The 60948-nt window shown below is 39.0% G+C and overlaps 8 protein-coding genes across 8 annotated transcripts; 3 read left to right on the forward strand and 5 right to left on the reverse strand.

Moving 5' to 3' along the window:
* Window positions 1–17227: 17227 nt before the first annotated feature.
* LOC136782742 (MFS-type transporter SLC18B1-like) lies at window positions 17228–23134 on the reverse strand. The gene is made up of 8 exons (XM_066742385.1): window positions 22663–23134; window positions 20112–20207; window positions 19592–19882; window positions 19368–19488; window positions 19056–19279; window positions 18805–18980; window positions 18562–18730; window positions 17228–18476 (listed from the first exon to the last, which is right to left on the reverse strand). The coding sequence occupies exons 1-8, from the start codon at window positions 22771–22773 to the stop codon at window positions 18153–18155; spliced, it is 1512 nt and encodes a 503-aa protein (XP_066598482.1). The 5' UTR covers window positions 22774–23134; the 3' UTR covers window positions 17228–18152.
* A 733-nt stretch (window positions 23135–23867) lies between these two features.
* LOC136782746 (protein takeout-like) lies at window positions 23868–30158 on the reverse strand. The gene is made up of 4 exons (XM_066742392.1): window positions 29610–30158; window positions 25883–25975; window positions 25191–25472; window positions 23868–25108 (listed from the first exon to the last, which is right to left on the reverse strand). Exons 1-4 carry the CDS (start codon window positions 29719–29721, stop codon window positions 24804–24806), a joined length of 792 nt encoding a protein of 263 aa, XP_066598489.1. The 5' UTR covers window positions 29722–30158; the 3' UTR covers window positions 23868–24803.
* Window positions 30159–33882: 3724 nt separating this feature from the next.
* Window positions 33883–35660, reverse strand: LOC136782856 (protein takeout-like). Its single transcript, XM_066742559.1, has 3 exons — window positions 35532–35660; window positions 34910–35150; window positions 33883–34812 (listed from the first exon to the last, which is right to left on the reverse strand). The coding sequence occupies exons 1-3, from the start codon at window positions 35608–35610 to the stop codon at window positions 34365–34367; spliced, it is 768 nt and encodes a 255-aa protein (XP_066598656.1). The 5' UTR covers window positions 35611–35660; the 3' UTR covers window positions 33883–34364.
* Window positions 35661–36556: 896 nt separating this feature from the next.
* LOC136782813 (uncharacterized) lies at window positions 36557–40222 on the forward strand. Its single transcript, XM_066742499.1, has 5 exons — window positions 36557–38191; window positions 38260–38532; window positions 38745–38871; window positions 38956–39111; window positions 40101–40222. Exons 1-5 carry the CDS (start codon window positions 36557–36559, stop codon window positions 40220–40222), a joined length of 2313 nt encoding a protein of 770 aa, XP_066598596.1.
* A 1957-nt stretch (window positions 40223–42179) lies between these two features.
* On the forward strand, window positions 42180–44908 carry LOC136782857 (circadian clock-controlled protein daywake-like). Its single transcript, XM_066742560.1, has 4 exons — window positions 42180–42368; window positions 43937–44317; window positions 44427–44576; window positions 44654–44908. Exons 1-4 carry the CDS (start codon window positions 42305–42307, stop codon window positions 44806–44808), a joined length of 750 nt encoding a protein of 249 aa, XP_066598657.1. The 5' UTR covers window positions 42180–42304; the 3' UTR covers window positions 44809–44908.
* Window positions 44909–44928: 20 nt separating this feature from the next.
* LOC136782855 (protein takeout-like) lies at window positions 44929–50752 on the reverse strand. The gene is made up of 6 exons (XM_066742558.1): window positions 50338–50752; window positions 47575–47615; window positions 46207–46409; window positions 45864–46035; window positions 45630–45779; window positions 44929–45512 (listed from the first exon to the last, which is right to left on the reverse strand). Exons 1-6 carry the CDS (start codon window positions 50526–50528, stop codon window positions 45361–45363), a joined length of 909 nt encoding a protein of 302 aa, XP_066598655.1. The 5' UTR covers window positions 50529–50752; the 3' UTR covers window positions 44929–45360.
* Window positions 50753–53459: 2707 nt separating this feature from the next.
* Window positions 53460–55130, forward strand: LOC136782858 (uncharacterized). The gene is made up of 3 exons (XM_066742562.1): window positions 53460–53620; window positions 53802–54164; window positions 54250–55130. The coding sequence occupies exons 1-3, from the start codon at window positions 53566–53568 to the stop codon at window positions 54576–54578; spliced, it is 747 nt and encodes a 248-aa protein (XP_066598659.1). The 5' UTR covers window positions 53460–53565; the 3' UTR covers window positions 54579–55130.
* On the reverse strand, window positions 54825–59881 carry Jhbp3 (Juvenile hormone binding protein 3). Its single transcript, XM_066742563.1, has 3 exons — window positions 59583–59881; window positions 59189–59423; window positions 54825–56818 (listed from the first exon to the last, which is right to left on the reverse strand). The coding sequence occupies exons 1-3, from the start codon at window positions 59647–59649 to the stop codon at window positions 56377–56379; spliced, it is 744 nt and encodes a 247-aa protein (XP_066598660.1). The 5' UTR covers window positions 59650–59881; the 3' UTR covers window positions 54825–56376.
* Window positions 59882–60948: the final 1067 nt, after the last annotated feature.

Below are 60948 nucleotides of genomic sequence, written 5' to 3' on the forward strand. Positions count from 1 at the left end.
ACTTTTCAGTCGATCTAACACGCGGTGTAATTGTCGTGCTCTTTTTGTTCAATCGTCAATTAAAATTTATATCTCATCCTAGGTAGGCTCCTCGTAAAATTGAATTTTCAGTAATGTAACGAAAGAAATAACGCATGGTTTCGAGTTAATAAACATTAGCAATAAAATCCATGATTTTCAGTAATAATTGTTACTTTTTAATTGCAATCCCAAGCATTAAAATGTTAAATGGATAAGAAAATTGTTGACAGTTTTATTACTTTCCCATTTGTATAAGTGATATATACATTTTATATGAATAATTTATCATAGTTTTTCTTTCGAATAAAAGCTAACGATTATGAATTTTAGAAGAAGAAAAATATTATTTGGCTTTGACCAATATTGGTGTTTAATCTGTCAGATGAAAAGGACTCTAATTCATGAAGTACCGGAATACTTTTTTTCTTCCATTTCTTTAGCACAAGTTCAGGATGAATTTTCTCACCGAAATACTTGTGAAAACATTTGTGTATATTTCACACTTATCCTCTATGAGTAAAGCGATAGCTGGTTTATCAATATTAGTAGTTTGCTAAGCAAATATAGATGGGACATGGAATAATGACTTACCGAACAATTTCAATTTTCAGCGCGAAAGCTAGCTTAAAGCTTCAATTGGATACACGTTATCCGAATTAAAACTACTACACGATTCCTGAGAGTGGACTATATCTCCCTTTCACCGGTTCACAAGTCAATTTAAGCAAGTACCAAGACCTCTTCTTTACTTGCAGTATAATGGAATTCTCCATTTTGGACAATAATTGGACATTTCTGCATAAATAGCGAAAGTTATGGATTTAAATTTCTATATCGATCAAATGCACACTAGGAATCGAGTGTATCTCAGTATACCAAATTTACATTAAGAATGACAGGATGCGAAGCAACGTTTAAATGTTGTACGAGCAAAGTCGATTAATTTGCATGCTTAATTATTATCCTTTGCTTTAATTTGAAGATTGAAGCTTTTTGTTGATAGGAAAACTGATATACTACACATGCACTATGCCGATGGCAATATAGGTATTGGCATGCAGGAGTATTTTGCAGAAGAGTCCAATGAATAGAAGAGGATTCGGTGGGTGGGGGAGAAGGGAAGGGGGTGTCAGTTCACGTTGGATCGGTTTGATTAGAAAGTGGGACACCGAGGTTTGCATCGGTAGATTAACTCGTGCTGCAGCCATCAGGGGCCTTGCCAACCGACCCACACTCGCATACCTCTCAGCTTCTTCTTGTATAAACTGACTGCTCCCAACGTATGTATTATACTTGTCGTGGTATACGCTACTTAACATATCTCCCCGTACCATAATGAACGCCCTCATATAAACCAATACCTGCAGCAAACGTTACATACTAACGTTTAGTAAAACTTGATAAAAGTTAAACTTACAAAATAATCCTCTTGCGAATTTTTCCATATTCCAATATGAATAACATAAAACTTGGTCTTTTTTCTTTAACGAGTGTAATATGTACTTTTACTACCACGTTACAAGAAAAAGACAGGTTTTCTGGGAAAAGTATGCAAAGAAGAGATCGGCGTGATGTCATTGACACAGGTTTTAACTCCAGTTACTTTTACCGATTCCTATAGAAAATCAGTGAGTTAGTATTGGGGTAAATAGTTTTATAGACGGAAACGCACAGGTATATATATATATATATATATATATATATATAGATGCATGTAACGCACAGTTTCCAATCAGCATCAAGACGAACAAGGAGGGCACGAGCCAGCGACATTCCCCAAGCTAAAGAGCTGCATGATTTCGCTAAAGGCGCCGTTTCACGCATCGCTCGCTGCACCTGTGCAATCTTGTAAAAAGTTGATAACCTGCGAGATTCTACCTAACAGCAACCGTACCTTTGGGGTTATACTACATAAATTGCCTAATAAGGGAACGGGTATATTTTTCTAAGGAGAACTTTTCGAGCCTTTAACGTTTATAGTGAAGAAAATTGGTCGTTCAGCTCGATTATACATCCATAACAAAGTTAATTTCTCCAGACTTTTGTATTTCGATTATTCGAATGGTATACCTATATACATGTATATATATATGAAGCACGCGAAAGCTTTGGTTTCGTGTTTCGAGCACACAGCGAAGCAATCGCGGTGCATACGGAATAATGCCACTTGCGCAACTATCGTTTTCACGTTATATTCTGTTCGGCAAGAGAAAGAAAAATCAGACCAGACGGACATGGAATTTAATTTAATAGCCGTAAACGGTGGTTAGCAACGGCGGTCGTGGCGACCATTGCGACCAAGCGAGTGAAATGAAAGTATTGGGAATTAGTGTGTGATGTGATGTGGAGAGGGAGAGGCTGTGCGACGAAAGGGAAGAAAGAGAACGACCTTGGTGTCTAGGCATCTAATGTGACTAGGCGCGGCTGACCTCCCGCAAAAATTCATTTCCATTTCATTCAGCCTCTTAAATGTGTCATCAGCCGAGGATTAATAACGACCTAGCGGCCAAAAACATGGTCCTTTGACAAAACATAACTCTCGCTGCTCGCTCCACCGAAGATCATCGCTCTTGCAACACTCTCCTTTCTTTTTAAAGCTAAATATAGTATATATTTCAACCCGTTATACACTTTTGTGTGCGACAATTAAGTGTATATAATGTTTTACGGAGAATATTCATTGACCGTACGTTTAATGAAATACGTTATTATAGGAATAAAGGAGGAAGATTGAACGAGCATGATTTATCGTATAAATTGCACAAGTGGCACAACGAGAGAGCTATAATGGATTTCTTTCTAGATTTTCTTCAAGCTCAGCTATTTAGGTGCGAATTTGCATAAAAAGTGCATTGAAGCGTCCGTTTTGACATAACGGGCAGCGTTTAGTCGAGGTTCCTTTGGTGTTCGTGTACGAGTCACCGAGAGACATAGGTTCGTATCACGGGCTGGAACAAGACCTTTGACCTTATAACCTTTTCCTCGTCACGTTTTCGTCAGGTGCTAGGATGGTGCATCTCTGCTACCAATCGAAATGCCTCGCATGTGGAAGTGTTGTATATATATATATATATTACAATACTACAAGTAAGTATAGGTGGAAGGAGAGCAAAAACGACGTTGGAGGCAGTTGGAGGAAGAAGGAAGATTTGACCCTGAAAGTTGTCGTGTCATGGTCGGAGGCACCAAAGTCGCGCGAATCGAATCGTTGAACGCTTTTATCGTAGAATCCTCCTGTTAGCTTCCTGCTTCACAGCTAATTCAATTCAGCTCGTGCTTGACAGCCTGCAACGTTTCCTAGACGAAACATTAACCTCTTTCTTAATAAGTCATATGTATGAAAAGCTTCACGAGAAATTTCCACCTCGATGATTTAAACGTTATTTATCAATAACGAACAAGCGAAAGTTTCAACATTCTTCTGTAAATTTTTCCATTAATTACGCTTGCCGAACCTCCGCGGGTCACTAATTAAAGACTCGTCGTGTAATTAATTTTTTCTCCATTGAACATCTGTGCGAATAAATCGTAAATATCCTTTTAAAATATCTACGCATGAATGGGGATAGTGCTTTTTTGCCAATGAGAATGGTAAATGTGTTAGCTGTTTGATGGACCACCTTAAAAGCGAACTCGCATCCTTTCATTCAGACCCTAAACCCAGGTAAGATTTCAAGCTTTATCCCAGGATCCTAATTTGATGTTTGGGACTGACCTTTCCTTTCAGCATAACCAAGATTAAAGCTGGAATTATTCCAATTCCACGAAAGCGTCTTATTTGCAGAAATTTATGATTTCTCTGTTGATCGTTAATCATACTTTATGAAGCGATTTGGCGAATCGAAGCAAAAGTACGATATTTCAACAAGTTTGAAGAAATGTAGGTACTCGCGTATATAAAAGTTAGGTGAGTAAAAAATATTGGGTTCAAATTCCGTTTGATGAAAAATTTCGCAGCGTCTCGCGCTCCGTTATAACTCATTTGTGTAACGGTCACCTCATATTTCTTCTCTCGCCCACTGCAGCCGCCAAGATCAAGTTAGAAACGCTTCGCGCTATAATTTATAATGCAAGTAAGTAAAGCAGCCATTGCATAGTACAAAGAATACATAATAGCATCGATAATTTGCTCGGTGGTGAGTAAAATTTCGAAACAAGTGTTTTTTGGCTAATGGAAGAGTAATGTCGGGTTGTGCAAAAATTCAGCTCGAGGAGAGATTGTGCAAAATCAGTTTCACGTGGGTGGTAACGAGGCGACCTTCGAAAAAGGAGAGTGATGCACGGTAATACTGATCGGAAGTGATTAGCATAAATACTGGTATCCATTGTTCACCGGTGGATCTGGATACCTCGCGTGGTAGTATATACGTGTTTCACGCAGGCTTCCCCGAGGCACTCTAGCCAACTTTTTTCATGCAACGCGAGCTACGTTGCCTGCCACAACGACGGCACGTGTGTATCGAGCCTGCCGGAATAAAAATCGCGAATTAACGATCCTACGGGCAAATCCGAACGTTTTACGCGCGAGACTCGCTGCTACATATATACATATATACCAGCATACACATATGTATACGACGTCGTCACCGTTACGAAAGTTGCGGTCGTTATGAAACTATATACACGTCGCCTAAAGTGAAACTGGCGCAGATTATAATAATGAGAGCTGGGATTCTCCGATTAAAGGCATTAATTTGCCAAATGAAATCCACGATCCACCCTGCACTCCTGCAGCCACAATACCTGATGATATCCCTCCTCCCATGTAACTTCCACACAATCGTGACGGCAACGTGGAAAAGCGTGCATAACCCGAGCGAATTCTTTAATTCCTGGAGGGAAATTAGTTTAGCATGACTCGTGCCAACAGACGATTCAAGTTGCGAACGAGCACGATTGCTTAACGGAGCGCGGAGGATGCGAGGGTGAATTGAATGCTGATTGAAAATCGCTGATTACGAAGACACTCTGATGGAAAGCTGTCGGTAAAAGGTGAAATTATTATTCTGCGAGGTTTGTCTGGATTCAAGTGAGGAAATAAACTGCACGTGTGTGTTATATGTGTGTGGAAGGAGGAAAAGGTAGGCGAGATTTTTTGGATTGCGGGAAATCAAGTGGAAAATGAATTTGATGAAAATGAAAGTTTTTGTTTGCAAAACGGCGCGCGTAAGAGCTGGTTTGCCCACGTAAAGTGACACGGAGGTAGAGGCTGGTTCGTGTACAAGGTATAGTATGCTATATAGGTGAGTTGTTAAGGAGCTGGAGTCGGTGTTAACGAACCGATCTTAGACAAGGGGGCTATTGTTCGGCTTGCTTGCCTGCTTGCTTGCCTGTGTCGGTGGTTTTGTCAGCAACACTACACAGGCTGAATTCCCTGGCTATATTCGAGTTAGATTGCAACTATAACGCTCCCCGTTGTGTTACCTCGCATATTTGCAATTGATCGGACATTGGCAGTAAGTGAAAGTGTCGCCGTTCCAACTGGTCACATACTGCCTGCTACATGCACAGGCGTTCACGTATCTACATGTAGATGTATATATATACCGTGGATTTATAAAGATAAGTATGCGCAAAGGCGTTGCGGGGCTACTTAGAAATCAGCGGAGTGCCAATATGGGCATGATCTGAACTGGACCCTGACTCTATATACTGCTACCAGCACAGTCTCTAATCCTGTTCTCTGTAGTCTGCATCTATATATACATATATATATATATATATAGTTGTTCTTCAAAATGAATCTATTTTAATAATTATACTCAGCACATTGGCAAATCATTCTTACGACAGACATCCTTAACCTCATCCAACTGAATTTTTATTCATGTCCTTTAGCATTTTATTCCTTATATTGAAAAAAATCTCTTCTACAATCATCTTACGTAAGTGTGCTATAGCTTGTCCTTATATCCCGACTGACGACGATCCTCGACCCGAATCTCCTTTAGATTGAACCGATCTCCAACGATTTGACTTTTAATTTGGTTCATTATAGGATTGGCTAATCTTGTTAAGTCTCCGTCGTGCTTTTGTTGTATGTATATACGATTGCGGTTTCCTTTGCACAGCCGAGATAGAGAACATTTTCCAACTCTCAACTGGTGGGTCACTCTGATCCATGTTCTATTGCAACGAGTCGTGTGCAAGAATTTACAAATCTTTTCTCTCTGTCTTCCCTTTTGCGGAGATAAAGGAGAGCGGGACATTGGATTGAAATATTATTCATAGGCTAATGATTATTGGCCGAAAACTAACGTTAACAAATTATAATCACCGGTGAAAGGATCCGGTCTCTCTGCAAAGGATACTTTTAAATCGGAGTCACGATTCATGCTACGTACGTAATCAGTTAACCGCATGGATGTGTTATAAACAAACAGCAGTCTCATAGGAGAGGTTTCAAAGTGTGGGAAAACAATTAAGCATGTGGAAATGTTCGTGCATGCAACTCACACTGTATATACTCTCCGATCTCGATCAGCTGCATTTTGGTCGTGAAGACACGGCAAGTGGCGGCGTTACAAGTGGCCATCAAAAGTTGGACGAAACTGGATCGAGTTGAAAGAGTGAATCGGTGATTGATAATATGGAAGAATGATGGCACGAGTGTGGTGGGATTTTCATGCATTTCTATGTACACGTTGAGTGCAGGAATCGATCTGCTTTCGCGGGTTCCCAGGTCTTGTAGAAAGGCACCGGACGTGTCCGGACGAACAAACCCGTTCCCAAGTGGACCACCTCCTCCTCTTTCTTCCCCACTTGCTTCGCGAACGTTCTCAAATTCTCGTCTTACGGCACTGATACGGTCATTATATATATATCCATAAACAACCTAATTTCTTATCAAAGTGACACGAATAAGTGCGCATATAACTAGAATTTATAAGAATCACTTTAATTACCTCTACGAGAACCTATAGCTCGCTTCGATATCTAATTAAGTTATTACATTGATTGGATAAAATTGAAAAAATATCGGGATGGTAGCGCTCGATGTGCTTGGGAAGGAATAAAATTGCGATAAGAGACCACGCACGCTTGTCTCTTTCGTTACGGAACGCTTAACAGGAATTCAGACTGAGTTATGACCGGAGAAAGCTTGAAACGGCCTTAAGCCTGCCTCTCCGTGGCATCGTCAAGGACAGACTCTGCATCGCTCGGCTAATACAAGGATTCGCAGCAGCATCTGCCAAAGGTTAACGTAATTAGTCCGCTGTAATTAGCAAGTGGATCGCTATGATTTCTTGCTCACCAACATCGAATTTGTCTCACTTGTCTCCCATTTAAACCTATATAGGACCTACTCGATAATCGTGACGCGCTAAATATATCAAGCAGCAACCGAAGAAGTAGCATAATGCAAATGGCAAATGCAAATTCTCTCTCTGCCATTTTCAATAAAGTTCAATCGTAAATCGACTCACCGACGCAGTAATCGAAACTTTTCTCTGGCATTTAACCATCAAATTTTCATACACAATTTATGCCTTGGATTCTTATTATCTATATAAGTAACTTATTCATATTTTCTGGCCATTCTCGAAATACTCTGGTCGTGTTTGAAGCACAAATAGCACGGGCAAGTTTTCGTATTGGCAAATATATACGTGTATTTTGCGACACTCTGATTTTTCATTCATCGAGCGAAGGAACGTGACTGGCGGGGCTTGAAAATGGAAAATACCGAGTGGGATCTCGTATGTTTGCTCAGTCGAGTCGTCCTTCTTCCATATTGAAAGGAACGCTTAACGCCTTGACATTTGCATTCCTCTGATATTCCTTCGTCGCAAAGTCCTTACTCCTGTTTCGCAATTTTAACGCCGATCGACTAGTCCGCTCTCTCCTCGGTGAGCGAGCCTTATAAAAAACTGATGCGATGTGGTTTTATAATCGTCAATCATTTTTCTCTCCGCGTCTTTGATTTTCCACGGTTTAACATCATTCGATGGCGATTTCTTCATTTCGTTCGTTTTTCCACCGTCGGACTCTTGGGAGAGAAACGCGCGTGCGTTGCGAAGTCTCCTGTCCGAGAGGATGTCCGTTCGGCTCCTTCAAGGACGGACGTTCTAGGCATCGACAGCGAGTTGCCTCGCGAAACGGTTAACGCAATTAGTTTCGTGCGGACATCGTCCATCTAAGCGCAGCTATACGCGTGTCAACAGATCATATATATGCTTGCATGTACATCTACATATCTATATATATATATATATATACGTCAAATAAAATATCCCCTTGAAAAGCGTGAAGAGTCAGGAGAATCGAAGTAAGGTTGAAGGAATTATTATGTCGAAACTCAAGGAAAGTTTCGTTAACGAAATTATAAGAACATATATACGAGCAAACTAGTTTGGAAGGCAAAAGGCGGAAGATTTGAGAACGAGGAGCTCGCGTCGAAAGTTCAAACGGCATTGGCTGTAGGAAAACGCAAAGGTGGAAGCGGAAAATAGTTGCGGAGGACTTACGTTCTATCGATCAAAACACACCATAATTGGCAGATTGACGTAACGATTGAAACTGTCAAGCGATACTTCGACTGGCTGAGCCAATAGTGAACGTCGATTCAGCCTAGTGTAACGCGACAATTTTCAAAGATTTGCTGATACAAGCCGTGCTTAGATAAGTTATTCGCATCCAAAATTGCGTTTACGAGGAAACTGGTGCAGTAGGTCCAAGAGTGGTACATGCGAAGATATAGTTATTATATATTTTGGAGCCCAGTTTGAACGAATCACGAATTGAGAAACAGGTTTATCGGACAAGGTATACGTATATGTATATATGCTCGGCTTGTGAGGGAACATTCAAAATTTCAGTGAAATCCCAGCCGACTGGTTATTGACACTCTGCGTATAAAATATTCTATTCAAGCTAGAACGATCCTGCTAAGTAAGAAAGGTAGTATGACTAATGTTAAGTATTTTTGCACAGTCATTATTGGCTATTCTTGCCCACGCGTTCTCTCTTAAGTAAGAATAATAATAATAGTAGTAGTGAGAGAAGTGGAAGGCTGGAGGATCGAGCTGGTAGGTAAAGTGAAATGAAAAGCGTAGGTATATATGGTACAGTTTGAAAAGCGCGAACACACGAGGGATATTGTGGAGATCGAAGTGGCGTGTTCAAGTTTACAGAAAACAGCGACAATTATATGGCCAAGATATAACATGTATATTGAAAAGTCGTCGAACTTGAATGTCGAAAGTCAACGCGCGCTCGCCGATAGAAACTCAAATGAAAGCTGTTAAGCGAACAAGAGAGTGAGTGAGTGATCGGGATGGAGGAAGGGAATCCTTCGATAGGAATGGCACACGGACTGGCTTTTATACCTTCGAGCGAGATATGCGGACAGGTTTTTCCAGCTCTTAGAAATTTACAATCGCCAGAATCGAGGATGATCGCTCGTTTCTCGAGAAAAATCCCAATGAAAGGAGCATAGGTGGAATTTTATAAGCATCGGACTTATCACGCTTCTCCAGCATCAGATATATACCGCGAGGCAGAGATCGATCGTCCACTGTCCGATCCAATTGGAAAGCAGCAACTGGGCCAAAGCTTTAAAAGTCCATTTTGTTTTACGGAAAACCTTCATTTTCGCCAATAAATTGGCATAATTGGCCTCTTTCGGCCCGACCTTGCTCCGGCAAGCGATGATTCCACCAAACGCGTCGGTCGATTTTTAAACGGTGAAAGTCCAGTTGAAGATATGTACCTATATATATAGGTACGTACTTACGCTCATATACCCAAAAACTTATCCCACGAGAAAGAAGAAATCGTCGGTATCCATAAAAGAATTCTTAAATTATACGTGCAACTTCCGCTGTTTCCTCGTTCGTATATCAAAGTCGCGTAAAAATGTACATCTTTAAAATTCGCTTCTTTCTCTCGTATAAATCAGTAGACTATATAGAGCAACCGGTCGGTACAACGACAAAAATCATGTAAATCCCGTTAAAAATCAAACTATACATCTTATTCCTGTATTGTGTGCCCGTTTCTTTTTTAAGAAAGTCATATAACGATTAATAGGACGCTTTTGCTGATAAAAACGACAAGTTTTCATCACTCGCTAACCGGGTTAACAGCGATTTATATTTCTATTGATTAATACATAGATTAGAAAAGCATTCCTGGTGAATCTTACCGGATAAGATCTGTCTGCGGAGAGATGAGGCAAGTAAAACAAAGAGAGAGAGAGAGAGAGAGAGAGAGAGAGAGAGAGAGAGAGAGAGAGAGAGCGCGACAAGCGTGATATATATGTTTGAACAAAAGATAATACGGATGAAAAATAATAAAGCTGCATATATATATAATATATAGAAAATATCACAAGTGGGGTAAAGAGGTCGTATAAAATTTCTCTGTATCTATAGCGATATAACGCGAAACGAATGGGGGGGGGGGGGGGGGTTAATAAATGAGTTTTTCGTTTGATTAATCGATATCGAGAATTTTGGAGGATATTTTGAAACCGCAGGGTCCTCGCGAGGACTACTCGAGTTTATTTACATTCCTCGTCGGCCAACGCACAGAGCTCGGTATATCTGTATAGCACATACGTGCGTATATACGTGTGCAGGTGCAGCGTCGTGACGTCATTGGCTATTGTGTTGCCAGGAGATGCAGGCAAGGGAGTCCGGATCTTTCGTGCTAGTCTCGCGCGTGACTTTTACGAGCCTTTCTTCCTGCCAAGGAATTCTCCGAGCCCTTTTACCGCTTCTTTTTCTCTTACCTCGTCTGTAGTGCGTCTGTCGTGTGTGTGTGTGTGTGTGTGTGTGTGTGCGAGCTCTCGACGCTAACGGCGCTGATGGCGATAAGCGGCCGCCGCTTATCGTCTCGCTTGCTATGCCTTCGACTGCATTACCTGCAGCCACCCCCGATATTTTCCTCCACCGCGCTCCTCAAATCGCAAAATTACCGGCGCGCGCGCTACCAAACTCCAGATTTCCATCGGTAAAGCTACAACTCGCGTACCACTCTTGGTCGTTTTTGTTTAGTTTATTCAATATACCCATCGATCTTATTCGACCAAGAATTCTGAAAAGAACAAATTTTCATCCCACTCGTGGAATTTTATAATTGGCCAGCTTTTTATTGAAATTTGTAAAACGATCTTTGGCTAGAATTCGCTTTGATTTACTCTCAAGTTTTCTTGCGAAAGCTTGAAACGGAAGAAATACGATAGAAATTACAGGATTCTACTCTCGGATTCCCCCTGGACTAATCGTCGAGTTTAATGCTACATGCTGGGAGTTTACGAGTCTCCCTTGGCTGGCTTGGCTTGGCTCGGCTTTGCTTGGCTCGGCTCGGCTTGGACTAGCTAGCTAGCCCAGCCAGGAAAAATCTTTCCGAGGCATCGCAATTCGCAATTGCTGTTTCTCCAGCAGCGGCGCGGGCGTCTCTTCTCAAGCTTACGATGACTGTTCGCGGAACGGCAAACTGCAAATAATAGAAGGCCCTGGTCGCTTCTGTTTTATCTACATATTTATGCAACAAACGCTCTTCGACGTCTTTTTTTCTTCTTCTTTTCGCCAGAGTTCATTGACGCCCAACACCGGAAATTGCGATATGAATTTATATTAGGCGCAATGCTCCTTCATCGCTTGGCCAAAGCTGCCCACATTGATCAAGCAAAATGACCATCTCGCTCGTCATTATTTTTATTCACTCATCGGTAGCCTACGACTTTCCCCAATTTAATGGACGAAATTGTAGTCCCGACCAACGAGACGGACGATAATCGCAATAATTCTTTCCCTCCTGCAGTATTGCGATGTTTTAATCGATCGCTAACGACTTTATTGCTGGTTTTTATCGAAAGACAGCCCGTTTAATGGCACTCGTGGCCAGCTCCTCCATTAATTTAATTACGATTTTTACGAGCGAACCGTTCGCTTCTTGCCTGCAACGTGTACCCGTTGCTGCCGGAGAACGGATATAGTATCGACGCGATGACAATACGCCTCTGGACTAATATAATAGAGCGGGTTCGAGTACCGTGCGTGCGGAACGAATCGACGGTTATTTGAAAATGGGAACGTCGCCAGCTTCGACCAAGGTGTGTCAATTTGAGAAATTATGCAACGAGACTCGCAATTATCCAATCGTACGTCTTTCCTCCGATGCAATGATTTTCAGCAGTATCGTTAACATATCTGCATCCTCGCTCACCTATACGTGCATATACACCCTACTATATAGCCACGCATCATATCCTATTTTCATTGTTTCGTTCGCTCGCAGAAAAGAAGAAGAAGAAGAAGAAGAAGATTTTCTCAAGGGAGCAGCAGCACTCTTCTATAGATGCGCAGCAGTTATTCTTTCGAGTAAGTAAACGATCGTAATCTATGGTCGTTGAGAGGGTAAATCTGGATGGTTAATTTGTGGTTGGTGGATTTCTGGTGGCGAGTGCTGGATCGCCGACAAATAGGAGCGAAGCTTGTAAGTTTATCGGGCAAGAGGTTATGGGAGAAAATTGCAGGGTGTTTCATGGCTTCTGGTGGGTCCTTGCCGAGTTCCGGAGGAGCTTGGTCGTTCGGAGTGTCGGCGTTCGCGTCCGTAGCCGGTTCGACTGCATTTCATGCAGACGCAGTCTCGCTCGCTCGTTCGCTCACTCGCGCGTGTGTTGTACATATACGTCTTTAGTATAGTATGAATAGATGAAGGAGCCGCGCAAGAAGCCGACCTGTGCATGCGTGCTTTACTCTGTACTGCGCGCAGTCTACGCCTCTATATATATATATATACAAGCCCGTGCACACACACAGCCTGATGGCCGAGGCCCGAGAGCCTGCCTGGTGGACAGTATTATGCAGTGAAGCCAACCGAGCAAATGGCTGTTCAACTTTTTACTTTTACCATGAATCCACACCACGCAATTACACAAATATCGTTAAACTTGATCATTGATACGCTTCGCGCGCTCGGCGAAACAATCGCCGGAGACAAATGCAGTGGTAACATTTTTCCCAGCTTCGCACTGCAGGTGAGCAGTCAATTCTTTTTTGCCGTAGCTCATGGCATAGGACAGAGAGGTAGGCGTGGTGATTTACGAAACATCCGGTTGGAGCTCCGACATATCGACCAAGGGTTTTTCTCAACGCCCCAGTGGCGAATCTTTGGGATTTTCGAGCATTTCGCGCACGCTATTCATCGCATCGCCAAAGTCGATCGGTGCAAGACGGGAGCGAGCCTCGAGCGATCGAGGTTCGCCAAGATGCGCAAGGGCACGCCGAAGATTCTTCCATCGATACAATATATGTATATATATATATATATATATATATATAGTACATCCCTCGCACAAAGACTCTCCTTCCAAGCACCACTCTGGCGCACGATTCGATCTCTACGAAAGTTCACGTATATATGTCCGCCCGGCTGTCCGTCCGAGCCTCGAGCCTGGCTATGTGCTCTAGCGGCTCACCGCGGCGCGGGCTCATCCTAACCTTCCCTTTGTGGACACGCCTGGAATCACAATTTCAAATACCCCAACGATCCTTCGATCATGGCTCAGGCTCACCACTCGCCGCCAAGCGTCATTATATATACGTATAGCAACATCGTGCAATATACTATATCGTAAAAGTGTCGTAAACTCTCCAATTTCATCGCAATTCTATATCTATATATATAAACCACGAAAATCGACAGCTGCCTTTTCCTCGTTGCAACCTTTGGAAAATAGATTTTCATAGGGGTTTCCTTCTCCGTAATTGGACGTGCTCGAATTGACTGGCAACGGTGATTTTCAGTGAAATTATCTTCCCATGCGGGCGAATAACGCTTCACTCTGTCGAGCGTTCAAATCACCGGTCAGTCATCCTGGAAGTTTAACGTTTCGATTCCGTTCTTTCCTATTCCGGTACAATCGCACCGTGTCGCGTCGTTGCCAATTTTTTGTCTCATCGTCCCGTGCTACAGATTGCCATTCTTTCCACGTAGCGAAATTACGTATTTTCCCAACGCGATATCCGTCGATCGCTCCAATGAAATACTGACTCGCGAAGAGGCTCCTTATTCCTGAAAACGTCATTCTTGGAAGTGAATCGCAGCAAAGCAATAAGTTACTGTCGCAATTACTGTAATTTCAGTTTACTCGATGACCGTTTCAGGCTGGACGCAACTAAATTGGCGGTAGCGCGAATTATTTGCTCTTCAGCCAACTAGGAAATGGCACTTTTGACGGTATAATACTCTCCCAAAGGGGGGGGGGGGGGATAGGATACATCAATCCTGACGCAAGTTTCCCGTCATACGAGTAATAAATCAGTTTGCTTGGAAAATGATCGAGGAACGAGACGTGTGTGAAAGAAAGGTAAATGAAGCTGCACTCACCAGTACAGATGTACTTATACCGTCCTCATAGCACCTTGCACACGGTCAAACACAAAGTATAGACGTAGCACAGAATAAATCCCTTTTGAAGAGTTGGAGTTGCTTGGGATCTCGAGGATCCACAGGACGGTTGGACGAGGTTCGTGTCACTCGCGAGATTGAAGAGTTTCTGGCGTTAATCGGTCAACGTGCGAAGTTGAATGAAAAATCGGAGAGAGTGAGTGAGAGAGAGAGAGAGAGAGAGAGAGGAGGATAGAGAGAAAGAGAGGAGAAGGGATCGAGGATACGGGACGATGAGGATTCGCGGGGTTTCCGATGCTTGCAGCAAACGTGAAAACGGACGGAGTTTGGGTGCTTTGGGTCCCTAAGCTGGCTTGGCCGATTCTACCAAAGGACCCCGGTACTTTCCAGCGCCTGCGCACCTCCCCCCTCCCCTTCAGCAAAGCCGACACTTCCATTGGGTGGGAGGAATAACCGGCAACCCCCTTCTTACCTTTTCCTCGCACACAACACCGATCGGCATCGGTTCGGGGTACGGGGCCAGGGGACGGGGACCGGATCAGTCCCCACTCGTCATCTCCACGCTTTGCTGCTTCACCTGCGAGGATTATACCAGCGAACAGGTGGCAGCACCTCGCTCGACGCTCGATCGATCAAGATCATTATACGAGTATATATCTTATTTTTATATTAGATACTAAATATATATGCATCCATAGTCGTTGAATCTTACAAATTCATCCAATCTCCTTTCCAGAATTCCAATATTTCAATTCCAATGCATTATTTATAAATAGAATTTTGAATTTTTACTATGAGCAACTTTGTTTTAAATTACTTTACAAATTTGTCAATATTATTATCAATGATTTGTAAGCCTTGAATTAAGATTTAAAAATTTATAGTCTTTTTATTTCATAAGAGCTATACTCAACGTAACGACGAGTTTTTGATAAGGAGTACAAAACACTTCCTGAACAGGTGAAGAGTTTACCTGTAGATTTGCCGGTTCAGGTGGCAGCACCGGCTATCTTACTACCTGCCGACGACCTCCTGCCGCCTCTTAATAGTCTTAAGTGCCCCTGTGTATACTTTTGAATGAAACTTTTTTTTCTTCTACATTGTCTTAATCCGATTCCACAAAATTAATTTAAATAAATATGAAAACTTAAATAATTAACTCAGGATTTTAATTTGACTGGCTATATGTAGTAAAATGCGCGGAAAATTCTTTTTGAACGTGCAGTATAGTTGACCAGCAGTCTATAATTTGTTCCTCTTGCTTTGGCTACTCGTGAGACTTATTGCTTTCGTATATACTTATACTCCTCCCACGTTAAGACTGAGCCTCTTACGAGGCGTGTTTGTTCGTTGCATTTTTCGTATATATTGTACTATATGACAAACGTATGTCCTTTTTCTCAAGTAAAAGAATTAAGGCCACGGCTACGAACCCGTTCCATGCAAAAATCACTCATACATCGAATGAATAAAAGAACGATGCTAATCGTAAAAAGCGCAGAGATACAAACCTCCAACGTGTTTTGGCTTGAAAGAACAAGCAAGCGTTTTACAGCAATTTCCATCATTAGACTCTAAATTTAGCCCATTGATAATTTGCACTCTTTTCATGCGATGAAAATAATCACTGCGATTGAAAACTCGATAACAGAAACGAGCAGAGAATAGCGATTAAAACCGGCGAAGACGAGGCACGTTTAAAGTTCACGGTCGCGAAACTCCAGGCAGCAGTTTTTCACGCGCCAACCGGAAGGAGGAGAGGAATTACAAACACTTGCGCGTGATCTCCCTTCTTGCAAATTGTACATCGCTATAGAGAATAGAACGATCTATGCGAACAGGTCGATGCACACGAGCGAGCACGACTGCTCCGGGCAGGATAGGAAATAACGTTAACCCTGACCACGCTTTAAGCTACGGAGTATGATTATTGTAAAATAACACCCAATACACCTAATGACAATTATAACGCGATATGTTTCTTGGGAAAAATAGCTCGTCGTTTCGAGAAGTATATACCGAGCTGTGTTGACGTTTCAATAATTAGAAGGTGCGAGGACAATATAGTCGTAGCGTGGTAATAAATAGTAACGATAATAATAATAATAGACTATATATGCTGCATTGTTCATTGATGCAGTCACTCAAGAAAATTCGTACTCCTTTCTCTTATGCCTAAACTTTTCGCTTTTCCTCCACCGAGATTCCTGCAATGACTCGAGAATGATTCATCGTCCAGACCATATACGTACAGGACTTATCACAGCTGTTTGAGTTTCTCAACTAAATAGCGCAGTTGTATTGTCGCAGCTTTGTCAATCAAGACACACACACACCACCGGTGCGGTGTATCGGTTGAAAGTATCTTAAGCGATATATGCATATATTCATTGGCCGCTGAACGAAACAGTCGATTTCATGCGATATTAATAAATATGCACACGTGTGTGCAATGTACCGCGCGGCTTGCCAGGCTGAAGAATTTGTACACGTGCGCGTAGGTGTGTCGCGTATTCGCGCACACGGACGCTTTGGAATTCGAGCGGAATCTGGAAAAAGGTTGGCGAAAAACCGATAAAACAGCTCGGTTGTAAGGTGTGAGAGTGAAAATCGTCGATCGAATGAAAGTGAATTTCATGAATTCCTGCATCCACTTTCATGACACCGTGCTGAACGCGTGCAATAACTCCTAAAATATACTCATCCAGAAATACTTGCTTCGACTGTCGCTCTTAAAGGAAAAAAGAAACTTGCTTTTTCTTTCTTCTTGCAATTTTCTTCGTTTTCCTGCAAGGCACTATTGTAGCTGGAGTCAATGGTGAGATTAAACGGTATTTTTCCTATAGAACGGTCAAAAATAGTACGTTTATTCAATATCATTAGGTAACATCAAATGTTTCAACACGATGATCGTTCAGCTATTAATTCCTACCACGCAAACATATTACAACGGTAAATGTTAAAATTGCATAAAAGTGTCATTGTAACTTTCACATATAATATAATAATTACATGTTCTCATTTATATGAAAAACAAAATAACGTTGTGATCGCCATTCCGGGCATATTTACGTTTCTGCTTGATCTTACAAGTATAAGCGTGCCCTGCTATTTAGATTCCGTTTTTTCCTCCGATTCGCGGATAAAACATGGTATCAGAGAGCGCATAAAATATTTCCTAGATTAATATACAGAGTTGAATTGGCATTATTTTCGATAAAATTCTATTTTATCTGTCAAGCAGGACTTAATTATAAACTTTCTAATATGTACGTATATCCTACAGTGCTCCGTGTTCCGGTATCCTATTGAATAACATACTCATGCGTGATAAACGATAATGGCTTGAATCGTTATAATAAGCGCTCGACCAGGCGAATTCTGAAAATACTGTTTTTCCATTACCAGTGAGAGAACCGGTGAAAATGATTTTCTTGGCGATCGATTCAAGGGCCACTGTTGCATTTATCGGAACACCAAGTCTGGCAAATTCTCAAATATTACAATTATTATATACTATCAGCTAGTCTAGTAGTCGATTATTGAAAGAAAAAAAAACAAACAAACAAAAAGGACAAGATTTTCATTCATGTGTGCATATTGAGCCCGATATAAATAAAGATAAAATAGAGAAAACGAAGCTGCTCTCCAGAAGTCCGGAAAGCTCGGCGATCCAAGGATCGTCGATTACAATCTTTACTCTCTCCTTGTTGTGTATTCAAACGCCCCCTCCCCCTCCCCCGCTGGCCATAGTGATTTTGGCAATATCATCACGTGGTCCGCTCGAGGTAACGTTTGGCCTCAACAGATCCATAACTGTGCGAGTATCGGCCACTGTAGGACGCCCTCGACCAGGCACTTGCCTTGTTGTTGTAACTATTGCAAGCTATTAGCGAATTCATTCCACTTGGCCTGTCGATTGGCACGCTATGGTTACGTCCTCCACCTACTCCTCCTCCTATCAAAGGAGCGCTGTCACTTTGAGATCGACAGCTGTCCGTCAACGGCATCCTCAAATTTTCCTCCGTAACCACCTCCGTGTACGGTTTTGGACCTCGAGAACAACTGCTCAAGAACACGGTCGCTGATACCCCCTACAAAATTCATATTGATCCAATTAACTGTCGCAAATTGTAAAAATATAATCATTCCCCGTTCACAGTGACATCCGGAACTCACCACTAGGAAATGTAAAAATACTATAAAGAGAGACGCATTCCTGAAGCCAATGTTATCCAATAGAATACCAGCTACGCTTGGACCGATGAAAGCTCCGAGGGCAAACGTGCTGGTCCACAATCCACTGATCAGTCCATAAGTCTCGAGGTTATTTGGAAAACCGTATGATCTGCAAAGATTAGAGAATGCGTTTTGCATGTCTTCCGTTCTTTCATTCTAGAAAAAAAGAACATGATAGCTTACATCGAAGTCCTCAGTGCATCCGTGAAACTGGCGACCAGTTGGGCCGACATGCCCAAACCATGAATCACGAGTCCGCAAATGGTCACCCAGATAATGGTTGGAATCGGTATGAAGGGCGCAGGACCGATGAGTGAAAAGCCAATCATCACCAGTAAACATCCAGCAGTGGTAGCCACCTAAAATATGGAAATATCAATAAACAAGATCTTAAAAATCAATTCGATCCCAATGCATGAAATCCGCCTATGTACCTTTGGATGTACATATTTGTCGCACATCCATCCCCAGACAGGGGCAGTGATAGCATAAGTGCCTCCATTGATAACAAACATAAGTCCCAGTACCACAGGGCTCAGATGGAATTGCCTAAGATGGGGCTCCAACGTTGCTTGAAGAAATCCAATACTCATGCTAGTGGCGATTATAGACGCTGTTGCAACCATGACTCCCGGTATTTTCATAACTTTGGCAAAACCTGTTGATATTACAGCATTATATTATTAAATATTCATTATTTTGCACGGATTCATCGTTCGATCATTGTTATGTTGAGTTAATCGCACCTCCAGAGTTATGGGTATCACTGTCCAAATCATCGTGAACAGGCAGGATAAAAACTGTCATGACAGCTGCGAGGAACAAAGCCGAACCAAGAACAGCAAAGGGGGTTGTGTATCCACCGATCTATTATTAATATATATATATATATATTTACAGTTTAATGAGTAGTCGATGCAAGAGACCAAAGAACACTTTTAGCTTTTCTGCATAGCAAATATCGTTTTACCTGATACAGCGCACCACCCACGGTGGGTCCAACGATAAGTCCAAGCCCAAAGAACGTTTCCAGACTAGCAAAAGTGGTGGCAACATTATCCGGAAATTCTTTAGCGATGATGGCAAAGCTAGCGGTCAAAAATGCAGCATTTCCCAGAGCCTCGACGATTCTAATCAGGAAGGAAAGGATGATAAAGGGATAATGCCCATCGACCTTGTCGAGGAGACCAAACATTATCGCGCATGTTCCAGTAGTTAGGATTCCACCGTTGAACAAAAGTTTTGGACCGATCCTGTGCAACTGTAAAAAGCATAGGAGTAAAATATACACGATTGCACAAAATGAGAAACGATGTTGAATCGAAGCGAAGCGATATCTAATTCTAGAAAGCGTCTCGCAGTTCGACCATTATGAAGTTTCTCGATGAGATAGAGCTTTTTTGTGTCATCTTATCGAGATTGGCGTGCGCGCTCTTCACTTTTTGATCGAGTTCGTTTATTATTGAAGAATGAGTTAAGAGGGGACCCACGTGCTGGCCGTAAAGAGGACTGATAAGAAAGACCACCAGTTCGAAGATCCCGAAGACCAATCCGTACTCCGATGGCGAAGCCCCTTTCTTCTCGGCCTGCGAACAAACATGCGTCTTAGTATCAAGATACGAAGAATATACAATTTCACACTCGATGCTTAATTATTATGTATGTATAGCGTGTAGAAAAATTTGTGGAATACGCGCTTCGCCCGGACAGGACCGGCCGGCATGCTGCGTAGTTTGCTCGTCTTATCTCGTTCAATTGCAATTAACGCTTGACGAGATAAAACCGGATAAACTTTGGACGTTTCACAGTGAGAAACGTGTAGAGTGGAGTTATCGAGCTTTCTCGTAGGATTTTCAATAGAAAACGTATCAGTCCCCCTTCCCCCCTGACGAGAAACGCAGAGGCTCGCCACTATTGGATCGTCGCGTCGCAATTTATCTATCGAGCTACTACACCTACTAGACACCCCCGATAACACGCCCTATCTACTCTATGTATAGAAGAATCGTAAAGCCTTGCCTCATTATCGTAATCGTTAATTTCCTCACACTTCCACAAGCTCTATATATAGTATATGTAAAAATCCTACTTTTTCACGATACGATTCTCATTCTTTGCTCGACATCTTTTATCGAAGTGAATAATTAACAAAATAAATTAAAGGTTAGGGGTCCACCAGCAGATAGACACCGACAGATTATGTGTTTTATTAACACCATTTTTCTATACCATTCGTCAAAGTACGTGCATCGTTCATAATTCTTTGCTCGATGAATTTCATTCCCCTTTGAAAGATTCTTCAAATGGAGCAGCTGCTTTCTTTGATCGGCACTTGAAAAATCATCGCTTTCGTTGGGAGTAGAAATTTCTGGCCTAAGAGTATACAGCAGAGATTAATTTCTTTCCTAATTAGTTCCTCGTTGTTGCGAAACAGGGGTCAAGATTTTAATAATTTTGACATACTTATATTAGTCTAATCACTTTACTGTATAATGTAAACAGAGTGTCAAATTTAGTTTTATCCAAGTGTGACGATCGTAAATCACTTCTATCGACCTCGAATTTAAGCCAATTTTGGACAACTGTTGCAAAATTTAATCTTAATTTTTCCGTTCCTTATCGAGGCTGGCTGCATTGGATAAGAATAAATGTTTTGAACCTACTAATTGGAGGGACGTTTTTGCCAAAATTGGATAAACTTTGGCCCCAGTCTCTCGGGAGCCAGCTAGCTCTCCAGGCGATCAACTTGCTACACGCAAGCCGGAAATCATCAAAAGTTACAATGTTCGTGCTTCGACCGATAAACTATAAACCCTACGATTTTTCAGCAATATCTTCATTGTTGTGCTTTTAAACAGAGGATACAAGGTTTTTAGAATATTTTGAAAGGAGCAGTGGCGCTGCAGTCATCTTAATTCTTGCATATATATATATATATATATATACCTACCCTAACAGATTACAGACAGGCATGTTTACGATTTCAAGTTTACGCCTAGCAATTTGCTTCGAGTATTTCGTCACTGATTTCGAACAAATCAGTAAGGTAGAGTCATCCCTATTTTTCCATAACAAGACAAATATTACAGGATAATATTACTTTGGTTCACATATTTCTATCAAAATTCTGAGCTGATAGCGATATTTTAATTATATAGTGTTAGGCAAAGGCCAGAGTGTTACGGAACACTATAATAGATTTTTGAAGGAATTAGGAGGGGAGTTCTGACGCCCGTCTTTCACAACAAAGCGTAAAGCAAATTATAAACAAACTACGCTATTATCGTTTTTTCACTATTAATGTATGAGTAATGACGTCAGAATTGTCGACAAAACTTCCCTCTCGTATATCAGAAAAATATTATTCCAATGATGCGTGTAGGAAAAATGTTTTCTTTCACAATTTGTCCTTCCAGTGCAAGAAGAAGGAACATTGGTCTACGCGAAAGTCACGCTGCGCATACTCATCTAAAACGTCCAACGTAATCTTTCTATTATGAGGGGTCATAAATTTGCAAGAATTAATCGAAGACTCTGTTCATTGTAATGTTCTCTCTGCTCATTGAAAGCAACTAAATTTATCTGGAGTATTTATAATCAATCGCGCAAGCACGCGTCAAAAAGTTCAAGCTCTCGGTAAATAGCGTTAAGTCTGTGAACAACGATCGAGAGACTAAAAGCTGCATCAATCACAAATCCCTGTTGTTCCAAACGATCAACCGTTTGGCTATATAGATTGATTTCGGCAACTGCTGCAACATGTGTTTATTTATCATTATAAATCCAACGACCTATCGATTTAAAAACGCCGTGTATTAAACCGAAATTAAACGCTTTGAATTCTCGAATGTCCGTTAATTAATTCATTCATGGAAATATCTTATTTTCGCGCACTGTACTTTTTTTGCTCGCGTTCGTAATAATCAATTTAATTGAAGAGAGGTCAATGAAAATAAAAGTACGATAAGTATGGTGAAATGCTGAATTTCGCTTGAAAATGATTATCCAGAGTGGAAGTAAGTAGAAGAGAAGAAACGTTACCTCTTGTGGGTAGAAGGGCGCTTGCAGGGAGACGCAGATGGCATTGGAGAAATCGGCGATACTAATGACTATGAGAGTGAGCCACTGCCTCTTGGTAAATTGGGCCATCATGATGAAGAAAGCTGTATTTTGGGCTAATAAAGGTAATCCGTCGTTGGGCCTCCTGATGTCGTCGACGACGGAGGAGGAGGGGTGGTCTCCTTTGCAGACTGGAAGGTCCTTCCGGTTCTTGCAGACTTCGAAAAGTCGTGGAGACGTGTGACGGGCTGAACGACCCCGGGTCGGTTAAGGCATGAGGAACACACTGGATCCGGCAATCGACTGAACGTCTGACAAAGTTGTCACTTCTGGTAAATAATACAAACGTAGTACCGCGCCGTTCTGTGTTGTCTGCCCTCGTCTCTCTTCTCCAATTTGTCGATCTCTTTCACCGTCTCTCTGTATGTATACACCGCGGTCAGTGTGAGCGTGAGCTTGCCCGATCGCTACCTCCTCGTACTTGACAGTGAGAACGAGCTGGCATCTCTCTGTGTTAGTCACTTTTGAGGTTAAGAGAGTTAAGCGCCAGGTCATAGAGGTCACCAGATACGAGCTGTACGGCTCTAATTCATTATCGGAAACGTCGCGGCCCGACATCGTTCCTCCTTTCACGCGTGCATCCACCACGTTGTCCGCTGCAACGCGACTAATTTTTCTTCTTTCTCTCTTCTTTTCATCTCCCCCCCCCCCCCCTCCTCTACTTCATTTTTTATTCGACGCTGATTCACGAACAAAAGTCCAACCCGCTGTTTTATCTACGTTAATTTCAATCATTCAGCGCGGGACAATGTTTTTGCCTCGTTGCATTAGAAAAATATCGAACAGCCATTTGAAGTTAGGAGGAAGCAATTTCTCAATTCATATGAACGTTTGCATTGAAATTTGTCCACAAGAACTTATCTCGTTTGTAAGATTTGAAATTCGATATTTTGATCAAATCATTGAGACTGATTATGTCAAGGAATTACGAAAACAGGTTAATTTACTAAGACACGTACGTTATAAGGTAAAAATATCTAGTGTTGAATTCGTGGTCTCTATACACTCCTTATGTGAAAATTGATATTGGGCGGTGCCGGCACTAAACGTGGTGGCATATCAACTATCCAATTACACTCTTCGTCTACAAAGTACACGGTGTTTTAGATTTTTTATTCCAGTATATAGTATATTAATAAATATAATATCATATTTACTCTTTCTCTCTCTCTCTCTCTCTCTCTCTATATATATATATATATATATATAATTTGTTTTCAAAAGTGAGAGAATTTCTGTATTTCATACCTTGTCGTTTTCATTAAAACCTTCATCTCGTACTACTCTCGTACACTACATGTATATCACATAATAAAAACGCAAAGACAATGTATTTTCAAATTTTTGATTGTCGGTACATAGCGACCATGTTTATGAAACAAGGATTTTTAACAAACCTATGCTAAAATGGACAGTATACAATTTTCATACAATTATTGGCTATTAAGTGTAACTACTATACAGTAATTCTATGTAAGATCATTAATACATATTATTGTTTATGAGAGATCCGCAGCAAAACTTAATTCGTGTCAGTTTTCAGGTTGACAAAACTGAAAATTGAACTTTTCAGCAGCATATAAATTTATAACCAAAACTATAAAGACACTGAAAACAACACAAATTACCTATGTTTTAATTCATAGTCTTACAATACGTTTCTAATTCCATAAAATTAAACGCTAATATCAATTAAAAGGACAGCGGGAAGATTTTAAACTTCCAAGTCTTATAGATTCAATTAAAGAACAAAAGCATATGGATATAGAGCATACGCAGCTAATATCAGATTGCACGTAAGTTTATGGAAACATATTTAACGTTTGACACACACGTTAAACTCGTTTAATAACATTGTGTAAAAAAATTGCTAAGAAACATTAATAATGTTGCATTAATGCAGAGCATCGCACTTTTCAGTTTTATTGTTCTTTAAATGTATAAGAAATAACGGACTAATTGCCAAGTGTTCAACGCATTCAATAAGAGGATAACGTGTCGAATAAGAGGATATAAATACAAAAACTTAATTACTATACGATACGCAACATTGATGAAAAGTACTACGTGTCATGGAGCCAAACTTTCATTGGCAATTTGGTAAAGGCTGTGTTCATAAAAGCTTGGAAATGCTTGGCGATACTGTTACTGGCAGCTGGTCTCATCTCTTCGATGATCTCCTTAGCATTTTGATTGAGGAACTGGTTCATCGCTTGCCCGATTACATTATTTCCATTAATTTCGTCGTCAATGCGAAATCTTGCACGACCCAGACTAAAGTCAACCAACAGTCTTCCTATTCTCATATAACGCACGCCATCCTTCAGCTCTTCCACTCCTTGTACTCGTGCAATTGCTGCAACGTCACCTAAAAGTTCATCGTTTATTTTTATTAATTTGTAATCTATATTGAGACACATTATGAGAAAACAATGTGGAGAAGAGCATACCAAACAGGGCCCAGAAATCTCCCTGGCTCTGAATGGGGAAGAGGAGAACATTTCCAGCTACTTTATAGCGACCTTGAAGCTCTATTTTTGGGATGGTCAATTGTAAATCTAATCTCAAAGTCTTGATGTCAACTCGGACTTTGTTGATGGAGTAATTGCCTGGACCAATAGCTGTGATGTTGGAAAATAAAGCACTCACGCGAACAGCACCTTGACCGTTCTCCATTCCCAATTCCGGAATACTGAGTGGCTCGATCGGTGGTAAATCGAGATCGGCAATACCTGAAAAAACACTTTTCTTTTACTTGGCGATATTTCTCTTTTCTTCTCATGCATCTTTTTTATCTTGAAGCATAAATCGATTGTTTCGTAACGTTTCTGAAACTAATTAAAAAAGGCACGGTGAAAGAATCTCATTCCATTCTAAATATATACCTACCATATCTTATGTAACTTTCGACATCACTATTTTACCACGTTACACATTTACACAGAGAGATGCTTCAAATATGGAATTGCATTCCCCATTATTACATAAATGCACGAAATAGTCAATTTGATGCACTCTGCTGCATATTTGAAATTTCGTTGTCTCGAAGGAAGTGTTGTTTTGGAAAGGAATCGTTTGCTTCCATGCTGCAGTCTTCATTTTAAAATCTGTTACGTATTTAGTTTATAGAAAAAGTGCTCACCTTTCACTAAATATGGTTTCAGATGATTGAACTGCTTTTGGATGCATAACTCTAGCTGCGGATCCGACCTTTCGCATGGTAGAATATACTCGGCTGAAAAGAAATTAATAGTAGACAATGTTCTAACAGACAGTTTGTAAACAAGAAGCTACTTTTGCATTTAATGAATGGATATAACGAGTTATCAAAAAAAGCTTCATAAGCCTGTCCTTGAAATTATAAGAGAAGATTTGTCCTAGGAATAACATGTTTTACGATCGTCTTGTATAGTATCTACATATATCTATGTTTTGACTTTAGGCTCGTTTATCTGCGTCAAAACTAAAAATGCTTACGAAAATCTTTAGTGTTAAAAATACATATTTGGAATATCAAATGATCGTGTAGGTCGCAGGTAAACGTTTCGTTACTTTAATAACTTAAAATCTGAAGAACTAAATTTCTAATGTCGAGAGTCTCAATTCGTCAATGCAATAACATTGCGATTCGCTCTCCTCTCTTCGATCCACTATGAAATCACGCAAATACTTGTTTCTCTACTCATCGCGATTCAATGTTTTCCTTCTTCCGATGGAAATTTATGAATTCGTTCTCGCTATTCACATTAATTTTATCAGAATATTTTTGTATATTGATTGTTATGCCCAGAAAACGGGTATCATTCATTTGATAAATACTTGTGGATCATTGCACGTCACTAATCGCTCACATTTTTTGTCTCCTTTTTAGCCCGTCTCATTTGCTGAATTGCACGATTATGATAATTTTCTATATACGCTTTAACGAGTTTCTCCCGTAGAATTCTTCTCGTCACTCTTGTTTAATAAAAGTTAAGCAAAGTACATCCCCCGTATATAGAAATTGCACGAATTTGTTGTACTTTTTAGCATAACCAGAAGAAGTACCTATGGTCTTTATGTAAGCATTTTCAGATATTTCAAAATAGTTTTTACATGATACCAACTCGCGGCCTTGGAGCAACTTTCTTCGGCCTTTATATATTTCCTGTGCTCAACTGACACGAGCACAACAAATCGTAAAACATACCCAATCAGTAAAAATCACTGCAAGAATTTATCAGTTCCTAAAGAGGCATAGCTGACCTTCTTGTCAATATTGAGAAAAAAAAACATCAAATCAATGTTCGACTTTCTCGTCGAGAGTTTTCGTTTCTACGTAAAGATAATCTTTCTACGAGCAATGTGCTTATGCAACATATTGAAAGCAGAGCATTCTTCCTTATAACAATAAGAAACTTAATTAATAATTGCTAAATTATCTAAACACTAAAGTCTCATTAAAACTCTTAAATAACAAGTGTCACTCGTATAATAACTCGATATATCAGATAAAGATTAAATTTCCTACTTCGTCGTTACATAAATGGTATTACAATAGAACTTTTTTTATCAAGCTATTACATAGCTTTATTTTTATTGAAGTAGAATCGAATTTAGCAACGTCAAATTTACAATCCAATTAAAAATAGCAAGGTGCTACGCGAAGCGTATAAGGTTAAGACTGTATACAACTTTTTTTCGATGCCAAAGTTGCACGGGTCTCACGAGTATATACCTATAGTATATATGGAGCGAGTCGAGTTTATCCACTGGCAGAAATTGATAATGTAGTCTACAATCGGAGCTCCACAAAGCATTAATGAGCAATCTTATCACACAAGTTACATGACAAAAACTATCATATCGCACAGTTCACAAGGTAGCTCGATCGAAAACGAGAGTTTTCGGTGAAATCAATCGAATAGAATTCGTCAAAAGTATAAAAGAAAAGTCTCTAGAATTTTCGATCGTCGGGACCTATCATAACACTGATTATGCAAGAAAATATGAGTAATATTCATTAGTATTGTGGATGAACGGAATATTAACCGGGCTATTCCAAAAACGAGGTTCATATGTGGGTTAATGCTATACCAGGAATTAACAAAGCTCGTTATGCAATATTCCAGTGTATAGAATTCAGGTATTACGTGATGCAAAGGAATCTGGACCGTTGGATGCGTCTATGACGTGTTACAATTACGTTGTCACTTTCACCAGTGAATCTGGCAGTGTAGGTGAACACTAATAACAATGTTGGAAGAAATGATAAAGCAAGGATGATCCAAACGAAATGTCATGAATTGACAAATCACTCGAATCGAAGTATTTTATAAAAGGGAGAATGAGCAGGAGGGAGAGAAAGAAAGAATAGAGTATGGTGCAATGGACAATTACTGGTAGAGTATAAGAGACGCGCAGCAAAGAAGAAAAGACAAAACAAGGCATAAATCACGCTTCGTTACTAGCTGCTTTGCTACGTATATGGGCGAGCCGGCAAAGGGCAGGCGGTGTACAAAATTGGATGGCTGGTGTTTATATATACTATGTGAGAGAGAGAGAGAGAGAGAGAGAGAGAGAGAGAGAGGTTTATTTATACAGTACGTATAGTATACACCACTAGCGCGGGGACTGGCACCTCGCGTTCTTGTTGTAATACCGGCTTAAGACGTCCCGGTACTTTCTCCGACCGATTGCCGATTACCACCGATCCACGGCGTTTATGCAATCTCTGACATAACCTTCGCCACGCCATCAACCACCGTTACGCCATGCTCTTTCAGCTATTATGCCTAGGCTAGCTCCTGCGCCTGAGTCTGGCCCTGGTCTACCTGCTCTCATGGAAACAATCCAAATCTGTCATTTCTCTCACTGTCAACAAAACGAACCATCCTTTCACCATCCAATCGACCCAATTTCAGCCAAACAATTTTTCATTCCATCTTAAATTTGTCCAAATTCCCTGTATTTTGTTTTTCTAATTAAACAATAGTCGATTATTCAAGAAATCATCTATTAATGGTTTAGAGTCTAGTGTACACGTTCGCATATATACGTTTCTTTGTATCTTATTTAATTGCAATGCGAAACACGACATTTATCATTTTTCTTCGTTTTACAAGCACCTTTCGTGACTGATGGTTAATCGGTTTCAATCTCAAAGTATCATCGCGTGTAATTTGTTGTAGCGGTTAATCGATGTTAATGAAGTGTGATCCTAATTAATATTAAGCTGCGTGAGAAACGAGTGGGCAAGGGTCGAAAATCGCGTAAATAGTTGGCGCGCGGATTAGAAGGTACCACTAGCTTATCAAGGTTCGACCGAGACTTGGCTCCAATTTAACGAGATATTTTCGTAGAAAGAGAAAGGCTGATGCGATCGAGATCACGGAAGGAAAATCGCAAGAACCAACCGAGCTATTTCCTCATCCATCTCATTCATCAAAAAAATGAATAGAATTGTAGGATGAAATTACTGTGATTTGTGTGGGAACCACGCAGAAAACATTGCATGACGCTTGAATGAAAAGTTATCGAATGTTGAAAAACTAAACGCGCTCGTGTCATAGATTCAAATGAATAATTGTGATGGAAATTTTCAACGAGTGCATTGCCTTTGAAGCGTTTCGCAATCCATGCGCACGATGATCATCGGAATGATTTATGGTAAAATGGGATCGAAAAAATTACTCAGAAAGCAAACTATATAGTTGTTCTACACAAACGAGTACCTCGACTAAGCGAATGATTCTAAAGAGAAATAAAGTGTTTTCGATCTGTGAGCTTCGTGGTGCATAAAATCTAATGGGATTGATCACACAAGACGAGTATATAGATTATTTACAAAACTATTTCGAAAGCGAAAAGCTTCCGCACGTAAATCTTACGAGTTTCAAACTCGGGCTCGTTCAATCCTGGATTATCCGCCTTCTCGCTCAAAGCCAAATGGACCAAAAGCAATCCGAAGAAAAGCAGGGGCATCCTTCCTGTGCTCGTCATTTCCAAGTTTCGCCGAGTCACTAGTTTTCCTTCCAAAAAATCCCACTTACACTCGCTCGCTGCACTTTTCTATCAATGTCCAAGATCTTCACCCACCCCTCTCAAACCTCCTGACAAAATGTATCAATTTCTGATTTGGATCAAACGCCACTTCCTCTCTTACTCCGCGAATTTCTCTAAAACCTAGCTTAAGACATTGTCTCCAGCTTCTGAGTTTGATAATCACAAGTAACACCAACGAACCGTGGACAAGTAGAGTGGTATATAATATTGGAAATTTTGTTCGAGAGGAGGATCTTTGATTATTTCGAATTTTGGGTGGATCGAATCGATGGGAATTGGTGTGCGGGGGTGAGTGTGGGGGTGGGTCAGAGGGGTTTTGGAGTAAATGGGTCAAGTGGTGACTAGCAAGCTGCCTTCTGATAAACTAAAGACGGGACCCCGTCATATTCTGTCTTATATGCGAAAGCCCCCTACTCCAGGTATACGTTGCTTGCTACCGAGTTTAAGACGACCGGTGGGCGCCGCGAGTCGTAACCGCCTTTTCTTTCTACTTCCTTCATGGAGGAGAACACCAGCTACGACCGAATACGACGTTCAAGCTGCCGCCTCGCAACTGCGCATGCGCACTCGCCAGTTTCTGCCCCAACTTACCGGAACCCGAACTGCTCTCTCCAAAATTAATTGCTCGTCATGTTTTTTCGCCAAGACTTTTTTTATCCCCGGCTCGATCGATGACCGTCAAACATCAGCACTTTTCCAGACAGGAAGTTTCCTCACGGTCGACTTGTTCCTCTTTTCCTTCATCCCTTCCGCCTTCGAGGCTCCGAAACCTCGGCTCGATCTTCATTCACGAAAACCTGAAACTTCACGCGAATATTTCTCTCCTCAATATTTTGCCCTTCTCCAATATTAACATGGACGACCGCTTCTTGTTTTGACCCTGTAGGCAAGATCGAGTTTGCTGAATTAGCGATTTTATACATGAATAAACTCAGCTTCGCTTTCTGACCAATTTTTCTCAAGGATTCTCAATGAGTAATTGCAATGTTTTTACCAGCCGTAATATTTTTGGATTGTCAGAGGAATAATGAAACACCATAGGAACGAGCTAGGATTGCGCAGGTAAGTTAGTCGGAGTTAAACAAATAACTGTAATAATAATGGCAAAAAGAATCTTGATGCAAGTGAGCGACTCTCGAGCGAATGACGTAGTGAACTTAAATAAAAGGTTAACTATGTTAATTTCTTCTATGTTTTATTCTATTAAGAGAATTATAGATGAATTATAAATAATTAATCTTCCTATTGTTAACAGAGCAACGTGGTTCAATATGTCAGTATTAATAACTTCCTAAAAACTTGGCGCACGAGACTCGAAGCGGGTCGAGCAAGTTCATTGGTACTTTTTCTACTAAATAAGCGCTTTTTCACTCTTAGTACTTGTGCACACCAAGCGATCATTGCAAAAAAATAACATTGAAAATTCTTTATTCGCTATGCAAAAGGAGAGGGAAAGAGTCGGAGATTTTTTTTACGATATATACCCAACGCAAAAGTATTTATTCCGTGCACGAATCTCTTGACGCAGCTTTATTATGAAATACACGATACAGAGGCTCGTGGAGCCTGGGATGTGCACTTGTATGGGATTAAATATACACGGTAAATTCCAGAAACTAATGTTGCTGTTGTTCCCTAAACGTCGAGTCTCCTTTATTACAGCTGAATAACAAATGTCACAAATGGTTTTATCAACGTCATGAGAGAGAGAGAGAGAGAGATTTTGCAATTGTAATCATTCCAAGGGGAAAGATCTTTCGAAAAATAATTGTCCACGATACGTTGACCCTCTTCTTGCTTCTCGATTATAATTTTTTCTTCCCTATCTTTGATTTTCAGATTCATGTAATCTGTTTGATTAAAGTCTGCGGGGAGATTATACGCTTTAGCGAGATTTCCGGAGTTTGTCCATACATTATGGAATGGACAGATGTATGCTACATACATATAAATTTATATATATGTATCTATTATGCTGTTGTTGTCTTTTCGTCTGACTTGTCGCGTGCCGTGATGACATGTCAAAAATAAAATAGCCGCGCATGGAGAAGCGATATGTTAGAAAGTAATAATAAAGCCGGGACCGATGGCCGGTATAGGCTGCTTAGCCGACCGTGAATATATAATGCGCAATTGTCTTTCCAAATTCGTCCTCCAAGAGGCTATTTTCGTTGCATTATCCCATTCTTTCCCGTTCGTGCACAACATACGTGACATACTACCTGGAAATGCACAAGACGAATGTGCGGCTGTGCTCGCATTTATAAATGCCATCGCGCATCAATCCTCCTGGATTTTCAGAAAATCTACGCAAGCGAATAAATACGAAAGTTATACATGCATATACTAACCCAAACCGGAAGTCCGAATATTCTGGAAGCATGACTCTACAATGCTAATGCCAGCTAAAATTACTGCTTGTTCTATATGAATAAAAAAAAAGGACAGGACATTGAAGAAGGAGGGAAACAAGAGGAATGCTAAAAATACTGTTATTAGTGAATTAATTACAGATCTTTGAGGTTCGAAGGAATTCTGTCTCGTTCAGTGAAAACTTCGGCGAGCAAGTACACATTGCTCAATTTCTTTCGAGAACACTGACAAGTCTTTGGTCGATAGATCCTTTCTATATACCTGAAGTAGTAACGGAAGGTCCATTAAAGTTAACTTATAATGCATTTGTGAAAGTGTATTCGTGTGTGTGCGCGTACGAATACAATATTGCTACATCGATGCACAATTAGCATTAGAATTATCGACGATAAACATACGTTTATTCCTATCGGGGAGAAAGAAGATAAAAACACTGTATTTTTTCTTCGCCATTGTGAAACAATTATATCAAACGTTGCTAATTATACATTTTTCTCTCATGCACGAATAATTCTTTCGTCTTTGCTGTTAAATAAATTTTGAGAGCGTTTTCTATGATCTAGGCTAATTACTTACAAATAATTATTGTTTATTGTCTATAGCTATTGAACTTTAATTTATTTTGTAGGAGATTTAAGGCTTTGGTGGATGTTATGCTATATTTAAAAGAAATCGATATGTTTAATCGTGGCACCTATCGAGAAATGCAAGAATCATCAGTAGTTTACCTTTGAAAGATTTTCAGTTCCTAGGTAACATAAATATAAGGAGTAATAGTGAATTGATATTCACATCATGCAGTACAGTAGTAGACGTGCAATAGGCAATGAGGCTGTTTAATACCAGTAGATAAAACATTAGAGACGTCAAGCTAAGACCGGAGGGAGGAAAATAAAACAGAAGAGCGATAATAACAAATTACCTTTGTTGCAGTTTATTCCTTTGTACAATGTAAAACTCATTAAATGTTAGAAATTTAATTGTTTGTCTTATTTTATAATTGCTTCGACAAAAATATCTTACTAATTATCTCCTTAAAACTGCAACCATATAGTTATCGTCTTCTTAAAAACGCAAAACATCAAAGTGTGCAGCAAAATAAATTCCATGAATATCATCTCATGCTCTCTTGGAAATACTAGAAATATTTTAGCTTTTATGAGATGCTAATTGACTAAGGCCTATATCAATGTGGTGTGCAGAAGCTATGATCAAACCTAAACCATACGCGTTCTGTTAAAAGCAACAAGTGTTATTGTATAGAAAAAATATAAATAATATTTTTTTTTTATCTTCTGACCCCAATTTAACGATAATTATAGTGATAATTATTTGTTTAAATAATAACAGAAAATACTATTTTTATACCATTTTAACCAAAAATGACCATTACATCTTATCTTAGGAGTTAAAAGTTGTTCAAGTAGAAAATAAAAATCGTTTGTTGCAGTAAAATGGGCTAATATTTCAAAATAAAGCAAATGTCCGGCCCCCAAAAATCAAGCCCTACTCTGAAGCCTGTGCAACAAAAGTTTTCTATTCCAGAAACTAAGCTATTAGGAACAAGGTCAGTATACATAACAGTATGTAGATAGCACATACCGAAGTAAGAAGCATCGCATTCATACGTGACGTGAACTTGAGAAAATTTTATAATCTTGTCATTTTCTGTTGACTTTTTTTTAAAAAGAAATCTATTTATAAATTGCTTAGGTACTTATTTATTACAGTCATACTTTTAATAACATTACAGTTTGCAACAATAATAATTAAATTTTATTTCTTTGAATGTATTAACCTCTGCATTTATTTTATATGAAAGAAAAATTATTTAATACTGTAATGCAGAGTTAATAAGGAGAAGGATTCTAGCAACTGGACTTGGCCAGGTTAAGTCGTGACGCGGATATAATTCAGAAGAAGCCACATAGATGACTCTAGTTGTACTTTTCTAAAGATAGCAACTGTAGCTCTTTCTTTACTTTGAACCTGGATAAAAAGAATTCTTTCGTACTAACAGAGCTATATAATTAATCCTGCGACTAACTTTAATAAATACGCATTCTAGTTTACAGACATTAATTATGAATCAATAAATATTTATTTAATGCTGACATGAATATATGAAATAGTTCTCCCTGTGTACATTGCAGATCGTTCGTTAACAACAGAATTCTTAAATGTAGGAATAATTATATAAAAAAGTCTTAGCTATATCGAGGTAAGAGTACATCCAGTGGATATTTGGAGTATATCCTGTTGCAGAATTTTTTGAAAAGCGTTGCTACTGTTTCTTCGAGAGCAGGTTTGATCTCGGCTGCTACAGTTTTCCAATTATCGTTCAAGAAAAGATTCATGGCTTCGGACAAAGTCTTATCACCATTGAACAAATTATCCAGATGAATATTGGCGCGTCCTACGTTAAAGTCCACGTAAAAATCAGTCACTCTCAGGTGAGTCATTTCAGTCTTTGCGTCCTCATATCTCTCTCCCTGGATTCGAACTATCGCATCAATATCTGTAAAGTTACCGTGCACGATTCCGTTACCAGTCACTGGTAACATTAGTATCCTACCATCCATAATGTAATCCGCTGTCATATTCAAACGTGGGATTTTCAGCTTTAATTTAGTACGGTCTTTTTCTACATTGACCCTACATGCAACAAATAATTTTATTACGTAAGAATTCTCTCTCTCTCTCTCTTTCTATGTGACACACATGTAATAAACGTGGAATAAAATTTGCTTACTTGACAGTTTTCAATATAAAGTCGGTCCCACCAGAGACTTTGATATTGGTATAGGTGGAGCTAACGGAAACTGGCCCAGCTGCTTGACTGATGTCGATTTTAGGTATGTTCAGTGGTTCGCAGGGTGGAATGTGCAAAGCCGGAATTCCATCTTTCAAGTATGGCTTTAAAGCGTTTACACTGTCTTTAACGCATTCGTTTAAATTTGGATCGTCGCGGTAACATATTTGAAGAAAAGGCGCTGTTGAAAGAAAATATTCTATATAGGTAAAATTGAACGGCAGCGAGAAAAGGATTTAATGGTACTAGCAAATAATAATAGAATTACATATGTGGAGTGTAATGACTCATAGTTTAAATCTTAGTAGTCAGCTACATGAAGCTATTTGGAACAAACCAAATGTGCCTCGACATGACATTTCAATCTGAAAATGGAAACTCATGATCTTTGAAGCAGCACTTATAAACAACCATTCGACCATTTTAAATGCATTCCGTGCATTTTATTCCAAATTATAAACCGTTCTTTGCTGTCATAGTTATCTAACAAAATGAGGATTTTCTCCTCAAAAGCTTGTCTGTTTTTTGAATATATTTTTACATAGAAAGATAATATACTTACGTATCTCCGGTGTATTTCTTGAAAAGACCGAATATGCCAAAATGCTTACAGCGAATGTAACGAGCTGTACGAGATTCATGGTAAATGGATTAACGATGTTTATTCGTGAAATAATTGGATGTAACTGAAGACTCCGCTTAGTCCGCTGATCCGTTCTGACTGTAGATGCAACTCGATGCTTCGAAGGCAATATGCTGACGACATTAATTTCATACGTTTTTTTTTTTGCAAAATCGAAAGACAAATAATCAGGTCAGTTGGAATATTTAAAATTTTCGATAAGCACAGCAATTTTTCAAGTTTTCAGCAAAATTCGAGTTGAATCTCTATTTCAATATCTACTAAATAAAAATTCGGTGTTTTTAATCGGACAGTTGGAATTAAACTCTGGTTGAATTCTTCTGGAACTTTAAAAGAGAACCTTGCCCTCCATTAGCTGCACAGTGAAGATCGCGACAGCAGGAGTCGAGGAAACGCCGCCGGGGGACAGAAAGAAGAAAAAAAAATCACTTCTGACTAAGATCAAGCAGTTAACTATCATGAGCTATGATGGTCCATGGCCCAGATCGCATGCCCTTCCACATCTCCTATAAAAACCCAATGCGAACGTGTCATCCAGTTGCACTTGTGTCTCATCTTTGACCACGGTTAACGTATTTTTATAATCCCACTGGACATTTAATAAGATTAACCGTGCATGTGGATCATCGTGTACCAACTGACAATGATCTCTAATAATTACATCAAGTACGTTCGATTAATACTCGGCTAATACCACTTCCAGCCTTAAACGAGTTATCCTTTAAACGATACCCCGCGCATTGATGTGCATGATAATATCTGCTACACTGCTCATCTTTGTTTTAATAGCACTAACGCTTATATTAATTTATCAGCCGTATTACGTTTGGCATATCAAAACATCCAACTGATATCAGCCTCCACGATAATTCAGAGTATGAAGTTGCATTGATAAGAGTGTAATCGACTCCTTTTCAATTTTTCTATACCATTATTATTAAAAAATGAAAACAATGCGGCTGGCTGTGGTAGTTTTATGTTTGGCAACTTTCGCCAATTGTTCCCTCTTGGAAATGTCACAATCTTTGTGGTCCCAATTGTTGGCTGGTGGAATATCAAAAGTGGGTTCGTTGGACCCGTTAAGAGTGCCGGTAATAAAAGTCGATCAGTCCGAGGGGAATACTAGTTATCGCATTATTTTGCGAAATGTCCAGCTTATCGGTCTGAACGATTCGACTCTGGAAAGTATCCACGTTGAGCGTGGAAAATTAAAATCCAACCTCAGCGAACTCGAAGCTGGTTACGTTAGCTACAGCGATATTTCGGGTTTGGACTCGATTCGATATAGATTCCATACGGTGGTGAAGGGCTCCAAGCAGAATCAGAGTGAGGATGCTTTAACAGTAGCTGCCAGTGATCAGAGTCAAGCAAAAACACCCTACAATTCTGCTGACCGGTACGACGCGCGTGACAGATTCAGGCAGAACGATCCTCAATTCGCGAGATACCAGAGCGGACAGTACACAGATCCGAACCAGCAACGATACCAGGATGGTCGAGTAGATGGAAATCGAGGAACGTATCAGGATCAAACGTCCAGGCAGTACGACCAACAGCAGCAAAGACCTTATAGCCAAGGAGAATTCACTAAAGGTGGATCTAGACAGTATTCTAGGGGTCAGGGACAATACAATGATGATCGAAGATTCCCTGATGGCCAATACGATTCCCGATCGACTTCCGGATTGCAAGAGCCCCAGACGTATAATCAAGCGTCTTCTGGAACGCAACGAACGCCATTTCAAGAACGTCAGAACGAAGACGACAGACAGAGACAGTACAACCCTCAATATTCGCGAATTCAAGAAGCCAGACCCGAAACTAGCGGACCAGGCCAACGGTTTGATTCAAGCAACAGGGCGTACCAAGTCGAGATCTCCAGGGTACCAGGACAGGAGCGTCAGGAATATTCTGGTCGATTGCGTCAGGATGATCAAAGGGATCGTTATGGGAATGATCAGGCTCGCTACCAAGATACTTATCCAGGAGTGAAAACAGTTGGATCCGCAGCACCAGCTCAGTATAACAGAAATCCATCCAGCTTCCAAGTTTCTTCCGATAGGAGACAGGATGATCCAAGGTTCGACGATCAGGCCAGGCGTGGAAACTACGAAGATAGATCCAGAGGTGAGCTGGAGAGATTGGATAGTTCCAGGAAAGGGGACGACGCTGTCGTGGATTGTCGTGGTGCCTGTCAACGGGGACAGTACACAGCCAGTCGGGAATTTGCGAATCAGAGACAGAATCAGAGAGTCGAGGACCCAAGATATAGTACCAATCGTGATTTCAATCGCGATCGACAGACTGCCGAAGGTCTCGAAATAAAACTCAGCAAAATCGATCAGAAAAAGGACGATGAAGTGGATGATGCGGTTTATGTCGATGGACGTCCGGTTCAGAGGGGACACTCCGCGAGTGACTGCAGGTATCCTAGAATGAGGTCCGAGAAGGAGCCTGGATACATCGATATTGTTTATGCCGATGGTAAAGAGAACAGTCCTGTTAAACACTTTGGCAATTTGAGAATTGATCCCAACGATGATGACACCAAAGTCTATGGCCTTGATGATATCAAGAAGGTGCGTTTTCAGATTTTTTATATAATTTTTTTTTATCCGAAGTGTGATTTGAAATATTCTTCTTCCAGGACATCCGCGAAAATAGAAGATTTATCGTGCACAACTTTACGGAAGGAGAAGCATTGACAAAACGCAACGATGCCATCTTAACCGCGATGGAAGCTAAACGAATGAAGGATCTGATCAGGTATGCAAATGATTATGAAGAGAAGGAGGGATTCTTCGAAGAGGGAGTAGAATTAATTTATCATTATGGTGGAATGAACAGGACTGGAACCGAAAATCCCAGGGAATACGAAGGAAGAAGAATCAAACGTGCTGATACCCAAAACAATACGGAGGTAATAATTCTGTTAAAACTTGTAGCAACCTGATTATAGTATCACTTCATCCAATCGAATGGCATTTTGTCATTGATTAATGAAAGTCGCATTAAAGCATATAGCAATAAGACATCATTCGTCAAATATCTGACACTAATCGAATCTTATTTATTATTGATTTGCTATAAAGAGCCAACGCAAAGTGTTAATAATTGCTACTTTCATTCAAGGACGACATTATGCATGTGATCCTGAGAGTCAAAGTGCCAACCCTTCTTGTGAAATCGCAGTACGAACTTACGGGAAAAGTGGGAAGGGAAGTGCTTCGTGGCAATGGAAAACTCTTTGGAAACTTCAGTAAGGAAAATTGACGTATCGATTTGGATATTAAATAAGTTGGAACGGTCGATTGACTTTTCTCTTTCTTGTTGTACTTTTTAGCCGAGCTGATTGGCGACTTCACGATCGAGCTTGGAAAGGTCGATCAAGACCAGATGGTTGTTCGAGCAGCTAGAGCAAAACTGGTGGCCAAGGACAAGAACATTTCGCTCCAAGGAATGAATATGAAAGGACCCATCGAGTCTGTTCTAAATTATGGTAAATTCATGCAACGATCCTTTCTTTCTCCCGCAGTGTCTTTCGCAGTCTCTTTCGATAATTGTTTTCATTGAGTACGGAGCCGGTTGTGTGCTCTTCCGTAATTACATGTCGCAGAAAGAAATGCAGAAATTCCATCGAAGAAAGTACCCTGAATCGATTCCCACATTACGCTATCGATATTCGTTATCGAGCAGGAATTCTACGGAGGCACTTTTTAGAGTCTGCGAGTGTGCGTTATGCACGCAATTACGTAAACGCATGAGCATGAGAACAGTAAAAAATTCTTTTTCTTCACCTACGCATTCTCAGATTTTTATACCTTTAAGTGGTATATCGATACTCGCAGTGATGATATAATTTGATACAACACCCGCTCCACGAGACGATGGTTAATTTACACTCCAAAGAGGATTTAACGATATGGCCGTTTAAGTCTAAACGCGCATTAAATGCCACTAGAACCCGTAATTTCTCTCCTACGACCAACTCATCCAAAGACGTTTTATTTAATTTCTTTTTTATGTTTGCATAACATTTCCACACGATTACTTCCAACAACTAAAGTTAATATTGCGAAAAAAATAATTTTCTATTATATGCATTGTGCTAGAGTCTAAACAGTAAAAAAATTGCAACATATCCGGGAAATTGTCCACCTTGTTAGTGATTTGTCCTGACAACATTTTATTTGCCGGAACGATTGTTCCATTTATTACCTCACTACAATTTATTATCTCACCTGTTCTCGCAGATATTGCACTTTGGTGGCAGTGCTAGGATTTCTCGATATATTTTACATTTATCATTTGCCATTAATTTCGAGTGATGACGAAACAAGAAAAACGAATAAAGTTGATTCAGGTTTATATTTTGATTTAATGAGTTTGAGTAAAAGTGGCTACTTTCTTACGACTGTTTAATAGGCTCTTTAAGAAGCAAGATATGAGCTCCCTTGATCTTTCATTCATGTTGACTTTCCTCCGTAGGCTTCATGGCTGCCGAAGCAGTTGCTGCCATGCTTGCTGATGACTTGGCAACCAAAGCGCTATCCGAGAAAACAGCTGATGCCTTGGTATACAGGATGTACAAAAATCTTCCTCCTAATTAATCTCTCACAATTTTTTCTAACTTTGCACTCTACTTATGTAAACTTTCGTCTATTTATTTATTTATTTATTTAGTTGATATGGCATTTGATATTATTTTCTATTTCCTTCATTTTTTGTCCAAATTCATCCTACCCATCTGTATCTGTGCATAAACGTTAATACATCCTCTTTAATTTTATACAGCAGCATCAATTAAGGATTTAACTCTTAAATTAAGTTTTATATGAAGCATATTTAACGGTATTTTTAATGTATATTATATTCGTCGGTCATTAAAATTTTCGTGATAAAAAGTAAACCATAATGCATGCAACAAACAATGCAAAATAAAGAATAAAATTGTTCCACCGTCTCGTCAATTAACAAGTGTAAATTATTATTGGAATAATACATGAAAAATAAATTAATACGGATATATCAGACGTGTTTATAACTGTTTTTTTTTTAAGCTACCCCAGACTTGGTAAAGTTCCATTGATTTAGCGAGATCGTACCGCTGGTTTACGTAATGTCATTTGGGAAGTAGAGGTAATCGAAGCGTTTATTTCCACTATTGGCAAAGGAAAGTAACTGTTCGACGCCCCATACGGGCAATGCTTACTTTATTGCGAGTACTTAGGAAATAATTGAATAAGCACGAAAGTTTAAGAAACCGCCGCGCCGGCGCTCAGAAGTTATACGTTTATGTGTACCGCGAATTTCAGCTTGCAAAGAAAGGATGTAAAAAGGGAAAACTGACAATTTTATCGCAATTTTCTTCGCAGAAAGAGGTTTATCGCTACCATTATTACAAATCTTTTGATATTCCCCAAGAATTTTCACTGTTTTCACCGTGGTTTCACAATCCCTTCGCATCCAATTTTCCTAGACCCATTCTCAATGACAGCTGTCATTAATTAATAACGATCATTATTTCTCATTACATAAAGAACGAGGGCGTACCCAGTGTTTAAACTTATAGGATTACCGCGAAGAAAAAAAGCTTTATCGATTACTGCAACTACCGTAGACATAACCCAAGTTTCATAAGCGAGCAAAATATATCGAATCCTGCGTTGAAAACAACCTATTTTCTATATATAAAACCGTTTTGAATTATTATTTAATTGTGATAACGCCATTAAGTAATGTTAAATGAGTCCTCCGTAAAAAATATGATAATATATTTACGACACTATCATGAAAGAAACTTAATCTGCATATGCTTAATACCAAAAAAGTCTTATGAAAAAGGGGTTGGAGGGGGGAGGGAAAATATTTACTAAAACTAGCAAACAACTATACTTAAAAAAAAAACTGCTTTATTGCCAGTTTACAATTTTACATAAAATTAAGTATATGATCACATTTAATTACGAAGCCTATTTGGTGGAGTCGAGTAAATTTGCATGATTAGCGAGATTATCGAAGGAAGAATATGCATGTACACTACCAGCCTGATGGAGGATTACTGTCGCACGCAGCTTTATTGAGGTTGTGACGGTCCGAAGAAAATGCAAGTGGAGAATGAGAAACGCGTAACCGAAGAGAACAAAAGCCTAATGGGAAACTTTTCTAGCACACATCACATGGACGTACCTGCTTTTCATTCCTTGGTAAGATAAAAAAAAAACAAATTATAAAAATATAGGCTCTGGACCATACAGCGACTCGTATATGCGTAAAACAGTGATTAAGGAGGAGTTGTCTCTCAGGATATTTTGGATGGATGGTGCAGGATTGGGTTCCAGGATGGGGATAAAAGGTCAATTATGGTGGTAGGGGTGTTGTCAACGTTCGAGAGGGGTACCATATTGACTACGGCCCTGACAGAGTTAAAAGGAGGCATTCTACCGTGATAAATTCAACGTCGCGACGAGTGGGGCGGTGCACACGGAGAAAGTGCACTTAGTTTATATATACGCGAGCACCGGGGCCATCGCACGCATTTTCAATATCGCTCTCGCTAATTGCGATTATAGCCTCGGGACGCTCCGGTTTTTTTCATCCCGACCAATTAATCTTATCATATCGCGATTACCCCGAGTCTTCGTAAATCATCCAAATAATTCATACGCGTCTCTCATACCTATAGTGATACAATGGCTCTATTAATCGGGCTTGTACTACTTGCCTTTGGGGCCAGGTCCGTCTTCTCGGAATTGCGTAAGTAAAACTTAAAATTCCCTTCCGAAAAACAAATTCCAATCTCCAATTTTATTCACATTTCCCTTTTTCACTCTCTTCGGTGAATATAATCTATCAACCTTTGCTCAGTTCTCCACGTAAACAACGCGAGTTGTAAAATACGTAAGCGTGCGTTAAACTCCATTTATCCGTCATAGGGAAAAAGGAGAATCCACGTAACTGACATAATCGTTTTGCGATACTAATCTGCTATTAGTTACACGATGTCTCCATTTTCTGCTGATGTAATATTCGTATCCACGCTTAAAGTGAAGTACCCCTTTAATTACGCTCAGTTCGCTATGACTCAACACGGTATAATTTGCAAAAATCTCTTTTTCCCATCCAGCAATGAATATAACACGTTATATATTGAAAGAATTGTAGCAAAAGGATCTACGTACTCGTTACTATTTTCCATATAAATGCGACTCGTTCGAAAGACTATTGTTATTTATGAAAATTTCATGAAACATTTAAGATGTAGAGTCTATACGATTAGATATTCAAGACTGCGGTTGTGGTTACCATTGAAGAAAAAAATCAAGAAATGTGTTTTGTCGTTAAAGAGATTTAGTGGACTTAAACTTGTGATCAGAAGTTGAGTAAAATTCAATTACAGAGCTATTTTTTTGAACAATAAATCTGAGCAAAAAGATTGAAATCTCAAAGTTTGCTCAATTAAGTAACGCCAGTCATTGAAATTGACATCTCTTGATTTGTCCATATAAATGTGTCAAAGTGGGTCAAGTGGGATTCGCGAGTACCTTTCATGGTGAGAGCATCGAGCAAACGACTTGTTTCTAACCACCAAAGTCATCGTGAGTCAATCCGTCTCTATCCTTTCTCGCGCTACCAAGCGTCAATTTTTGTTTTTTGTTTTTCTTTTTACTTCTCGCGGTTACCTAAAGGCATATGTATAAGGTGGATCCACCGGTTTCCTGAGAGATTTCACTTTCTACACGAGCTGGGGCCACTTTCGATTTTAGGTCTGACTCCGAGCTGCAGGTTAAAAAAGACTTCTCGCGAATCACCGATTGACAGCAAGTATAACGACCTTAATAACGCGAAACCCCTGGAATACAAAGATACGACTGGACGACCTTGCAAAAAGAAAACGAAACTCATGAATTTTTCTCACGCACCTCCCTTTCTGTACCCTTCAATACCGTCGTAGATTTATCTCGAGTCGGACGCGTAAGATGGTTTGATATATGCTACAAGGTCACTGTAAACGAGGGTCAGCCATTTTTTATTTTCTCCTATACATAACACGGTAAAAACTTAAAAATTTGAATGATTTTTAAGCCGAAGATTATAGTATTGAAAACATAATACGATTTAGATCTATCGAATTCGTATATCTGTCACGATTTATTTCTATTGAGAAGAGAGTGTGATTTATTTATATAGGCTTAAGCTAATATTTCATGGTTCCCAGGGGTTGTTTACTATAGTCCGTGGGTGAAGCGAGATGAGAATGAGGGGATCCCTTTTTCGCATGATCTTAGTACAGTATATCTCTAGAAGTCGATCGATTTTTACAGCGCCAGGTGTCAAGTCTTGCCCGAGGACAAATGACCTGGATAAATATAGCAAATGCGTGCTGAAGCAGCTGGATGCCATCACACCGTACCTGCGCAAGGGTGTACCATCCTTAAAGCTACCAGCATTGGATCCTCTGTTCCTTCCATCTTTAACGGTCGATAGGAATCTCGAGTCACTGAAGATCAAGGCAAATATGAGCCAGATTCGCGTATATGGTGCAACCAATTACATTGTCGACGAGATCAGGGCAAACCCTGACGATCTCACGGTGGCCATCAAGGTCCAGCTGCCTCATGTTCATGTCAAAGGCGACTACGATGTCCAGGGAAGACTGCTATTGTTACCACTAAACGGCGCTGGAAATTTCAGGGGAAATTTCAGTAAGTCTTCTCGTCACCCACCCACCAAATCAAATCAGTCATTTTAATCGACGAATAAATTATTAATGCATCGTCACATCCAATCTATAAATTTTATCTTATTCTGCAGCCAATACGCAAGCTTTCGTGAATGCTGCCGCCAAAGAAGTGACCGACAAGAATGGTGTGCGGAGAATAGAAATTCAAAATCTCGTGACAAAAATCCGTGTCGGGGATGGTAATATTAGATTGAAGGCACCGCCAGCTCACACTCTTGCTGGTAAGTTTTTTTCTCGTTATTATATAACAGTACGTAAAAACAATATGGTGCTTACGATGATTTTTGTGAAATTTCAGCGGATGCAGCGGCTAATTTCTTCAATGCGAATCCACGACTCGTTTTGGATATAGCTAGTCCAATTATCGAGGATACAGCAGCCACTGTGAGTAGAGCATTGGCCGCAAGAGCACTCGGCGTACTCACGAAAGACGAGCTGGTTCCTAGTCGTTAATTAGTCTATATATATTATCGTCTCATCTAAATGTATGATAAATTTATTATTACTACTACGTTTATCCTGCAAGATTGAATCTTGCCCAGTGTCTATGGTCGAGGAGAGATATTAAATACATTTTTAATGTTTTATAAAATATGTTGATTTATTTCGTTCCTTCGCTAAAACGAAAATCCACGTTAATCTCTATACAAATTATATTAATACATTTTGTTTTATAAAAAACAACGTTGTAAATCAGTACTTAATTCTTATGGATTTTATACAATACTTTAAAAAAACTGTCAGTAAATCGGTCGTACAAAATCTGTACACCTAGTCGAGTTTTTAACAATGAGTTGTTAAACTTTGTAGTAAACTGGCAAAATGTAATAACGCTCTGAAACATCTTACTGTAGGTTTTTCTCTATTAACATTTCTTAAAAAAAAATAACTCTTAATATTAGCGCTAAATTGAATGTTACAAAATAATGATTCTATACGTAGCACTTTTATAATTATTAACGTCGTCCTTTTTACAATTGTATATACGATTCAAAATTTGCATGATTATAGGGGGAAAAGTTCATTGTATGTGAACGATTTGGTAATTTTATTCGCAACATTTGTAAAGAGTTCGGCTAGAGAAGCTTCCAAAACTGGCCTTAATTCGTCGACGAATAATTCGCTATTGGAGTTCAAAACTTCATTACCAGCAGCACCTACGAAAATACGAATAGTAACGTTATAATAACATTGAAAAATGTTCAAGACCGTATAAGTGTATACTATACATAGTCATAATGAAGGCAATTAAATGATAATTGATTTTTTCTCACCGAGGACTGGATCGCCGTTGAATAAATTACTTAAATGGATATTAGCCTTGCCAATCTTGATCCTGATCCTCATTTTATCGAAGCTCAAGTACGTGTCGTTGTTCCTGAAGACCTTTTTCGCTTTCATAACAACATCTGAGTCATATCCGACTAAAGTTTAAAAGAAAACATTGTAATTTTATTCAATAAACACGATATTTGACAAAATTAAAGTAGATATAGGAAAAAACTTACGGAATTCCCCGGTGAGATCACCAGCTCCGATGAATTGAAGCAAAAGAACTCTTGTGTTCATTTCGTATTTCGCCCGGAAGTTCAGTTTCGTGAAACTGACTTTGAAGGTGAAGACTACATTTTCAGGATCAGCCTTGAGGTCCCTAACTTTAAAGTTCGATGGTCCAGTGACCTAAAATATTTTACAAGTGATTTATTGATTTTATCGTTGCGCTGAATTTATATAATGCACAGAAAGCTAGATATGTATGCAATCATGCAAAAATAATGCTTATGCGATAGAAATTAATCCATGTTTAATAGGAGGAAATAATAAAATATTAAACGAGACTCTTGTACCAACCACAATATCGGAAAGATTGACATCCAATCTAGCGCCAGCTGGTCCACGCAGAAGACGAACTTCCTTCAAGTGCAACGGCTCGATAGGTGGCGACTCCAGTTCGGGAATACCTTCGGCAAGCTTTCCACGAAGCTGCTCAATTGAATTTGTGATACACCTGTTGAGGTCCGGATCGTTTCTTCTGCATGGTTTTATATAAGGAGCTGAAAGAGATGCGAAAGCATAGCCATTTCACATTTAAAAATTGGCAATAATATTAAACGTTAATAATAATTAATATTCAAGGATAGACGAGACTATTAGCTGTTGACTCTTTTTCTTTGATCGTTGCAAGAGTCCAATTATATTATTGAGTATAACGACAGTTTTTTATCTGTATCAGAATTATTCCAATCGTAGCTAAACAAGCATAAAACCGCTCGAGATCGATAGTTAATTTATCCTAATGAAAAATGAGACAGAGAATTTTAATCCGGTAGAATGGTATACGCAATGATATATATGTAAATGAATGCAACTATATTATCCATTTGGCAATAAAGCGCGTTCCGTAAAATACTCGGCTTGACCTATTCGATATTTTTTACTCTCGTTCCTTCGAGAAATTTCAATTATTTGGACCAGACTTTTGGCCAACCGGTTTCTCATGGTCATGCGTCGATTGGTCAAACAACGAGTTACACCCCGAGACTTAATTGATTCTTCAAGTTAGTTCACAAATTGATTTAATTCCATATTATGAATTTGATTATCTTGGCAATTTACAATTTTATTGAAACCACTTGAAATCCTTGAGAAAGCGCAGTGGAGAACTTTAACAGAAAAGAGTTTGTCAGGATTCCCAACGGCCAGCGCTCAACATTCGCGTGCATCGGAGAAATGTTGCAAGTTTTCTTTGAAATGTAGGAGACACGCCTCTCTTCTCGTGTTATTTCCCCGCTTCAAACGGCCAGGTAAAAGAGGAAAGTGCGAGGAAAATAAATCAGCGAATTTCGTAAGCAATTTAAATACTGTGCTGCATGCCATAATATCTGCGTATTTTTCAGCTTTATATTTGAGATGCATACATTTAAGTCGTGCACGGTAAATAATAGAGAGTTTACAAAAAGAACCACTAAATTATCTCTGGTAAGCGCGAAATATTGAATTTCATTGGAGAAAAATGCTCGTGTCTCTCAGTAAAGTATAAGAAAAGACAGTTGCAATTTCTTCGCAAGGTTTGTTTATTGTGTTAGAGAAGGCCAGAGTGTAAGGACGTGCGTGTTCAACTGTTCACGCAACGGATGAACATTGACGTAAATTCAAAGGATATGGCTGTTTAATAATTTGAACGCGTAAAGTGATTGAAGAAATTGGAATGATACTCACGTAGCACGCCAAAGACTCCACCGAAGATAGTAAATGCCACGCTGAAAGAAAAAAAGAAAATATAGAAGAATCAAACATGTGAAAAGTCAATCATCAATTATTGCCAAGCGGCTGTGATTTGTGATGCAAGGCGAAGGGAAATCTCGATGATTTCATTCACACGTTAGTAAGAAGGGTGGACAAATATAATTATGGCGACAATTATTAAGTAGCAACTTGAACCTAAGTGTTTCCTTCGCTCGTTTAACTGTGCTATATGATTATCCCCCTTATGATATATGTTACACTGGTCGGATTTTTCATTTCGAAGCATAATTCTTATGTAAAATGCATGCTCTTTCACATTTCTGTCTTTACATTGATTATTTATATTGACTCTACTCCATATTCTTGATTATATATTTCTATAAGCTTAGTATTATATAGGATATATAAATGAAATTCTCATTGCTTTTTGCAAATGTGCCTAAACACTTAATTTTCTTCATTCAAAGTTCGACTTTCCAAATGAAAATAAATGAACGTTCATGCTCAACAAATCATTGTTTTCATCTAGATTTTTACGTCATATTATATTCGACGAAAGTATCGAGGACAATTTTTCAATTGATTATTAGTATGGAAAATGTATCGGTTAACTGCTCACGTTTCAATTGTATAGGAATGTTTTTCGTAAAATTATAAAAGAAGAGAAAAAGTTGAAAAAATATTATATTTTATTCACTACGCATATTTCAATAATTCCCGAATTCGTATAAGCAATTAAAACGAGGTTCCTTTCAAATTTTTGAAAAATATGCCGACAGTAATTAAGAAGAGACCGGTTAACCAGCACGTTTACCTTACAGAAATACTATATTGAAATTAATCGTATGGGGAATATATTAAGAATACTATCTAAAAAGAACATTAAATTGATAATTCGTACATGTAATTTGGTACGTAAAATCGTCAAACAACGAAATTAGAGCAAACCTGTCTAAGTATATGTTTCACTCGTGTTAATTAAACTAATAAGATTTAACGGACAGAGTTGGTCACTGTAGTGTTAAACATGGAAAGTTTTCATTTGCAAAAACAAAAATTCTTGGAAATTAACGAAAAAACTAACAGAGAGTGAACGAACTAGCATACAAATGGTATGAAAACACCACTCGAAATAGCTCTCTGACCAAATAGAAGCGGATAACATTGGAACAAATTATTACTGTTTTTTCCCCTTGCTTTTTATCTACCCTGGCGAATTAGCAACGCGAATCAGTTAAACTTTTTATATTCGCCGCTCTTAGTTAGCCGCTCGACATTTTAATTTTGTGAAATTTTTTTAAATCTCTGCACTATATACCAAAGAAGTGACACAGATTTAGAAAAACAGTCACCGTAAGTTGTATTCAACGACCTACTAAAGAATTTCATTTTTACGAGAGAATCAGTCTCGTCAAAACGTAAACGCATAAACAGAAATAATTGTTGAAGGTGATAAAAAAGTCGACGGTCGAACTTCTATGCCCAAATGCGCGAAATCGCTCAGGAGGACTTTTTGTAACACAAAAACCGGATTTTCCACCTTTTATTCCCTAAATATCACGACCTTGTACGTGTCATTTAGCCAGGTGAATTATTGCGAAATGGGCGTGGAAATGTTTCACTCGTTACCAAATTTGTCATTCCACGCTTTATTACGATTATTATTATCAGTGACAAGGAATACAATTTTTAAGCAGATCACTGTCAATTTGTACAATAATAGATTATGACAACTCGTCTGTCCGAAAAATCAATGAAAATGATGAACTTTTAATTAACCTTGAGGCGCTCAATGATTATTCACAGTCATGAAGAGATAATGAAAGTAAAAGCACGTACGGCTAAGTGAAATATTGCGTCTCCTGCTTACTTAATTAAGTTTGTATAGGTCATTTACTACGCACACATACACGCACGTCCGAGAACAATCCTGTTAAGGTACAATGTTAGGGTCATCTTATATGCAATGAACGTTGACAATATAGTGGAATTGAAAATGGAATTTTCCATTCGAGACTAATAAATAAAACTGTTTGACACTTTCGCGTCAAACCGTGATTTATGCAAATCATAAAACATCGTCTCGCATACATGTCCTTGGTAGAGAACTATTGATCGATCAAATATTTTCCGTCATCAAGGGAAATATATGCGCGTGAAAATCTCGAAGAATAATAAGAAAGACAAACAGCGTGTGCTCGTCTTCCTCATTATTACACGATAGCTCACCTCCAATTAAAAAAAAAACACTTACTTCCTTCTATCAGCAAACGAAGAAATTGAGTAATTTTGTTTAACGTGTCACGAGTAAGATTATTACATTGTGCGCAAGAAGGAAACGACGTTCGATAGTAAATTATACATCAAGAAGGTGGAAATTAAACAAACGAAATGACCAGAGTTACAGAGAAACCGAAAGAAAAGGGTGTGTGGGAAAATTTGTTGGACAATTGGACGGTATGACGCGTTGGAAATTAATAGAGAGACACCGAAATAATAATCCTGATGGATAAAAGTATATTTAAAAATATATAGAAAACATCTACTAAGATATATATAAAATTATACGATAATTAGCGGAAATACTATATTTGAATATATTTTATTGTATTTTGATATATATTTCCTTGGCGAAGGGGGTGGGGAAATTGGGTTTAATTAAAGAAACGACGAGAAAACGAATGAATAATGAGCGAGTGAGAAGCGAGAATACTACGAATGGTAAAAATAGCTTACCAGGCAAAAATGTGAAGAGCGATCATGTTGTTGAGTCGGCGTCGAAGGGAGCGTTGAATCTGAGGCGTGACAGCTCGATACTCGGGGATGATATGAAGTTCGCCAAAGTGTCTGGAGCACCGAGGTGGGCCCAGGCGCTGCTGCTCTATTGCATTGGGCCAGTTGATTGCCTCGTGCCACTTGGCGGCCATTGGTCCAGCCCCTGGATTGTAGAAGGTGGCCGGGAGAACCTTTGCTCGTGAGTCGTATCGAGCTAAAACGACGCTGAGCGGCGCCTAACGATCTCACCAACGACCACTGACAACCGGACGATCAATGTTTCTAGTCTATATATATATATATATATATATATATACTCTCTTATTTATAAACTGCAAATAAAGTACGTGGACCTTACCGTCCTGTACTTACAATTTTTATGCCCCGTTGCTATACCCCCCCCCCCCTCCCTCCCTCTTTTCCCTCTCTAATCTGGAAATGTCACCCATCCTGGAAAATTCTCCAATTTCCTATCCTTCCTTCCTCCCTTCTTTCGTTTATTCTCGGCCCAATCACTTTCATTCTTATTATACCCACTGAAAATAACGCTGTTCCGCAGTTTTTCCACCATTGCAACTATACGAAATTACTTTCCTCGTAAAACGAATTTATGTAATTTCCTTATAAATAATATTATTCTACATTACAGAACAAGAACGAACTACAATGGTAGGACGCGTGCATATAGCTGCGATTAAGAGAAGAATTTCTCTCGTGTTAAATGAAAGCTCTCTCGCTGCAGTGTTTCGTCGATTTTAGACAGATGATGCGATACACGTGCATGTGCCTTACTCGTTGGAGAAAAAAGTTGTAGCGATTATTGGTACCCTGCGACTCTTATACTATATTCGCTCAACGTGCACATATTTATGCATTCTATCATTCGTATATATATAGGAAATAAAAGATTGTTTATTGATCTTACTCGAAAAATAATGCAATTTTACGATATTTCCAGCTGATTTTTTGCAATCATTATGCATCCTCTACGGCAAAAATAAAGGAAGTGGAAGAGGAAGGAAGAAACTGGTTGAATTCCAGTTGTAGAGCATAGCTGAATAACAGCGTTTATGTGTGATTATCAATCATCACGAAGCTGGCAAGTGGACAAAAAGCAAACCTTTGAGTCTCGGTGTAAAAATGAAATGCATCGTAACGACAATGATAATAATGCTACTTTTTCTGCAAAGAGCCTCTCGCATTCGCGTTATTCGATAATTCACGTTGATAGTTTCAAAAGACCTTTTGGCATTAAATCATGGATATATTCATAATTAGGATGACACGAACGAACAGCGATAATTCTCTTTTCTCAAAGTAATGTGACTTATGCGCAGTAAGAATTTCCAAACATTGCTTGATTTATAATCCTAATGTCAATAATTAGGAGTTTAAGAAATTTTAAGGCCCAAATCATTAAAAGCATTGCAAAAGGAAAACCTGCTATAATTGCACCGGACTTAATTAGGCCTTCTAATCGCTCGCAATAATATACACGTATACACTTGTCTCTTTTTATTATACTAAGTCTGCAGCGTAAATGTGGAAGGCGATCTTAGTTTTTGCAAACGATACATACGAAGTGCCAATATGTTAATCGGCTTGGAATTGTTTGTATAAGCTAGTTGCATTCCGTCAAACGAACGTAGCTGCTAAATTTCGCAGCATTGGACTTCGTATTGGCGAAAGTCGGCTTGGATATTGGCGAACCGCAGTTCGCAGGCAACAGGGTCGACCATGCGAGTCACACGATCCGTATAGCAAAATATGCGAGTGGGCCTATACTAGCTTGCACACTCCACTTTGGTTATTAGCTAGATCGACCCGGTACACTTATACCGGCCACCACCACACCTCAACTTCAAGCCTAATTTCTCCCTTTCTTTTTCTCGCTTTTTCCTTACCAATTTAATCGCTCACTTCCCAATACTTTACGCCAATCCCAATAACCACTTACGACACTCGCCAGCAACTCCAATATTGCCGACTGACTCTTCAAACTTTGCAATTAACCTATTACGCAGTTTTCCTTTTTTCACCATGCTTTTTCGTTGTTATTACGACCGTGCCTCGGTCCCGTGCAGCACGCTCGATAAAAGTCAGTTTGCAAGCCAGCTGAAATGCAGTTTTGCCTGAAAAATGCACGAAGATTCATATTGCTTCTCAAGATTTATATATAACACGCACGAACATATATCTGCAGTGATCGACCACTGCAACGAGCGAATAAACGTTTGATGGAAAGATTGCACGAAACTCTATATGCGTCATCCGTTGCTTTTCATATATATATGTATAATAATACGTATACAGTAACTACGAGGTGATAGAAATGAATTTGCATATTGAAAACCTCATCGAAGGACCGACTCGTATAATTAGAATTGTAGCAAATTGTATACAAGGATTGATCTTTTTTTTTCGGGTTCTTATCTAATACCGGTAAGAAAGTAATTAGACAAATTACAGATGTCGACGAATTTTCAAGCAAGTCAGCCTACAATAGGAACCCGCCCTCCTGTCACTGTCGCTCGTTTTACAAAACGTTGGAGAACATTGTATATGATAAAGTCAAAGTCAATAGGATAATGCTGATAATCGATGCAAATCTTTGTCCATGTCTGCCCGAGCGATTAATTCCACCGGGTGTTAATAAAGTTGCTTTTTAATGCATTCTTAAACCGCAAAAGGTGACACCTGTATAATAGCCTATAGATACTTGAGAGATCCGTGAATTGAAATAGGGGGGGGGGGGGGGAAGGGAGGAGAGTATCGATGCGGATAAAGTAAGGTTGAGGTGGGTTAGGGGGAAGAATTGATTCTGCAGTAACAATATAGTCAGGCTGTTAAAATGGAAATGAGGTATACCTGTTTAGAAAAGCTCATTTGTACCGAGGTGTACTACTTCGGATTACGGGAAACTGTCGTTACTCGCTCGGAAGAAGAGCGGTTTCATGAACTACGTCACAGTATCGATTCACGTGACACGACCATGCCCATGAACTTAATGATGATTCAGATTCGTATACTAGTAAGAGCCTGGCTACTCCTGTACATCTGAAGCTATATATACATGAAGATGATATGTCTAGTTGCATCAGTTCCTAGCCAGTACTCTTCCGACAGGACTAAACATCTCGCGACAGTCGTCGATTAGACAATCGAACGTAGATCAGTCGCAAAATCACAATGAAAGCTGTTTTACTCCTTATGGCAACCGTCAGCCTGGCGTGGGCCGCTGTTCGTAAGTTAAATTTCATCTATTTTTATGGATCCTCCATTCGAGAATTATAATATTACAGTGTTTATTTATATATAGTATAGATACAAGTGAGAGGTGATTCGAAAACTTTATTTGTATATATTGCAAATGGTCAATGACACGTTTCAATGATAAATGTTCAATTTTCCTTTTCATTCGACAGCATCGTACATCAAGATCTGTGATCGACATAGTCCAAACTTTAATGAGTGTGTACTGGACAGCGTTAGTCAGCTGAAGGAAAAGTTTAAAACTGGAATCAAGGAACTCGATATCCCCCCTCTGGACCCCCTGTTCATCGATCACGTGGATTTAGCAGACATGCCAAGTTTCAAGGCGTCCGCCGAAAATGTGGAAATAAAAGGACTTTCCGCATTCAAAGTGACGGGCCTCGTAACGGACTTTGAAAACAAGGTTTTCACCATAGAGGCTTACTGGGATAGGCTAGATATGACCGCAATGTACGACGTTGCAGCAAGAATCATAGTCCCTGTAGCTGGCAAAGGACCGATCAGTGTTATATCAAGTACGTATAGTACCACAATATTCTCAAGCATTGTATACTCTGAATCGTGAAATTTTAACGAGTCCTTATAATAATAATGTTACAGGGGGCATTAAGTCGAAATCCATCATGAAGTATAAATTGCTGGATCGACGTGGCAAGAAATATATGTTCTTCCCATCGATGACTACAAAGCTGGTAGTGAATGACTACTCTGCACATTTCGATCCCTCCGATGGACCAACCAGCACCCTGGCAACCGCGATTAACGAAGCTTTGGAGCAAAGCAAGCAAGAGATTATCGCTAGCACAACCCCAAATCTAGAGAAAGCAATTTCCGAACGTGTTCTTAACCTGGCCAACAAGATTGTCACTCATTTCACGTGGGACGAGCTTTTCCCCGACGATTACAAAAATTCAGCAAAAAGTCAATAGACAGAAAAGAAGAATCCTACTGCAGTTTTCTTCTTCGATCAATTATATAGATATTTGAAGAATCTTCGAAGCTAACGAAGAATTGAAGCTTCCAGTGGATCAAATCATTTCGTCACCGTGCAAACTAATTTATCCTTCGCTCATCCGCGGATGATTAAACCATTTCGGTTTCTTGAAAGGATGTTCCGTAAAACGTTTCGTAAGTGGATAATCTTCGCGGAACAAGCGAGTACATTTAAATGTCTCGTCGTGTCTACATAAAAAAAAAGCCAGTCACGGAATCGGAAGCTTACTCGCTTCGAGACAAAAAGATAATGCGAATTGAATGACGTATGACCTTCGATGACTGCACCTTGTTATCCTTGCAAGATCAACTACGTTTCGTTATCCGGTAATGTTAGATGCAATGATGATTCGCAATGTGGAAATCTTTCCATACGAGCTTTTTCAAAAGCCAACTTTAAGATTTTCACAAATAATTGTCTCCTGTACAACATTTCAATATTGACAGGAATGATTTAAATTAATTAATAAAAACCTTAATATATTACACTTTTTTGTACATAATTTTAATTGGAGGATCTTGGAAGAGAGATTCTTCAGAATTTCACCAAATAAAGATGTTTTACGACTTGTTTCATCTTATAGAACATACGCGCTTTCTATATGCTTACATTTATTGTAATAACATTATACATAATTACTTCAACATCATAAATTACTATCGCTGTATACTTCTTTTTTGTTCGTTTTTCTTTATGGATACGTAATAGTAAATATGCGTCTTTTAATACTATCCGGGAAGCAATGTTTATTAATAATAATTTTATTCAGCAAACGCATAATTGTTCGATAAATTCTCGTCCAAAGTTCTTTTGACCTGTGAGCATCGTTATAAATTCTAATCAAAGGCTGCAGTTCAAGATGGAAAAATAGCGAGAGCAAAAACATTTCGATCTCATTAACTTTCAAATAAATAAGAAAATCGATTTAAGCAAAAGTTGGTGATACGTGGCGATAAAATTTATACGATTAACGTAAGTAAAATTAACGATTTTTTAATATTATTTACGATGCTGGTGCAACACGTTTATAACTTAGCAATTCGAAAATGTACAATTTTAATCAGCTTATTCCTCGCTGTGTCGTCAAGCCTTACGTTAATCATTAGTACAATTAACTATGTATATTACAAGGAAACTGCATATTTGATTGTACAATTTAATCTAAAGTAGGTAGCTAATACTATACAATATACAAAATTTTATACTATGGACCGGTTTTCAGGTCGATATTATTTCAAGAGGACTCAACAATAGGTACGTTTGATGAATCCCGAGAGGAATTTTAATCAACCAATCCGACATTTTCTAAGTAATTAGGGAGATTGATTACGCGATGTAAAAATCACCCTTTGTCAAATGCTTAAAAAAGCTTGAAGGCCGAGTGTGAAGGATGAACACGTAAATTGTCGTCATTAATCGAGTTTGCTGGTCATTTTCTTTCTGACAATACTTGGATGATAAATAAAAAGTTTCAATCGCGTTATAGTAGCAAATAAATAATGCACCATCGCAAAAGTCCTTCGAATATGCTTTCTTAAAATTGCACAATTTTGCATACAATGAATTATATCAATTTATTAAAAATTCAATTAGATCGATAAAATTATTCAATAAAGATTTGAACGCGTCGATTTATGATTTCCAATTATAGAGGTAGAGCGAGAATTATTATAAAATATTAAATTTCATTGGTTGGATGATCGGAGATCGTCTTATTATTATTATTCGTTACTTTATTTCTCGGGGAATAATTGTTGATACGTGAACTGGCCGACTATGCTATTGGCAATTTCTAAGAAGGCATCCGATAAGACGTTTTCTACCAGAGGTTGTAGCTCCCTGATGAAGGTATCGAAATTGCTGTTGATTGCTGAATTAATGACGTCACCGAGGACACGTTCCCCACCGAACAAATTGTCCAAGTGAAGGCGACCTCTGCCAATCGAGATTTTCAGCCTGAATTCGCTGATTTTCAAATGATCCTCGTCAGCCTCGTTCTTCTCTACGACTCCTCTGAATCTTACCGCGCCAGTACACTCGGAGAAGTTTCCACTCATTGGTCCGCTTCCTCTGATCGGTAAGAGCAAGACTCTACCATCGATCTCGTAGTTTCCTTCCATATGCAAGTGCGGTAAAGCAATATCAACCGCGAATTTCTGCTCTTCCAAGTCGACCCTGCAAAAAATATCGCTCGTCAATTCGTTCTTATGTATTATCCTTAAAAAACAAAACATGTTAATGACTAAAAAAGGATTAATAAACTTATTTCAAGCACCATACTAGATCCTACTGAATAAACCAATAGTTTTGCTGATAGTCGAAATCAACTCTTTTCTCGACAATCGAAACTATTCTTGAAAACTTATAGAATTTTGCTCCATTAAAATCCAAAAGCTAATCTAGATTATTCTTAGTATAATCATTAATCAATCATTTCTACGCTACACAACGAATGTTAGTCGAAGGAAAATTCTGTCCTTAAAAATTGTTTAATCCTTGCGCCGATTATTTTTTTTTCCAAGCGCGTATCTCCTCACCAGTGTCCATGTCACGGTCACCAACGCATTTCGCAAATGGAATACAAACGAAGCTGCGCTCGTAATTCGAGTGTGCGATTTTAATCTGCCCATTACACGCATCGAATCAATCCTTCTCACGTGTTAGCACCTTCCATTAAATTCCCACTTCCTCCCTGCTCAGTTTTCATTCTCCAATTTATACCTCAAATACACTTTTCTATAGAATATTTCTAAAATTACTTAGACCTGCTACCTGCTCGCTCATTATTTTTGCGATAACGATAAATAAATCTGGTGTTCTGGGAACCATGGCAAAGAAGCTAGAAAATTTTAAACAAAATTTTGCAAACTGGCAGGCGAATTTTCAGTAAGTAGGATAATCGTGGAAAATTTCAGGTCATTCTTCTCGTAACTCTGCGCGTTATACCCATACTGTAACAGATTACACGATCTATTATCCAAGTAGGCGTAAATGTTCTGTAATGTGATTAAAGACATGCGGCATCCGCTGTGGTAGAAACGATAATTTTCTCGCTTCCCATAAACGATCATTAAGAACCTCAAAACGTCCAGTATTTGCTCGCCATGAAATTTAATATTTACAGCTCTAAACGCAACTTCGTTCAAGGATAATCTTCCCACAGACAACTAAACTTCCATTTTCACGTTAACACAACTGATTAATGACGGTACTTCCTAATTATCCCGCGTCAACTAATTATCCACTTCTTATTATATAAAGCACGATTGTAAAACCGTCCAACGTTTAAACTTGAAAAGTATATTTCTCATTCCTGCAATGGAGTACACGACGTTTTGATTATGTACCGCATATTATATAAGAATTTGAAGAAGAAAAAGAAGAGAACGAACAGAATTAACTGAAATTTTAAGTTACACAGAAATTATTCTGTACAATTGCGAACAGCTCATCCATTTTCCTGTTGGCGGTATGTTCGTATCTTTAAAGGCTGTAATGATGGATAGTAATCGGTGGCCAAGTTGTTCATTACCGAACTGCGGCATGTGGCATAAATACGGTTAATATACAGAATAAAGATTCATGCAGGACCAGCATTATTGCTCATCACGAATGATCTGTCAACGTTTCTTTCCGTGTGCGCCACCGTGGTTACTCTTGCGTAATATTACGCGAATCATTATTGCCTACAGGACAATTGCACCTGTGACTTAGGAATTGATCATTTCGACTGACTAATGCTTCGTGAAATTTAGCTTCCCATTGTTAACATCCTTTTTGCGAAAATCACACAACTCCTTTTTAAATCTTCCAATATTATATCGTTCCTGAATTACTTATCCAATATATAAAAATAACCTCATTAAATATCGTGAAAAAAACACATTGAATTGAATCGCAATTCAAAGTGAATCAGTAGCATATCATATTATACGAAAGCTAACGTCACCTGTTATGTAGAAAAAAATATATACCGGATGAATGCTACTCTTTATTGAATTAATAGTAAACTAAATTAAAGCAGCGAATTATTAACGAATAGTTAATGATAAATAATAAACAAAATTATTGTAACCCTTGGAATGATAATAATCATTAAAATCAATTGGAAATATTTGTAAGAGCTTTTGATTCGAATTCAGTTATTACTGCGATGATATACCATATAGCACTAAACAATAGCTCATTTACGACTTACAAGAGTGACTAAGAGGATAATCTAAAATTTAATGACTCTCCCTTTCTCGTAACGTGTAATGAAAATAAAGAAAAATTTTGTGTTGCAACTTGCAATAATTTGGCTATACACACTACATTTATTTAAAGTATACTCTTACCCAATGATATAAATAATTTGTTGATATTACATAAGAAATAGTTTATGTATAATACAGCAGAATTTTCGCAAATCTCTGAACCAACTGTATCTCATACAGCTGTTGCACTTGATGCCTGGTTCAAAAGGTCAATAAAGCTTGAATATTGTGAGAAGCATTAATGTTTATGTATTTATAGTGTGCGGCTTTTATATATTTTCATACTTACTTTAGCCTCGTGATGGAGAAGTCACTGGCACCATAAGCACGAACGTTTCTCGCTGTGATTCGGATACCTCCGGTTCCCTCAGTTGCTACCAATTCCTTCAATAGAAGTGGCTCCAAAGATGGTATATTATACTCCGGTAATCCACGCATCAAAAATGGTTTTAAATTCTCCACACTGTCTTGTATACAAGCTTCCACATTGGGGTCATTCTTCTTACATACTTTTATAAACACAGCTATAACAAATAATTTCCTAATTTCATTGAACTTCTCTGCTTAAAACTCTACACGAGTTAATTCCAATGTATAAAAATGATTATCGGGAGTATAAGTGGAAACTTGATAAAAATTACGAAAAGAATCGTTAAAATTTGGATGGTTTGTCGAGTACTCACGTAAATCTTTAGCGGCCGCAAAAGTGGTAACGGCCGCAAGGAGAAGCAGAATTAGCAGGTTTCTCATGGTTCCAATCTAGGATATGGTAGTGTTTGCGAAGTAGATCGGCCGAGCGTAAGGGACCGACGAAAATATTTTGTACGCGGTAGGAAAGGGTATGTGTATGTTTTTGTGCGTGTGGGTTTGCGCGTGTGCGAGTAAAGTCGAGTGAACAATATTGGTCGGGGATGGTACTACATACCCGCGCGCAACTACAAACGATCCCGGATGGCCCGCCTGGAAGTGGATAGAGTGCTAGGCCGTCTCAGGACCTTATAGCTTAAACCCTCCTCTTCCCCTACCTCTCCCCCTTGCCTGGCCACCTTCTCAAACAATTGTTGTCCATCCGACGACGATTCTCGGACTCACGAACCTCTCCTCTTCGCGTGTGTGACTCGCATACACGATATACTCTTGCATATACTCACCGATCGTCTTTCTTTCTCTCTTCTTCTTCTTCTTCTTCCTCTTCGTGCCAAACTTTCGGCACTTTCAAAGAGAGAGAGAGAGAGAGAGAGAGATTCCTCTTTCTCCCTTACCCTTTCCTCTCCCCAAAAGTGATATTCTCAAGCGGTGATTCCATTACGGGGAAAAAGCTCAATTTTAAACAGTCATTAATAATGATCGGGACTTCCTTATTATTATTGTTTTCCCATTGTAACCATTCTCGCTACGATTTATCGTTGTTGTGGCCAATCAAACGAAGTACTCTCGTTAAGAGCGATCAAAGCTTCGTGATAAAAAAGTTAAACTTTTGGCGAGCCATCACCCGTTGAGTCACGAGTATATTAATAAAATCGGATGTAGAAGATGTGAATCAAACGTTGATCGATCCATCGATTATTCTTAGACCATAATAAGAAAAAAATGAGTATTCGTCGAGTGGTTGTAGAAAAACCTGGAATTCTTCAATCTACAAATTCAAGTACTGTTAAGTTTGACATTTGAGTGACGTCAATAAACAATATAAGAAATGTTTCTCTCTATCCGAAGACGGTTAATTGTTCTTCTATTGTTTGCAAACAAATATTAATAGAGAGAGAGAGAGAGAGAGAGAGAGAGAAACAATAAAAGTAGCAGCCACGTTAAAATCAATAAAAAACAGTGATTTGACTTATCACGAGAAAAGAATGTAGAATGATATTCGCACAAGAAAAGAGACGATCTTGTTAGAGAGGATATTTTTTGCCGTATTATTATACATCAAGGATTAACATTCAGTGGGAATAAATATAAACACACGTGTATAAAAAATGTGTCGTTTGGTATAGTGTCGAAAGAGGGGAGTGATTATTAAGAGAGGAATAAGAAATGACATTGTTAAGG

This window comes from Prorops nasuta, unplaced genomic scaffold (genome assembly GCF_024137725.1).
Source record: "Prorops nasuta isolate Cenicafe-Biocafe unplaced genomic scaffold, Cenicafe_Pnas_1.2 PNAS00030, whole genome shotgun sequence".
Taxonomy (NCBI): Eukaryota; Metazoa; Arthropoda; class Insecta; order Hymenoptera; family Bethylidae; genus Prorops; species Prorops nasuta.

Excerpts from the sequence above, each read along its gene's own strand:
- LOC136782813 (XM_066742499.1), top strand. The coding sequence starts at position 36,557 with ATGAAAACAATGCGGCTGGCTGTGGTAGTTTTATGTTTGGCAACTTTC. Across the intron at positions 38,192-38,259 it reads GCCTTGATGATATCAAGAAG|GACATCCGCGAAAATAGAAG; the intron begins GTGCGTTTTCAG and ends TTCTTCTTCCAG. Across the intron at positions 39,112-40,100 it reads CGAGTCTGTTCTAAATTATG|GCTTCATGGCTGCCGAAGCA; the intron begins GTAAATTCATGC and ends TTTCCTCCGTAG.
- LOC136782746 (XM_066742392.1), bottom strand. The coding sequence starts at position 29,721 with ATGACGAGCACAGGAAGGATGCCCCTGCTTTTCTTCGGATTGCTTTTG. Across the intron at positions 25,976-29,609 it reads CGAGCCCGAGTTTGAAACTC|CCGAGTATATTCTACCATGC; the intron begins GTAAGATTTACG and ends ATTTCTTTTCAG. Across the intron at positions 25,473-25,882 it reads GAAACCATATTTAGTGAAAG|GTATTGCCGATCTCGATTTA; the intron begins GTGAGCACTTTT and ends GTGTTTTTTCAG.
- LOC136782855 (XM_066742558.1), bottom strand. The coding sequence starts at position 50,528 with ATGGCCGCCAAGTGGCACGAGGCAATCAACTGGCCCAATGCAATAGAG. Across the intron at positions 47,616-50,337 it reads GCTCTTCACATTTTTGCCTG|CGTGGCATTTACTATCTTCG; the intron begins GTAAGCTATTTT and ends TTTTTCTTTCAG. Across the intron at positions 46,036-46,206 it reads TCAATCTTTCCGATATTGTG|GTCACTGGACCATCGAACTT; the intron begins GTTGGTACAAGA and ends AAAATATTTTAG.
- LOC136782858 (XM_066742562.1), top strand. The coding sequence starts at position 53,566 with ATGAAAGCTGTTTTACTCCTTATGGCAACCGTCAGCCTGGCGTGGGCC. Across the intron at positions 53,621-53,801 it reads CCTGGCGTGGGCCGCTGTTC|CATCGTACATCAAGATCTGT; the intron begins GTAAGTTAAATT and ends TTCATTCGACAG. Across the intron at positions 54,165-54,249 it reads ACCGATCAGTGTTATATCAA|GGGGCATTAAGTCGAAATCC; the intron begins GTACGTATAGTA and ends ATAATGTTACAG.
- LOC136782857 (XM_066742560.1), top strand. The coding sequence starts at position 42,305 with ATGGCTCTATTAATCGGGCTTGTACTACTTGCCTTTGGGGCCAGGTCC. Across the intron at positions 44,318-44,426 it reads AAATTTCAGGGGAAATTTCA|CCAATACGCAAGCTTTCGTG; the intron begins GTAAGTCTTCTC and ends CTTATTCTGCAG. Across the intron at positions 44,577-44,653 it reads GCCAGCTCACACTCTTGCTG|CGGATGCAGCGGCTAATTTC; the intron begins GTAAGTTTTTTT and ends GTGAAATTTCAG.
- LOC136782742 (XM_066742385.1), bottom strand. The coding sequence starts at position 22,773 with ATGATGGCCCAATTTACCAAGAGGCAGTGGCTCACTCTCATAGTCATT. Across the intron at positions 19,883-20,111 it reads GTCCTCTTTACGGCCAGCAC|TTGCACAGGATCGGTCCAAA; the intron begins GTGGGTCCCCTC and ends TGCTTTTTACAG. Across the intron at positions 18,477-18,561 it reads TATTTTTACATTTCCTAGTG|GGGGTATCAGCGACCGTGTT; the intron begins GTGAGTTCCGGA and ends TGAATTTTGTAG.
- LOC136782856 (XM_066742559.1), bottom strand. The coding sequence starts at position 35,610 with ATGAATCTCGTACAGCTCGTTACATTCGCTGTAAGCATTTTGGCATAT. Across the intron at positions 35,151-35,531 it reads AAGAAATACACCGGAGATAC|CGCCTTTTCTTCAAATATGT; the intron begins GTAAGTATATTA and ends TTCTTTCAACAG. Across the intron at positions 34,813-34,909 it reads TTTATATTGAAAACTGTCAA|GGTCAATGTAGAAAAAGACC; the intron begins GTAAGCAAATTT and ends TGTTGCATGTAG.
- Jhbp3 (XM_066742563.1), bottom strand. The coding sequence starts at position 59,649 with ATGAGAAACCTGCTAATTCTGCTTCTCCTTGCGGCCGTTACCACTTTT. Across the intron at positions 59,424-59,582 it reads TGCGGCCGCTAAAGATTTAC|CTGTGTTTATAAAAGTATGT; the intron begins GTGAGTACTCGA and ends TATTTGTTATAG. Across the intron at positions 56,819-59,188 it reads TTCTCCATCACGAGGCTAAA|GGTCGACTTGGAAGAGCAGA; the intron begins GTAAGTATGAAA and ends TATTTTTTGCAG.